This window comes from Nelumbo nucifera, chromosome 8 (genome assembly GCF_055504915.1).
Source record: "Nelumbo nucifera cultivar China Antique chromosome 8, China Antique-T2T, whole genome shotgun sequence".
Classification (NCBI taxonomy): domain Eukaryota; kingdom Viridiplantae; phylum Streptophyta; class Magnoliopsida; order Proteales; family Nelumbonaceae; genus Nelumbo; species Nelumbo nucifera.
In genome coordinates this window covers 57,292,036-57,363,451 of record NC_142656.1, presented here as the reverse complement: position 1 = coordinate 57,363,451, position 71,416 = coordinate 57,292,036, and the positions used below count along the sequence as shown (strand labels likewise).

The 71,416-nt window shown below is 38.1% G+C and overlaps 3 protein-coding genes and 1 pseudogene across 6 annotated transcripts; 2 read left to right on the top strand and 2 right to left on the bottom strand.

Moving 5' to 3' along the window:
- Positions 1–711: 711 nt before the first annotated feature.
- Positions 712–1,188, top strand: LOC104612679 (uncharacterized). Its single transcript, XM_010280198.1, has one exon. It carries the CDS (start codon positions 712–714, stop codon positions 1,186–1,188), a length of 477 nt encoding a protein of 158 aa, XP_010278500.1.
- Positions 1,189–22,092: 20,904 nt separating this feature from the next.
- Positions 22,093–31,494, top strand: LOC104612661 (squamosa promoter-binding-like protein 3). 4 transcript variants are annotated; one of them, XM_010280183.3, is made up of 9 exons: positions 22,093–22,245; positions 23,318–24,798; positions 24,993–25,483; positions 25,574–25,757; positions 26,013–26,149; positions 28,427–28,690; positions 29,854–30,105; positions 30,183–30,241; positions 31,206–31,494. In XM_010280183.3, the coding sequence occupies exons 3-9, from the start codon at positions 25,069–25,071 to the stop codon at positions 31,287–31,289; spliced, it is 1,395 nt and encodes a 464-aa protein (XP_010278485.1). In that variant the 5' UTR covers positions 22,093–22,245; positions 23,318–24,798; positions 24,993–25,068; the 3' UTR covers positions 31,290–31,494. The 4 variants fall into 4 exon arrangements, 3 of the variants coding, with proteins under 3 accessions (XP_010278485.1, XP_010278483.1, XP_019055863.1); XM_010280181.3 differs by having other exon boundaries at positions 24,993–25,757; XR_016079635.1 differs by having other exon boundaries at positions 22,094–22,245; positions 24,993–25,757; positions 29,854–30,056; positions 31,206–31,266.
- Positions 31,495–35,296: 3,802 nt separating this feature from the next.
- Positions 35,297–49,435, bottom strand: LOC104612662 (ranBP2-type zinc finger protein At1g67325-like). The gene is made up of 10 exons (XM_010280184.3): positions 49,137–49,435; positions 48,585–48,630; positions 42,667–42,782; positions 40,305–40,578; positions 39,978–40,048; positions 36,475–36,526; positions 36,277–36,386; positions 36,120–36,144; positions 35,872–36,023; positions 35,297–35,666 (listed from the first exon to the last, which is right to left on the bottom strand). The coding sequence occupies exons 1-10, from the start codon at positions 49,143–49,145 to the stop codon at positions 35,664–35,666; spliced, it is 858 nt and encodes a 285-aa protein (XP_010278486.1). The 5' UTR covers positions 49,146–49,435; the 3' UTR covers positions 35,297–35,663.
- Positions 49,436–51,526: 2,091 nt separating this feature from the next.
- Positions 51,527–60,058, bottom strand: LOC148790052 (putative E3 ubiquitin-protein ligase ARI1; annotated as a pseudogene).
- Between the last annotated feature and the right edge of the window lie 11,358 nt (positions 60,059–71,416).

Below are 71,416 nucleotides of genomic sequence, written 5' to 3'. Positions count from 1 at the left end.
TTGAGGATAAATCTATAGTGCACGAACTGCGTCCTATATAAAAAAATGAAGGGTAAATTTCTTAAACTATCTTATGGCTTAGTTAATTGATTAATTGTAGTTTTATTGTTTAAAAATTAACTTATGCATTAAAAAGACTATTTTACTCTTCATTCTTTATCAAATTTTCAAAATAAAACAAGGAAAAGAAGAAAGAAATGCTGAACTCAGTGGCTCTGTAGGCAATCTCAGCACTTACATCCCTATCATTTTTGCACCTAAAAACCCTTTGATAACATAAAGATTAAAAAGACTATTTTACCCTTCATTTTTTTCAAATTTTCAAAATAAAACAAGGAAAACAAGAAAGAAATGCTGAACTCAGTGGCTCTGTAGGCGATCTCAGCACTTACATCCCTATCATTTTTGCACCTAAAAACCCCTTTGATAACATCGGGTTCTGCCTGCCGGAGAATCTACGGTTTGCCGCCGCTATGACATCTAGCTCAAGTTCGGGAGTTTGAAGACGATGGTGGACGATGATCCAAAATGCAAAAATAAATGAGGGAAGGGTGGGAAAAAAGACCAGGGAGATGAGGGAGAGAGGGGAACAAAGATAGATAGATAGAGAGAGAGAGAGAGAGAGAGAGGGAGGTCGGTATTGAGAGAGAGTGAGAAGTCAATTGCCTTCTGAAGTACATTTGTATCCTCTATGTTTAATCTATCAATCGGATGGCAACGGAGACTCCTAATTTTGAAAACAAAGAAAGGGAATCGAGTAAAGAATTACTAAATGTTGCGTTTGCCAAGAGAAAGTGTTGTTTCTGCATATTCTATTTAAGTCTGGACCAATCAAAGATCGTTGGACAGGTGGGGTGGAAGAGAATTCGGTTGGTGGAGAGCAAAGACGGATGGCGGATGAAAGCATGGAAGAAGGCAAGGCAGTGGTCAAAGATCATGGCGGGGCCTAAATGGAAGACATTCATCCAACGAATCAACAAGAACAACAGAGGCAGCGGAGGTGGTAGGCTTCAGAAATTTCAATACAACCCCTTAAGTTGTGCTCTCAATTTTGATGATGGACCAAGGAAGAACGGTAATCTCGATGATGAGATCATGTACCGCGATTTCTCATCTTGGTTTGTGTCGATTCCAATTTCGGCGGAGTCATCTATGGATCTCGGCAAGGACATGCCAGCCTTCACGTAAGGAACGCGTGCCAGGGGCGGAGGATGCGACACAAAGCGCGATGTCATGGACGGCAACACGTGCCAAGGGGCGGAGGATGCGGCGCAAGGCGCTCCCATCCTGTCGGTCGAGGTTAGATTGCCTTCTCGCTCCAGCGTTGGTGATGACCCCATTTCAAACAAAAACAGAGGAGTGGCGGTGAACCAGTGACACCCCTTCAGCCATTCTCTCCCATTTCTCTCTCTCTCTCTCTCTCCATTCCTCTTTTTACCGTTACCAGTACCTTTCATCATCGACCTCGGCTCGAACCAGAAGCGGCGATGACATTTTCTCTCTAATCTCTCTTCTTCTCTCACACTTTCTCTTCTTTTTTTCCTCCTTGTCTCCTCCACGTCCTCTCTCTTATTTTATTGCTTCATCATTGTTGTCGCTGCTACAACTCATTGTAGTGGCGGTTCTGAACATGGAAGATAACCAAAGACTAATATGAGTCGATCAATATGTTGTGGATCTGATGAACGCCAAGCTTCTAATGAAAGTATTGTTAGCATCTATTTTTTGTTCGGTCCCTTCTTTGACCCATCTCCTACATTTTGGATGCCTGATCGGACCACACCAATCACTTTAAAGCATGCAAAAATCCTAACAAACCAAATTTGAGCCCAAATACCCATAAATCCACTATTAAATCTACATGATTCCCTTTCGATGGTCTTGATTATGCCACATCATTATACTTGATCCCCAATAAAACTCCATCACGTGAAACAAAACCCTCAAACAAACTATCACACAAGATTTGAATCCTAAATTCCTAGATTTAGCCAACATCCATCAGAGATCCCATTTCGACGCACTGAACACTACGATGTTCCTCAAACCTAAAACCTATGATCTGTACATACCTAACATGATCAAACCGTTCCAAAAGCCTCATAGTCTCTATCCATACCTACCACCAAATTTTATGCCAAAATTCCCTCATTTGACCCAACATCAAACATTGGTTATGTTTTGACAAATTTTATTGATTAAAAGCCTATTTGTCACAAATCTCCATCATCCAAACCTTATTTGACTAGTCAAACCCCACCACCATGTTCAGAGACCCAAAGAACCTCAATATATCAAATTTTATGACCACACTTCCATTTGACCATTAAAAAAGTAAGATTCCATTTAGGATCCTCTCATTGATCGGAAAACCATAAGACCATGATCTAAACTAGACCAGTAAATCTATACCTATGATAAAAGATCGATCACTTTCATCAGACCCACCAAATTTCATCCCAAAATTCTCTCATTTAACCCTTCATCAAACAAAGATTATATTTCAACAAATTTTATTGATCCGAACTTGTCAACCATAGATTTCAATCATCTCGACCCCATTTGTTCAATCATACCTCACCACTATGTTCAGAGACCCAACAAAACCCCAATATGCCAAATTTCATGACCAAATTCATCCATTCGACCGTTAAACTAAAGAGATGTCATTTTAACGTTGGATCACCACATCAACTGTCCAACCTAGCATCTTAAGTGGAAGGGGACTAACGTCAGCTCCTTACTTGACCCCCTTAAAACACCTGTCCCAATGAATTTGAGCCTAATAGGATTAAAGAGCTCAAAATACCAAACAAGTCCCCACTTAAAACTAAGAAAGGACAAAACATATTTTAAAAGTTCATTAAATTTATGTTTTTTGCCATTGTCAGCCCCAAAGACGGGACTACAACGTCTGGCATGCCCTAATCCCTCATTGGACTCACGAAACCCATAAGAAACCACCCAAAATCGAAAAAATTTGTTGCACAAAGAAGGAAAGGTCAACTATAAGCCTTTCTCTATCAAAATCCTTGCCTATTTCGATGAAAAAATTCTGCTGAACCACAGACTATAGCTGGGTGAGTTTCAAACCCACTTCTCTCAAATTTCTCTATAAATAGAAGCCCAGCTCGAGCTTGAGAGGGAGAGAGGACAATTTTCCAACTTCTGTAACCCCCCATTTTGTTTAAAATTCTAAAATCCCTAAAGCCAAGCTCAAGCCTCATCCCTTGCTTTCCAAACTTAACACAAAAAATGTTCAAATCAGCTCCTACCTTGCTCAAGCTCCATTTGACGTCCTTTCAGTTATTGGAAAATTGGTTTCAAGTTGTACATGAGAGGTAAGCCTCTCACCCTCCCATCTCTCTGCTTAGGTCTAGTTTCAGATTGCTTAAAATCCTTAGATTTTGGGAAACTTGCATTCCAGCTTCCTACAGATTGAGAAAAAGAGGTAGAGAAACGAGGGTCTTAGGGAAACTAGTACCTAAGAACCAATAACATTACCTCAAACCAATTCTGGGCAAAGTTGGGAACGTTTTTGTTGAATTTCAGGAACTGTGTAGTCCCATTAATTGGTGTTTTGTTGGAATTTAAGCCTGAAATACTCCCGTAGTGAGCTGTTATAGCAATTTGGAGAGAGGGGTGCCTAACACCTTCATTCTCCCAATCCTTTGAACCCAAAGCCTTTTGGTTCAGTGCCTTTCCTTGGCAAAGAACGGAGTCGCTATCAAGGCCAGTAAACCATTTTCCAAACCCGAAAATGAGGGCCCATTCCTCTAAAAAATTGGTGGCGACTCCAACTCTTTGAGCCGACCATGATATTCACAGAGCTCACAAGTATACAATGAGAGAAAGAGAGAAAATGGAAGAAAGACCAGAGGCAGAGGGGGAGGTCTTAGAATGGAGAGAGAGAGAGTGGGGGGGGGGGACTCAGAGGACAAGGGTCACATTGGGTTTTAAAAAATTTTATAGGTCATGTGGAGTCACATGTGAACAGACTGTAATAGAGCATTAACGGATTCTAATGAGAGGAGTAGAGTTAGTCAATTGTCAAAAATAGTAAGGATAGCATTAGTCAATTTTCAAACAATAAGGGTACACTTAGCCAATTAACTAAACCATAAGAATAGTTTATGAAATTTATTCAAAAATGAATCGATAGTAATAATGTGACAGTAATCAATGAAAATTTAGTAGATCATGTGACGTCTTTAACATTATTTAACATTTTAGGACCAAGACCATATGCTATTGATTGAAATTTTGATTTATAGTACATTAAATACTCAAAATGTATTGTAGTTGGATTCTTTTTCAATTGATTTATAGTACATTTCCCTACTTACTACGACTCAGTCTAAGGACCAAGCAATTCTATCTTGTATTAAAGGAGAATCAAGACCCGCCATTAGATGGCCCCACCTAAGAAATCAGCATCGTCACATAATTCATCCAATTTTTCAAAACTTCTAATAGGCTTAATCATATTATTTACAGATTGTCTTTTGCGGATAAATTGTTACATATATGAAAACAAAAATATGAGTAAAGTTACCTAATGAGTACTGACAATAAGGGATGATAACGGGGTGGGGATCATATTTTCCGTCCTCAATTCCTATTCTGAAATTAACTTCCATCCTTGTTCTTGATCTTTATTGGGGATAAAATTTGTCCTCCATTCCTAATTCCCAACGGAAATAGATTTTCCATGGGGATCTGAATCCCTAAAATATTTTTAAAATAAATTCATTTTAAATAAATAAAAAAATTAAATTATAAATAATATTTTAAATATATTTTGATATATATAATATAAATAGTATAATAATATATTTAATGTAAATAACATTTAACACATATACATATATATAATCATAGTCAGGATAGGTGAGAATTCCTATTAATCCCCAACCTCAATCGGAGATTTCTATTAATCCCCATCCTCATCCCCACCCCATGGGTCCCGTCGGGGATGGAGATGGAAAAATTGCCATCCCTAAATCTGACATACTCAAATGTTCGTTCACTAAAATATCAAGTGACAACAAGTAGTTGAGTTCAGCTAATTCAGTCATTTTGAAACAATACAGACCAGTTCGTAGTTCATTAATTTTGGGCTTTGTAAAAGTTAACAGTTGAATCTTTTTCACCATCTCAAAGTACTTAAAGCACACACTTGTTTCAAAGATGGCTTTTTGTACATTTTACTCTTAGTGGTGACATGCTAGTGGGACCCATTAAATATTGGTGGACCGAGATACTTTAGACATACAAGATTTTGCCTTTTTTGACTTTTGTCAAACTACTAGATGAATAAGACGAGATTAACCGACTCTTTTCTCCCATGAGCATGAAGTCTCCGTTAAAAAGATTGCGAAAGACAAGGGAAGAATAATTAAAACGTAAGCTATAAAGAGGATAGCAAGTATGATGAATACGGAGCTTGGACCTGATACATCCACATTCACATCCACACCAATAAAAGGGTGGTTGCAAGTTGAGAGAGAGGAAATGAATAGTAAGGGATGAGGAAATATGGGTCATTACAAATGTTTACTATATTGGACCGGTCCGGATGGTCGGACCGAAAAACCAGGATGACCTGTTCCATTTTACTCCCAAACTGTTATTTAGTCAAAAATCATTGATTTGGTCAGCAAATCACTGACTTAGGTGATTGAACCGTTGAATCGGTTGACTCAAGATTTAATTTGGCCTTTTTGGGTTTTTAAATTTTTTTATTTTTTTATTAAAGCGGGTCGTCCGTTCGGACCATTCAACCCGGGAATCAGATCCCAGAATGGTTTCCTGTCCAGTTCGGTTTTAAAAACTTTGGTCACCACTACTTAAAAATAAGTAAAGATAAAACTGATTTTAAAATTAAAAAAATCCATAATATGGGAAAACTAGATATAAGTGCCCATTTGGGAGGATCGAAGTGTACTGGTTTCTGGATTTTGAGATTTTCAACATGGGTCCCACACGAACAACCTATAAGCTATTTTTAGTGAAAAAATATAGAAACATACAAACAGGCCCAATACAGATTTTTTATTTAAGTTATAAACATTTAAAAGGTAAAAAATCCACACTCTATGCATCCATACCCACTTGTGAATTGGCATCAATTCCGAGCTGGCACTTACTCCAAATGTACTTTGAGCCTATGAATTCTGACCCTGTGCTGAACCATCATTCTCCCAAAAAAAAATCCAAAACCCAAGTCAGCTGTTAGTCAGTCATTTAAAGGGTCATCCAATTCAGCCTTTTTAAATAACTTATCAGCTCAGCCCTCCTAAATAGATGTTAATATGAATGGGGTAAGCTGATTTTGCTTGATGCGGTGTTTCTCCAATATAATTTTTTTAGGGATTTTTGGACTGCAATCCTCCTCATAAATCTGATACCACCCCCCCCCCCCCCATAAATCCGTAAATCCGACATCAGTCCACGGACAGGATTCCAGTCCACCCCTAGAAATCCTAGCTCTACATAAGGGTGGACTGAACGGTAAAAAACTCTTTTTTTTTATTGTGAGTTTTAAAAACAAAACAAAACCAGCTAATTTGAAAATAAATTGGCTCTCTAAACAGAAAACATGTTTTTAGTTATATGTATATTTTCTGTTTCCAAAACTGAATAAAAAAAAATGTTTTCTCAAATTTCTCGTTTAAAGAACATGTTAATCATATGATTTTTTATCTCTAGTGGATCTCTCAGTAGGAAACCATGTTGGAAAACAGATTTATCTCAAAACAAAATTACAGAAAACATGTACTTGATTTATATGTGTTTTTATTTTCAAAACTGAAACCAAAACATGTTTTTAAATTTCTAGTTTAAACTTGTTTCTGTCTCGTTGGTTAGTTCATATCATGTTCATTAATTATATTGTTTCTACACTACAAAATTTATTTATTTTTAACCATTAATATTTTGATGGTTTCAAAAGAAACAAAACTAACTTGTTTTTTGCTTTCAAGACAAAAACGCAGTTCAAGCACATGATTTTGTTTCTTTTTTTCTTTTACTGATGTGGAAATTTCAAAAAAATAAAAAATAAAGACATTCATGTTGTAGAACACTTCTTAAATTTGTTTTTGTTTTATTTTAATGGTTTCTAATACATGTATTATATTATTTTTTAAAAGACAAACCAACTGCTTTTCAAAACAGAAATACAATTCAATAATGTTTTTATATTTTTTTGCTGATGTGGCTATTTCAAAAATAAACAAAAAACAAAATCATTCATGCAAGATATGTTCTTGAACTGTGTTTATTTTTTAAACTAAAAAGAAGTCGGTTTTGTTTCAAAAAATAAATACATAAAAACAATACATTGAGACCATCAAAACGATGATTTTTAAAACAAAAACACATTTTATAAATTAGAAATTATATGGTTTATGGAACATGTTTTTTAAACTGGAAACTCCACAACACATTTTTGTTTGAGTTTTGAAAACAACAAACACACACACACACACACACACACACACATATATATATATATATGACCAATGACACGGTTTTTTGCACTTTACTTTTGTTTTAAGAATCAACTAGCAGGGACCCGTGCGATGCACGGGAAAATCTGAAAATTTTAATAATATTATTTTTCATTTAATGTTAATTTATAAAAAAATAATTATTGTTAATTGAATATGAACAAATATTTTTTAATAAATTTAGTTTTATTCATAATTTATAGTAATTTTAATAATTTTTATTATTTTTAAATAAAATTTTGATTAACTTTGAGTAAATAAAAATAATTATAAAAGCTAACATTTTTATTAATTCCACTAATAATTAACAATTATATAGGAATGACAACGGGGTGGGTTCAAGGAAGGGCACCCCATCCCTTTTCCTGCCCCATAGTTAAGACACTCTACCTCATCCCTGCCCCATCCCTAGTGACATGCGGGTTCAGGGCAAGATAACCACTCCTCAATGTTGGGTGAGTTCAGGGGCAAGGCAACCCATTCCTCACCAATGATAGAGAATCATCGAATTTCCCTGCCCCATCCTTAGTATTGAGTGGGTTCAAGTAGAGGTGTAAATTGGATTGTGCTAGGTCGGCACGGCACAACCCGCATGTGGCTTACACAAAGTGCGACTCGTATTGTTTTGTTTTTTTAACTTGCAACAAGAAAAACAATTCATATTGAACAACACCGCTTTAGTGTGGCATGAATCCTAGAAATTTCACAATCTGCTGCTCTGTTTTGTTATATCCATGGGCCCATAGGCAATGTTGTACGATTCTGACCGACTAAAAATCAGAATGTTCACAGATCAAGGTTTTTTCATTATTTCCCGATTTTTATGGTCCAACCATCCAATTTGATCATAATTTTGCAATGTTTTTTTTTTCTCCAAGGGGCTATACAACAGGGCAAGATTTTTAAAACCAACTTGGAGACTGAAATAGTCAGGGGTCCGATTGTTTGAATTGAACAATCGACTCGCTCTGACAAAAAAAATAAAAAAAATACAAAAATGATCAAAACCGTTGAATGGTTCAAACAGTTCAAATGATTCAATCACCCAATTCAGTAGTTTACTGACCAAATCAATACTTTTTATAGTTTTTTGGAAAATTCGGTTTTGAGAAAAAATGAAACTGATCACCTGATTGGTTCCCGACCTTCCAATCTTATCGGGTTTTAAAAACCATGCAACACGCGTATCCCATCCCCAAACACATAAACCCCTCAACTCAGGTAGATGGGATTCCATACCAAGTCTCCGCTACAATCAGCAAGAGAACTTACTAAGATAATGACCACCTTGAAATTTTATTAACCATCATACAAACATACAATAAAAATTGACCCGTCTGACATTCCCCCAACATTTCAAGGCTTTCTTGAATTGAGTGAAAGGTTGCCTACACTACAGAGCCTGATCACATTACGACACAACCCCGGAGGCTGGACTGATGTTGGACTTAGCATCTGAACTCAGCTAATCAAATCAACACAAAGCCTTATTCCAACCAAACCATACGTGGCCATTTATAGTCCTTAGCTTTAAATAACCCCACGATTTAATTAAGAGGAAACTTATAATCAGAAAGCCATGAGACTTTACGAGCACAATGCCATTAGTATTAATACATGTCAGTTGTTAGGGCTCATCTTCTTTATCCATTAAAAAGCTATCAATTAGCCATTTGGATGGTGGGTCACTAGCTCTGCTATTGTTCAGCTGTTAAAATTAATAATTAGGGTTATTTTGCCTCTCATCACATATATTTACAATCGAATTTTCAGTTGGAATCGGAATTGGAATCAAAATTCAAATTTTTTAAAATTGAAATGGTTTATTCTCATAATTTGTTTAGTTCAGATAGAAATAAAAATAAAAATAAAAATAAAAATTAACAGAAATAGGATTTTATTCTTAAGAAAGGAACAAGGAATGACCATTCCCTTAAATGGGAGAATATCATTTCAGCAGGAATGAGAATGAGATTTCGATTCCGCCCAACCAAATAGTTGAAATGTGAATAGCCCATTCTAATTCCGATTTCAGACCGCTATTCCCATGAACCATACGGGGCATAAAAGATGCTTATTAAAAAAAAAGGTTTTCCTCTTCCTCACTTTCTGCTTGCTGTCAAATCAGATCCCAAAAATAATTTTTCGGTTTTTAAAATCTACAGGTTGATGTATAATTGGATAAGCATCACAAGTTGGTTGATTAGTGCAAATTTAAAAAAAATAATTAAAAAATGACAATTAGGTGATCCCCCTAGTTCTTTGTTATATTGCAAATTGAAAACCTGCAACTCTGCCAATTGCCATGGACGAGGATAGCATGTCTCCCCGAGTCTCAAACAATTAATTAAGTTGTGATTAGTGCAAATTAAAAAAAAAAAAAGTTTTCCCCTTCCTTACTTTCTGCTTGCTGTCAAATCAGATCCCAAAAATCATTTTTCGGTTTTTAAAATCTACAGGTTGATGTATAATTGGATAAGCATCACAAGTTGGTTGATTAGTGCAGATTAAAAAATAATAATAATTAAAAAATGACAATTAGGTGATCCCCCTAGTTCTTTGTTATATTGCAAATTGAAAACCTGCAACTCTGCCAATTGCCATGGACGAAGACAGCATGTCTCCCCGAGTCTCAAACAATTAGTTAAGTTGTGATTGGCATGGACGAAGACAGCATGCTCAGAGCTTTGAGAAATTCTTCGTTCAAGAAGAAGAGCTTGTATGGGGTTTTGCCACATAGAGAGATGACGGGAATTTGGTCTATTCATATGGTGAAGAATCTAAGGTGGTGTTTGGCATGGACACCGTTTTTTGAGAAACAGTGCTATGTAGGTATCACATAAAAAGAAGTGGTGTTTCAGAAATAGCATCTTATTTGGTACTGTTTTTCTAGAAAAAAACATTGCTTCAGACCATACTTAGAAATCGGGAAAGTGTGGTATGAAAAAATGTCAAATTCAATGTTACCTCAGAAAACAATCCATTGCTGCTAACAGTACTGCAATGATGTAGCATCAATGTGACATCATTTTAGATGTTGAATCATATGACCATTGCTGAAAATGGTTCCACTCCAAAAAACAGGCTACGTGGCAGCACTGCTTCCAAATAAAACGGTGCTTACAACTCAGCCATGCGCAACACTTTTTTTTTTTTTTTTTTTGAATGAAGATATGAACAAACATTCTTTTGTTACATGGGAAATATGGTGTATTGATATTTTTGTTATAATGTTTTTCAGTTTGATACATCTATAAATAAATATGTTACAATGACATATCGATACTTTTAATTTTTAACCTTGATGATGGGAAAGAATTAATGAATTATGGAGCTGAAAATTCAACAAATTGAAAGATTTGATGCAAAACCAACTATGCCCATTGTCATTTTTTACTAGGGGTGCTCACAGTTTGGTTAACCGAATTATAGGCCTAAATTTCAAATTGAACTGGTAAATACCAATTTTTGGAAAATCGATAACTGAAACCGAATCGATGCCAATTAATTTGGTTTGTCAGTTTTTTAGTTTTTTTGACTTTATAAAGTATATTGCAACATATATATATATAATATGGGTTCGACTATGATATGGAAAAGATATAATATCTGAAAAATGTCTGACCAATCAATTAGAATCATAGTAGCCAATAAGGTTTTAATACCATATCTGAAAACTGGTACCTTCAGTTTGTCAAAAATACTGAAATGAAACCAAATTGACTGGATCAGTTAACCGGAAGATTCGACTCGACTTTTCGGTTTTTCTGGCTCACACTTATTTTCAGCACGGGCTTGCCTTAAATTGCATATTTTTTAAAACAAAATTATCATCATCCTTGGAAATCTTTTTAGAATGCTATTTTGTTGGCCATCATCATTTGGTGATTAGCTCTGTTTCCAATAATGTGATTATGCATTAATTTAATCGTTAGATGAAATGAGTTGTTACCCTTAAACCACGTAATTCTACATGGGGAACCAAATATCTTCTTGCTGATGTAATTTATTTATTTATTTAGTTTCCAAAACTAAAACTAGAAATGTGTTCTTGAATAGGTATATTAGTTTTTTTTATCTTTATTTATACTATGAACATAAAAAACCATTTGAATGTGGGTTGGTACGATATCAGCCTTATGAAAGTGAATATATATTTTTTTGTTTTTAAAAAGTATTTTTTCTGTTTCAGAAATAATATTATTTGTTGAAATCAAACTAAAAACATTTTCACTTTAATTATTTTGAAAAAGCATACAGCATTTTTTTAGGCTCTGTTTGGTTCGTGAGAATAGGGGTCTTGAATCGGAGTCGGAATAGATTATTTCGATTCCAACTGTTTGGTTGGGCAGAATTAGAATCCCATTCTCATTTCTGCTGGAATGATATTTTTCCATTTGAGGGAATGGCCATTCTCTGCCCCTACTTGGGAATGAAATCCCATTCTTATTGATTCTCATTTTCATTTACATTCTTGTCTGAACCAAACAGACTATGGGAACAAACCATTCCAATTCCAATTCCAAAGGATTTCGATTCTGATTCTAATTCCAATTGCAAATCAAATGAACCCTTAATTGCACTCTGGATCCAGTGTGTTTGGACTAAATAGGATTTTTCTTTCAAATCCACTCATTTTGTGATATGTCAAAAATAGACCTGTTCATGAGTCGAGTGGCCCGACGGGCCGGCCCGGCCCGGCCCGACCCCCTGACGGGTTTGAACAGGCTTTTTGGCCCACGGGCTTAACCTCGGGCCAAAAAGCCCAGGCCGCATAAAATTCGAGCCGGGCTCGGGCTTTGCCAAAATAGCCCGGCCCGAGCCCAGCCCGTCCCGACCTATAATTAAACCTAAGTAAAAACCCTATGTGATGTCCATTTGAATAAATTTTTTGATTTGAGAATATTGTTGATTCAATTGTAGGCCCATTGTTCATTTAAATAGGGGAAAAACATCTAAATTAAAATAGAAAATGTCCATTTGAATAAGGAAAAATTCGAATTTCTTTTATTAGGTCGGGATTCGGGCTCAGGCCCAAGTTGTAGGCCCATTGATCGGGCCGGGCTCGAACTCGGGCTTAATATTATTCTGTTAATAAAGAGTCAAAGCCCGACCCAAGCCCGACTCGGCCTGGCCCATGAACAGGTCTAGTCAAAAATATTGCACGGGCTATTTGTTCTTTCTGTGTCTTCTTCTAGGTTTTAGATAACGGAGATTTTAGACTTGGTGGAGGAATCTAGGAATGTGATGAAAGAAAATGGTGCAAGTATGGTGAGAGTTTCTGCCTTTTAAAGATTTCTAAATGAGAGATGGAGCTAATGTGGGAGGTTAATAGGGCCAAAAGGCTGCCGGTTCTGATCTTCTGGAAAAAGGATTTGATTGCATAAAAGATCACAGTCAAGGTTTAAATATCGATGCACCCAATACGGGGAAGGGGTGCATTGGTATTTTGAATCACACACTTTCTATTTTTTTCTTCTTTAAAAATAAAGCTAAGAGGTATGCTTAAGCATGGCTTAACATATAAAACAGAAGTTTGGGGACTAGTGTTAAAAAAGCAAGGTTTTTAAAATCGAATGGGACAACGAACCGGTTAGGTCCGATTCTCGGGTTTTAGTAGTCTGATCATTTAAATCAAATGGATGGCTCGTTCTGATAAAAAATTAAAAATAAATAAATAAATAAATAATAGTCAAAACCGTTGAATGGTTCGACCACTCGGGTCAGTGGGTTGCTGATTAAATCAATAGTTTTTGGCGAAATAATAGTTCAGGGGTAAAACAGAACCAGTCACCTAATCGGTTCCCAGTTTTTCCAATCCGATCATCTGGTTCGGTCTGATTTTGAAAACCATATAAAAAAGGGGTATCAGCACCCTGCCGATACGATACGATACACGAATATGGAGTGTATTGATACTTTGAACCTAACCACAGTAACCTGATAGGGCATCAGTTTGTTTACCGAGGAGAAAAAAAACAATTCATACAGTATATTAGAGAACAGAGAGTAATAACGGAGACGGAGACGAAGGAGTAATTGTTGCCTAAGGGTATCAATGGACCAGTTTTAGATTGGACCCTGTCTAGTCCAAAATCAATTTGGATAGACCAACAAGACATATTGGATTGGACCAATCTGGTTCAAAATATTTATTAAATTGGATTGGACCTGATCCGTCTGTAACAAATTTATATTGGATTGGATTGGATTAAACCAATATCTGGTCCATTAATATAAGATTAAGAATATATGTGTCAATGGACCGGATTTGGATTGAAACCAATCTAAATCAAAATGAATTTGAACAGATTGGACGGTCCAAACATTGAATTTGGACTGGTCCAAATTGGTCCAAAACATTCATTGGAATGGATTGGACCTGGTCCATTTATAATGGACTCACATTGGACTGGATCGGATTAGACCAAATCCAGTCCAATTGACACCCCTACTGTTGCCTATCCATTTCCTTCAAAATTGTCCTTCTTATTCTTAAACCTGCATAAGCACACCCTTGATCCCAAACCCATTTAATTTTTCTTCCTAGTTTCCCAAACCCATCAGGTATTCTAAGGATAAAACCCAAACCATATAGTGTTTTAATCTAAAATCTCAAACCCTATAGGGTTTTGATAAACATGTTCTATTAGGGTCGGGATGGGTCAAATACCTAAAAATTCTAACAAGATTGTCACACCCTCTCTCTCTCTCTCCACCAAACAACAACTGCTTTCTATTTCCCTCACCAACCAGTCAACCCTCAACCCTTCTCTTTTTTTAACTTTCTTTTGTTACTTTCATGGGTGGGTTTTGATTGGTCAAAACTCTTTTTATATCATATGTTTTTTGCATCCTAGATTTTCCTTTTTAATTTTGGGTTTGACTATGGAAAAGATATGATATGAGAAAAACAACTGACCAATAAACTAAAATTACAAACATGGTAGTAAATAAGGTGTTATTTATCAAAATTCATGGATGGGCTTTGATTGGTCAAAACTCTTTTCATATCATATATTTCTGTATCATAGGTTTATTGACTAAGTCAACAATTTTTGGAAAAATCCGAATTAAATCAAAAACCAAACTGGATAAGTGGCTAATTTACAGATCAAATAGTTCAACCACCTGGGTCAACAACAGTTTTAAAACCATGACTCGATGGGTATCAGCCTAGCATTCAACCTGCTTCCGAAGGAAACCAAATTGTATAGATGAAAGCAAAATAAAAATAAAAATATAACCACTACCTTGTTTTCTATAAAGGGAAGGCTGTCAACAACAGTTTTAAAACCATGACTCGATGGGTATCAGCCTAGCATTCAACCTGTTTCCGAAGGAAACCAAATTGTATAGATGAAAACAAAATAAAAATAAAAATATAACCACTACCTTGTTTTCTATAAAGGGAAGGCTCTATCAAGTATTGATTGGATCAACAACTTTTATTTACTAACTATCGCCATTATTAATCCTTGTTTCAAGTGGAAGATTGGGTTCTAAAAATGAGGAAATTATCCTACAACCCTGCAACAAGAACAAAGTTAAGAATCTTAGGAGGATTAAACCGGATTTCGTTGATTACAAGGACTGAATCATTTCAGCTTATTCGTCATCTTCCTCCCCCTGTTCCTATTGGGTAAAATACAGTGGACGTGTTGTAAAATGAGTGGAGTTTTGGAGTGTTTTTATTTTTATTTTTTATTAATGATGTGACATTTTGGAAAAAAAATAAAATCATTCATTTTGAAGAAAAATGGAAAAGAGAGAGAAAAAAAAAGAATAGAAAAGATTCTTCCACACAGAACCCATATTGGCTTCCTATTTGGAGGCACAAGACACAGTGTCCTCCTTAGGTCAAAACCATTGTTGGATTGAGTTTGTATGGTCCAAATTGCCACTAAGATCACAGTGTGTTGAGGTGGGATTTGTTTGGCGAACACCCAATTAGTGGACATGTTGCATAGAGCACTTGTACTGCCCGTTCCTGTTGACCTTCGTTATTTGCTTTGTTAGCTTGCTAGACACCGATGACAAACAAATACAATATGGCCAAACATGTTATTAGCTAGTGGTGTTGGGTGTTGTGGATTATTCTTCCTATGCCTTTATCTTTTCTTTTTGTATTCAATATTGTGGCTTTATCTTGTTTGGAGGCATCGTTTCCCTTTAAAATCTCATAATTTTTCATTTGAAAATTAAAATTCAAAAGCATACACTGTGATGCAAATATCCTAAAATATAACACACTATTGAATATTTTATAGATCATAAAATAATACACCATTGTGTTATGATGATAATGATGATGATGATGATGATGATGATGGATGAATGGAGGAGAGGAGGAATAACCGAAAAAGTAATCAATGCAAACTTAATTTAGGCTGTATTTGGTTGTATAGGTTTTTCTTCTTTTTCTTTCCTTTTTCTACCTTTTCTTCAAAGGCTCAAACCAAATACAGTCTTAATAAAACTGATTATTTTTCGACAATTTTTCCCATGTAACACTACTTATGTTCTTTTGATCATGAAACTTAATAGGTGTAAGTTGGTAATTTACCATTTTTACACATATATTTTATTCTCAAAAGGGCAGTTCTGTCTATTGGTGTTTTGACATTTTTCCCCAAGCTCACATTGGCGCCCCACAGAGTATGTCGACCTGCCATCTCTCATGCACATCTCAGCATGCATTGGGAATATCTTTCATAGTTGTCATTTTGGGAGGTGTTCTCAATACACAATTGGTATGTGTTGTGGGGCGCATTCAGATCTACTCTTCATAGAGTGCTCCTCACATTGACCTCACATGTCTCAACCGTACATTATGAACATCTCTCATACTTGTGCTTTATTATTTATGGGAGATGTTCCCAATACATGGTGGGATGTAATTGTGAAGTTGGTGTGAGGTGCATTCTGTGAGGAGCAAATCCTAATTCTTGTGGGGTGGAGATGAGAATTCTTTTTCCATCCCTACCTACACGGGAGATGAGTATCACTAGGGACTGTTTGGATATCCTTTCCACAAGAATCCTGCTCACAAAGTCACACCTACTCACAGGACACCATAATTGTAGATCAGGAGATGCTCTCAATGTATGGTTGTGGTAAGTATGGATAGGTGTGGGTAAGATTCTTCTTGGTATGAGATCTTTACTACACTAGGGAAAATTATTTTATCATAAGACCTGTACTTACTAAAAAACAAATATGGAAAAGTAGGTGAACTTTCACATTGATGAATGCCTCTCCTCTGTATTGAAAGGAGATCATGCATCATGCATTAAGGGGTGTTCTATGGCATAGATGAGAAATTGGGTAGTGTGTTTTTATCTACACCATAGGTGTGGTGTGGATGAAAACACACCACCCCCCAACAAGGTAATTGTTTTGCATCGTGGACAAAAATGTGTGGATTGAACCACACCACACCACTGTAAGTGTTCTACAAGGTTTGCTACATTTCAGTCCACACCTTGTGTTATGATTCCATGCATCTTAGTTACAATATGGCTTAAGACACGATATGACAATAATGGGAAATTGGGAATGCTTTTACCAAAATCTAGCTAATTTTACAATAGTAGGTGCTTAAATTCTTACTAGTGGTGACGATAGTTGTTGCAACGGTAGATAACGAGGGTAAGGTGCAAATGGTTCGGATCATGATTTGATCTAATCCGAGATCTGATCCTATTTGGTCGAATTCAGATCACCCATGTTTGGATATTTGGGTCGGATAATAGGATCCAATTAGAAATCAGATCGGATTCGGATCACCCCTATCCAATCCAAGAAGATTCAATCCGATATATATGTTATATTTTATATAAGCATATATAATACATATATATGTTATTTATTTATTTATTTATATTTAATTTTTTAAAATTTGTTATATTATTTATTTTTTATAAAAAACATGTATATATACGATGAAAATAATTAAAAAATACTTGTATTTTTTATTTTTCTTTATTTAAATTGGTATATTTTATTTTCTTTTAATAATTTCTTATTTTTAAAGAAAATAAATCGGATTAGATTAGATCTGAATATCTGACTTTCCGATTCAAATTTAGATCCGATCGGATCGAATATGCAATGAACAATGTTGGATCAGATTCAAATATATCTTAATTCAAATCCAATTTGATCCATTTGCATCTCTAAGGGCGGGAAATGGTGAACAACGGAGATCTACCCAACAATGGATTAGCAGCAACAAGCCTTGGAATGACCAATGAAATCAAATGGTAAGAGGAAAATATTGCACAAAAAATAAAAACAAAATGACAGTGGAAAATGGAGATGAATCACTTACATATGATGACCCAATGATGCTGTGGTGTTCGGAGTAACAATAGTGCCCGATGTGAGATAGAAAGATAGTAGATACGAGCTTCACAGTAGTGAGCCCTAATTGCAATGGTAATATGTTGATAGTAGTGTGAAGTATGAAAAGACACACTATAAAGTAGTGCGAAGCATGAAAACAAATTAAAGATAAATGTTCCGATAACAATGAACTGTCCACAAAAAATAACTGTAGACAATATTCTGCCCTATGATATAGACCAATCCACGATATAGTATAATTTAATTTACACCACGATGCAACCGAACCATTAATTAACCTGACAAACAAAAGATTGTGGAAGAATCCTCTCTTTGAAAAACTGTATAATATCTTGATCTCCAAGGAGGAGATTTTGACCTCTTCTTCCATCCACTCATTCAAAGCAACCCAATCCAGAGACTTTCATATACCTTTTCTTCCATTAATCCTACTTAATCCAATTTTTTAGAAAATTTTTATGGTTTGATCCGATTTTTATTGATCTTTGGATTTTATTTTATCAAAACCCCACTTTTGCTGCAGTACCCCTCTCCCTTGTATTTTGATTGATTTTTCTAATTCCAATCAACGTTTTAAAAAATGACTCAGAAATGAAATCGTTTTGGCCATTGATTTTCGGGTTGACGGTTCGACTGTCCGGTTCAAATGGACGGCCTTTTCTGACAAACAAATTAAAAAAAATTGGTCAAAACCGTTGAATGGGTCAACGGGTCGACAATTCGACTGTCTGAATCAACGGATTAATGACTTTTTCATCGGTTTTTGACCAAAATCAGGTTTGGGATAAAACAAAACTGGTTACTTGGACAGTTCCTAAGCTAAACGGTCTGACCATCCGAATCAATGACGATTCAAAAACTTTGATTCCAATTATGAGCTTTGGCACTTAAAACCACAAAAAATATAAATAAATAAATAAAAGCAGAGGATCAAGAATAATCACTTTCAAACCAACCAATTAAGGATTCATTTAGTTCATAGCCAAAATCGAAATTTGAAATCACAATGGTCTATTACCCCCACCTATTTGGTTTAGATGAGAATTAGAATTGGAATTAGAATCAAAATTAGCCAGAATAAGATTCTCATTCCCAAGGGAAGGGGAGGAATGACCATTCCCTCAAAATGGGATAATGCCCTTCCACTAAAAATAAGAATCGAAATTCAATTCCAGCCAACCAAACGTCTGATTTCAGATCCCTATTCTCGCAATTCGCAAACCCAAACAGACCCTAAGCGGCTTCTCATTTCCCTTTTAAATCCTTTTTTATTTGGTCTGGCCAGAATGAAGAAGGTTAAACCCGACCCATACCATTTTTTATGTGCTTTTGTGCTTAATTAATAACTATGATTTCAAGTGTGCTCCCAAAGTGTAATTAATTCAAAATGTCGGTATATCTCTCTATATAAAAAGAAAAAAAAAATCAAATGTCGGTAGTACTTAATCACACCAGTCTAAGTACACCACATAATAGTCAGATAATTAAATAATTAATTAAAGCCCTGAACATTCAGAGAGATGCTGGTGGTCGCACAATCTAATGTGCGCACGTGGGTTACCCCATCTAATTATGGAAAAGTGAGATCTCATACCCACAGTTTGAATCACAAATTTCCAACCAATAACTCATGTGGCTCCAGCCTTAAACCCACACGGTTGAGTCTTTTTTTTTTTATGATAAATCAAGTGCTCAAAAAGACGGTCATTTTTTAATCAATAATTATATTATGGTATCCAATTAAAAACCCGTATTCAAACAGCATGCTTCAAGATCCATGACCCACCCACCCGTCATTCACATGGTGCCAGCGTGGAAATACACAGAGGGACTGCCATTCTGAATCACGATCATCTTGTATGGATGGATATATGCTTGCCAGGTGGCAATGTTGACTTACATTATTATGTTTTAAAATGGGAAAATATTATGGTGTAGAAGGGTAAATGATAACAAAATATTATAGTTTATGTTTTTAATGTTATTAAAGTCTTTTACACGATTGATAAATTAATGAAAAGATAAATAGACTACGTGATGCTTTTAACATGATTAGTTGATACAAAGATTTAACTTCCAGTAAATATTCATTCTACATCATAGTAAGATTATTTAAAATGTTATAAAGAATCAAATCAGATTAAAACTGGAATGATCAATGGCTCACGATTTTACTAGCTAATCGGGCAATGACCTTGCTCAATTTATAGAAACCATCCTTCAAGTCTTTAACCAGAACCCAAATGGGTGATCGGTTCCCATTTCTTACAATTTGACCATCCATCTAATCCCTCACAATTATTCATGGGTCAGGCTTGAGTTTATCTTTTGCCAAATTTTAAATGGGCTCGAAATAATGTAAAATGTTCATCGGCAAAGTCCTAAGCCTGGCCTGTAAATATGTTCAATCACAAGATTATTTTAGGCAATGTTTAACATTGATGCTGTTTTATGAGAAAATGGCACGGTGGCACTACATAAGAGAAAGTGGTGCTTCAAACAACGTTTTTTTGTTTGGTGCCATTTTTCTAAGAAAACGACGTGGTGCTGCTAGCGGTGGCAATGACGTGACATCATTTTGAATGCTGGATAATATAGGTCAATGTTGAAAACATTGCTACCAATGCTGGTATCAAACAAAACCAATATCGTTTTCTCAAAAAAATGCCTATATGGCAACATCGGTTTCAAACAAAAAATAAATGCCGTTTCTAAGAAAACATACTTATAACTCATCATTCCCAGTACCATTTTTATGAGAAAATGGTGTAATGCTCCGACCACTGATGCCACACACCTACTTAAAGTATATGATTATGCTAACAAATCAATTTCCACTAACATCCATAGCCTTAATAAATTAAAAAATAAAATAAGTCATCAACTAATCCAACTTGTTGAATTTAAAACTAACATAAACTAATCTAATGATAACCACCTAGAATCTTTCCTTGTAATCTAACATTAATCCATTATTTGGTTACCATATTTGGTTCTCTCTCTGGCTGAATGTGCCTAGCACTCAAACTAAGATTATCTCTTTTGGCACTTCTCTAATTATAAAACCCAACAAGATGCAGTATATCGTGGGTGGACCCTATCACCCTAAGGAAACTTTCTTTCTTCTTCTCCCAGTTTTGAAAACGTGCTTGGATGAAATAGAGCACTTAAAAATGCGAATCAAAGCATCAAGATCACCAACAAACAAAGCAAAGTGGGGGCATATCATGATGAACGGGGCTCACAACTAAACGGGCCTGGATTGGTCGACCCGATTGAGGTGGTTTGAGTGGTTTCTAAGGCAAACACGGATGCGGCATGCACCGTGGATCAGGGGGAGTGGGACCCGCACCGACGGAGAAAAAGCAGGGGCAGAGGCACTTGATTCCAAAATGCCAAAATGGACGTCCAAACAAAGCCCATGAAGGAAGGACATGATGGTAATAATGGCGAAAGATGTCTTAGTATTTCGCCACGTCATAATCATGTTCCCCTCTTTCCGGCTTTCCCACCTCCCCCTCCCCTGTTTGACCTCCCTCCTACAACACGGCGCATGTTAGAGAGTTCCGAAAACCCAAAAGTAGATCGGTAGACGGGATCACAAACAAAGAGAAGAGAAAAATATATAAAAAAAGAAGCGCATAGAGCCCCCCCTTCTTCTGCTGTCGCTATCGAGTATCTATGAAAATAATAAAAAGAAGAGTACTGACAGTGGCACTTTTAGTAGTTTTACCAAAAAGCAAGGGTATTTCCGTTTAGTCAACAGCATTATCCGTTTTTGTCCTTCCCAAGTCCCAACCCTAAACCCATTAGTAAAATAGGTGGAGGACCGCTCAGCCTTTTAGCATCACACTTCAATAGTTCAATTCCATTTCCACGTTACAGTAAACCCTCCCCTATCCGCCTATTTACACGTGGCAATTTTTCAACCCTAAAATTATTTCTCCACCTGTCAACATTTTTCTCCATGCAACCATAGAGCAACTTGCCACGTGGTTGTGGTTTCACGCTCACCGTAATTCACTAGTTTATTCTTTTCTCTCTCTCTCTGTTGAGTGTTGTCTCACATGCATACTGAGCTGAAACGGTAACTCGGGTAAACTCGATTCGTAATTCTCTGTAAAACATCATATCATATCATATGCCTTGTTTCTCATTCTCTCTCTCTCTTTCTCCTTTTTCTGTCGCTTTGTGTCTGTTTCTCTCTGTATTTAAAGGAGTGTGGAAGAAGGGGAAAGGAGGAAGACTCTGAGAGTAGGATCGGTTGGTAGGGAGTTCGTCCACCTGTCTTGCATTTGAGAGCTCTGCAGCTTCATAAAATGCCAGACTCCGCACATGATCACCATCAGCACCTTTTACGCCCGTAAGTTAAGCAAACCTCTCTCTCTCTCTCTCTATCTTTCTGTCTCTCATTAAGCTACTGCTGCAACTAATCAGCCTTAATAATCTAAACTGGGTAGCATAAAAGAAGCCCTATTTCTTCTTCTTTGGGAAAATTTCCCGGATTCAATGTTCAAGTACATGTATTAATGGCCACAAGTACTTGAAAGCTTGCAAATATCTGAAGACAAGAAAAATCGAAAGTAATTTCTTATTTATTCTTTCAGAAGGAACCCTAGATGGATAATTCCGGATACAAAGAAAAAAAAATCGTTAGAAATGTCTGAAAACGGTAAAAATCCTGTTTCTCTTCTTTGCTCGGCATAAATTCACCGCCGGAATTTCTTAAATCAGTAATTCGAAAATAAAATAAGAGTGGAGTTTGTAGATGTGGGGCCTTTTTCCCGGTGGAAAGCCGTATAGAAGACTGCGATCGGAGACCGAAGCTCATGCATGTTTTAGAGGAGAGAGAGAAAGTCAGAAAACCTAATTGTGATTTAAAAAATAATAATAATTATGAATTTGAGAAAAAGAATCTCCAGTTTTGAAGATTTTCTGATATTTTCACAGACATTTCTGACCTTGACGAAAAATCCAATTTTTTTTCCAGCTTAAAGCAGGCTCTACAGAGAAGAAAAGCTTACAATACTTCCAAAGTGTAATCAGAAAAAGAAAATAAAAGAAGAATCAATAATGCTTTTCTATATCTGAAATATTAGCCAAACAACCATTAAACTATTAAAAAATGTAATGAAAAAAAAAAAACTTGTTCTGCTTTATGTTTTTGCGAAGCAAGCTGAAAAGGCTCCAGAAAAGGGATCAGAACTTGAAGTTCAGATCAGACACAGAGATGAAAAAGGAAAAAATCCAGTATTTCCTGACAGTATATATTGGTCAATGAGAGTTTGCTCGGTTTTTTTCATATCTATCCAGAAACTGGAAAAATGAGTTTGACGTGTTAAACTCCTTGTTCTTGAACTCAGATGGTCAATTCAGCGTTTTGTTGGTTTACGTTTTGATTTCAGTAAGTAACAATGCCTTTGTGTTTTGATTAGGTGGAGAAAGCACGTTGAGGCATAGTTTAGTTGACTGCGAGAGCCAAGGTCCTTGTCTTCATTGTTGCAGAAGATATTGCGATCATGAAGAATTGATTAGTGTCTAGAAAGTGGAGATATTTGCAACCCAACAAAGAAAAAAGCATATTCTTTTCTTTCTTTCTTTCTTTTGAGATGGTCTGATCAGAAATTCATCATTTATATGCTCTATCCAGTTGAAGAAGTGGAATCTTCTCATCTTCTATATAATTCACCATTAGGGTTTTTTATCTTTTCAATAAATTTTAATTTCTGCACTGGAAGGTGGTTATCAGATGATTTTTGGTCTTGGGAGCTCCCAGGATTGTAGAAGAAGGGATGGTTAGATTGAAAATTAGATGAGATGTGATGATTATTAATTACAAGGTAGAAACTAGAAAGAAAGAAGGTGGGGTGATGGGCAAAATGGTTATTATGTTTATTTTTGGAAAAAATTAATACTCACTGCAAAGGCTTCAACTCCGAGGATAGTTTTAGTATAAGGCAGTAAAAGTTTTGACAGATACAAGCTCAGTTGGGTCCAGAAATAATTGGAAAAAAGTGAATAGCAAAGGGATATTATATAAAGAGGGGGAGTTAGAGTCTTTGGACGGAAGAGAGCGAAATGATTGTGTAGAGGGAAAGGTAGAGAATTCTAACTCATTTGGGGTGGTGGGTAACGGTAACTTTTTTCGGAAACCAATTGGGTGTGGTGAAAATAATAAGGAGACGTGATCTTTTGCGATCTCTCATCTCTCTCTCTCTCTCTCTCTTTCACAGAAGCAGGCAGGGAGCAGGTTGGCTGGTATCGAGGGGGTGGGTGGGTCTTGCTGGAACAAAACAGTTTTTCTTACATAAAGGAACTAAAAAGAGATGGTTTTACAGCTTGATATCTTCTGATGATTTTGAGGTTTAGATTTCTTCTGGGAACCCGAGGAGACTTAAAAGTATGGAGATAGAGGGTTGGGGGTGGGGGGGAAGGATCATCTTCATTGCTCTAACATGTTAGAGATTGAAGATGACAAGGATGTTACTAATGCAATCAGTCTGTATCTTGGTGTTTTCTTAGGTTTTTGGGAGTTCACCTCTTTCTTTCTCTTCTGTCTCTCTCCCTCTCTCTCTCTCTCTGTCTCTGAGATAGAAGCAAACGTTCTCTGTATCTGTTACATTGGACTCTTGACGTGACATATTTAGCTAATTAAGGAAGGAGATCGTAGCCTCAGGATCATATAGTTGAGAGTGCCTCTCTCTCTCCCCACCCTTTGACTTCCTCCTGAGTGTGGTGGAGTTGGGTTTTAAGGGTTATCAGCGGTAGTCGTCTTGCTCAGGGAACAAAAGAAACTAATTTCTTCCATTTGAAGGGGGTTTGCTTCTTGCTGTCCATATGCTGTTGATCTTCTGTTGCTGAGGATAGAGGAAGCTGAGAAAAAAGACTCGACAGTTCTATTTATATGATTTTGGAGGTATGTTTGGATTTATTCCTTAATGAATTTTCAGTAATAACTGAGAAAGAATAAACTTGCCAATCTGAGTTGATGCAATGGTTTCCCACTTGTTCACATGGATCTCACTCGTTTATGCTTGATTACTTTCCTCTTTTCTTTTACTATTAGCTCGCTAACATTTCCCCCTTTTCATTCTCATATCATACCTACAGGATCTGGTGCTGTCCAACAGAAACGAATTAGAGTCTGCATATTTTATGGAGTTAAACGGTTTGTAAAAACTTTTCTATGAGGACTTCTTCTGTGATGGAGTGGAACCCAAAGACTCCCTCTCAGTGGGACTGGGAGAATCTAGTGATGTTTAATGGAAAAGCAAATGAGATTCCTAGGCAGGTACAACCAACAGATTGGGGGATCGAAGGAGATGGGGGAATTGACAATGGGTCTGTCTATTCATCTGCAGGCGGTGGCTGTTCTGGTTCTGATTTGGGACATGGCTCTTCATCCAAGAGCTCGGTCTCTGCATCTGTTGACTCATCATCAAAGGGGGGCATAAAAATGTCCAATTTTAATTTTGAGACAGCTGAAGCTTTGTCTAAAGATTTTAGAAACAAGAAAGAATTACCCAGATTAGAAGATACTGAAACCTCTCCAACTCTGGGAGTTTCAGGCTCCACTGAACCGTTGATTGGTTTAAAGCTTGGTAAGCGCACTTACTTTGAAGACATTTGTGCCGGCAGCACCATTAAGCATTCCTCTTTTTCTGTTATTCCAACGTCATCTTCTACCACAGCAAAGAGATCCAGGGCATCTTATCAAAGCACACAGACCCCGCGCTGCCAAGTAGAAGGTTGTAACCTTGACCTTTCATCAGCTAAAGATTATCATCGCAGGCATAGGGTCTGTGAAAGCCATTCCAAATGCCCAAAGGTAATTGTAGCCGGCCTGGAACGTCGTTTTTGCCAACAGTGTAGCAGGTATGCTTCTTGTAAGATAACTGAATAGTTGGAATGACCATCAATTAGGTGACCAATGTTCTGTAGTTCAAGTTTTGATTGCTTTTATTCAACTTTGCAATCTTTCATCCACAGATGGTATTCTGCCATGCTTTAAATCATATTATCATGTTTCCATCCATTGTAGTTGAAAAGTTCTGCCCCAACTGTATAGCATTAGCTTATTGAAATTGCTAGGACATTGTTGTGACAATTGCCTGCTTGATTATGTCAAAGGTTCCATGATTTGTCTGAGTTTGATGAGAAAAAGCGAAGCTGCCGCAGGCGTCTCTCTGATCACAATGCACGTCGCCGCAAACCACAACCAGAGGCAATCCAATTCAACTCTGCAAGGCTTTCTTCATCATTTTATGGTGCCGTCTCTGTCTCTTTGAACAACTTTTCTTTTTTGTAAATGTTGAGTTGTATTAAATGTTCACATCATGTGAGTGTGTTACAGATGTTAGAATTATATACTGAAATCTTATGTGCTTTATGCTGTGATAAAAAAAGCAATTTGATATATTTTTCTTTGCCTTTGTGCCTGTACATAACATATCCCAGCAAGATAGATGATGAAAGCAATCCAAAGGATGATTTTATAGCTGATACCTAATGAAAATTATACTGAAATCTCATGTGCTTGATGCTGTGATAAAAAAAGTAATTTGATTATTTTTCTGTCTTTGTGTCTGTACATGTCCCAGAGAGATAGATGATGAAAGCAATCCAAAGGATGATTTTATAGCTGATACCTAATGAAAATTTTGGTGCTAATGAATGTATGTTCTATAATTATTAGCTTTTAGACCACGTTTAATCCTTATAAGTGTTTTCATACTCCATGAACTTCTTGGCTTTTCTGGTTAATGTGGGATTAGTTCTTTTAGCATCTACGTGTAGATTTCTTTTTTAATTGATAAGCATCTACCATATAGGTTATGCTAGGAGCTCAGAATGTTGGAAATGTTTTAATTTTGAGGGGGGGCTAGCACTAGGTAGCAACCTGAGTAGGTGGGGTGGATCCCTAGAAATAATTCTCAGCTGATGCTTTGGCAAAGACAAGCAACAAGGTAGAAACTTGTATTGGGAATACCTGGGCCAGGATTGAATTCATTACATTGATCTACCCTACTATCCAATTCTTTGGGGTGGTATGTGGAGATGTACCAGAGCAGCATTCCTATGGTACCTGTTTAGAAACCATGGATGTGTTTACTCCCTTTTCAATCAATGATATAATCAGAAGTTGGCAGCTTATTGTACTAGTAATACTATGGTCCTCTTCTTTGGAAAATATCATCTAACTAAATTTTGATAGGTGTAGCATGGATAATCCATAAAACTTGGGAACTGGTGGAGATTTTTTAGGAATTGTCAAGGTGATTTTCTTGCATTATTTTTTGGACCTGTTGGTTAAGATGAAACAAGGGCAAAGCTTTGGGCTGTATTACATGGGTTGACAGTGGGTAATCTCTAGAGATATTGTGGTGGAGGGGAGATTGAAGTCATGGGATGGTTCCAACACAATAGCACAGGCCCTTGTAAATATTGTCATATTCTAGGGGAGGTGAAGAATCTTGTCATGGAATTGTGGACAACTTTCAGGGGGGACTCAACGATCAGCAAACAGCATGGCAGATGCCTCCGCAAGAGAAGGAATAAATAGGAACCAGTTACATTAGGGTTTTGTCTCCTAAAATGGGAAATCATAGTATGTAAACAAAAGGTGCAATTAATGGGGTGGGTATTAGGGGCTAACCCAAAGAAAAGGGTTTTCTGGCACACTAATAATTGTATTTATAATAATTTTTTTTTGTTGATTCAAAAACAAAGAAATTCATAATTAAGCAAAAAGGAGAGAGTTTGGGTTAGCTTAGCCTGTATACACCCGTCTAGTGCATATGTCTTTTTCCTGATAGGAAGGGAGTGGGTTGGTACAGATATGTGCTGGACATCTGGGAATATGATCATCTTTAAGATCTTCCATAAGACGTGAATATATTATTGACATTAGATCACTTCCAGTTGCTCTATAGTGTATACTTTGTTTTCTTCTATTCATATCAATCTGTTAGACTACCAGCAGATGCCACCATTGGTATGGCATTTGTGTACATGTAAGAACATGATTATTTTTTACACCTTCTATAAGATGCCAACATATTGTTGCAACCAGGTCATTTCTCTTGGAATTGATTTTTGTTTTTCTTTTAATTTTAGTCATTCTGTATTGGACTACTAGCTAATTCATGGTTTCAATTCTGCTCTCCAAGTTACTTATTCTTGGGCATTAATTGTCTCTTCTATCTCTGTATTTGACTACCAGCTGACATGGCATATCCTTGGACATGTAAGAACATGATCATCTTTTATGTCTTCTCTATGATGCCAATTGCCTATTTTTTTATTTGTTTTGTACTTGGTTTCTTTTTTAAGTCATGTTATTCTTAATTATATTAGAAGTGGATTCATAGTTTCAATTCTGTTCTCCAACCTAATAACTTCCGTTATTATAGCATGTTTTTGACTCGATATCTCTATGATAGCATGTAAAGTTTTATATTTCCAAGAAAAACATCAAATATAAGTGAAACTTTTCACTGTTTCTATCTTTCTAGTAATTGACTTTATTGTGCCAATCTTCACAGATGGGAGGCAACAGATGAACCTTGTTTTAAACAGGGTGCCACTTATTCATACTAGACCTGCTGCAGATCCAACTTGGGAAAGTGCATCTGACTATAAGCTTACACAAACAAGAGGATCTCTGATAAGACCAGCAAAAGCAGGAGGCATTGATGGACAATTGCATTTGCCAAGCAATGAGATGCCAAATGCCATTTCTAGACATGGTCATGACTCTGATAGGCTTTTGTCATCCAGGGGCACCAATGCTGAGATCCTTAGTCAAGGTAGAATATTTTCATTCATCAGGAAAATAACATTCTATAATGGTTCTTATGATTAATATTTGATGCACTATTTGACATGCCTACAACTGAAGAAGTTATGGACCCTGACAATTGTTTTAGAATCCAGTTTCATTCTAATATTACCTAGAAATAATCAGGTAAAAATTGTTGGCCCTTAACCACAAATAGTTGTGTCACAAATACTGTGGATTAGGACCTATTTCTGGATGCACCATACCTAGGGATTTCTAGAACCTAATTAGATTATTCATTCTATTGTATGAGTGCCAAAATTTGGATCTTATCATACCAAGCAACTCCAGTCAGACAGGAACAGGTTTAGTTACTACTCAGATTCAGAGAGTTTCCTTATTTGAAAATGGGGTCTGACTTCTCATTATTACTTTCTAGTCAATGGAAATATAAATCCTTAGTTTTTCATGGCCTTCTAGCAAGTAATTAATTAATCTAACTCAACCACTGTTAGGACCCACCTCCCTACCTCAAATTCTTCCTGTATGGCTATCTAACTTCCACCAGTGCCACCATTATTTCACCAATATGGTCTACAACAGTAATTAATTAATCTTATATAAGTGTATAATAACTATAACCAAAAGTATTCCTTGCAAGTATGTGTTGTTACTGATTCATTTTGCAGACGGTTCTTCCTTGTTGCCATTGGAACCATACTGACTGGTTGTTGCCCTTATTTCACCATCCTCTGCCATTACCACTCCAATCACCACAACCCCACTAACCCAACCAAGATGATAGTTTTATTTGTATTCATCTTGGATTGGCTAAAGGTTTTTTGTATTGACTGCGAACAGGGCACGGCTAAAGGTTTTTTGTATTGACTGCGAACAGGGCACAGCCATCCTGTATACAACAACAATAACAAGAGCAATGATAATAATGTAATACAAGAATTAGTTGCAATGATAAGAATAACATATTAAATGGATGCTAAGATCAGCGAACTGCTAGTTGATGCTTTGGCATGACAAGCCTAGGCCCCTTTAAATTTTAACAAATGCTCAACCTGAGCCCACCTAAGTTGCATTCCCCATCCCATTCGGTAGGTTCTTGGAAGTTTGTTTTCCTGTGTCTTTCTAATATTTTCATGTTGTTGGTATTAATCATATGATTACCTTTTTCAGGTCTTGAAGCATCTGGGGTCGCTTCTAACTTGGACACAACACCGGATCTTCGGCGTGCTCTCTCTCTTCTGTCAACTAACTCTTGGGGTTCAACTGATCCTGAACCCACATCACTTGATCAGATCATGCATACAAACCACACAAGGATGGCTCAGCCAGTGGTGCCTCAAGACTTGCCACCACCTTCATCAGAATACTGGCAGGTTGAACATCAGCCAGCTGTATCCAGAGTACATTCATTGGGTGCAGATGGTAATGGTAATGGTCAATTTCAAGAGTTTCATCTGTTCAAGGCATCATTTGAGTCCAGCTTCTTTTATTCCAATCAGATGAACTGATGAGTGGAACTTACCAACACCATCCCCCCCTGAAGCGGCTGAATCCAAAGGTCTGTGGATTCTTATTTTCTTCCCTTTATTTACTATCTAACTAGCATGACTTATTTTAATTAATGTCCAATGTTTGCTAACAAAACATTTATGTGTCCCTAAAAGGTGTGACAGTGGATGCATGCATAAACCTGTAGAGAAAATCCAAATTCAACTTGTCATCTGATGAATATGCAAGGCGTGCATTGAATTTTTATTCATTAATATAAACTGGTATCTGATTCAATTCAAAGTTCATTAAACTTGTATGGATCTTCAAAATTAAATATAAAACAAGAGAATATATCATAAATAGATAAAAATAGATACATCAAAATCCCACATCCCACTTAATCTTAAAGAATAAATTCTTAAAGTGCTGGGTTAAATGAATCAGGTTCAAATTCAACTCAGATCAAATCCTATGTATTTGCAGCCCTACCGTCCTGTCACTTCTTTCGGGGAATGATGGATGAATTTCCTAAGTAGTTAGGAATGTTAAGTTTGGTATAGTCTAGCAACATCGAACAGTTATTAGTGGTCAAAGAAACCAACATTTGATGGCTTACATGAGTATCCAAATTCCTTCTATGAGAACAAATTCTAGAAAGCTATTTTAGGGCTGCAAAGAATACACTGATTGGACTGCATTGTTCTTCCATAACACATGAACAAGCATGTCCATCCAAGGCTGGTGCCTTGGCTTTAGTAGTAAATCCATCTCACATGCAATTCTGACTTGCAGTACCATATATGCACTTTTCTAAAGAGTGCAAGGAATGCAGTGCTTTCTATGGATCCTTACCCTACATTGAAAGTGCTACCATTGCCATTTTGAAGGACTTTATACTTCCACATTAGTAGCGGAAATATATATCTAGTAAAATCAGGCCAAACTTTTGGAGAATAGCACTTGAATGCTACATTTGTCAATCATGGAAAGCTACTCCATTTGCAGCACTAATAAATTTTGAACCTTTTCAGGAATTCAATGCAGTTTTGGCATGGAAAGTGAAGTCCTCAACTCTGTGTAGGAGTCAAAATGCAAGTGTAAATTCCACGTTCTGAAAGTTAGCTACCACTTTCATCGGGTTGTTTGCCCTCTAGATCTCTACTGCATAATTGCAGTTTTCCATGATGTTGGTACACTAACTCCATCCAATGTCTTTTTTGTTGTCCATTTCCGGAACCCTGAAATCTTATGCTAAACAGGTCAACTGCATACGACATTTAAGATGGCAATTTGATTGCTTCCTTTAATTTCTTTTGTTCATACAGTAGAATCTATTCACTCAGTTAAATTGCAAAGCTGTTCTTTATGGAATTTTACAGAAACTAACATTAGATCATGATGCATTGTTTGGTGAAAACCTGGTTTGGAACACGAGATATTTGTCAACTTAATATATCGCCTTATGGCTTGTTTTATTCTCTTTTCCAGACACAAGCCCTTGGTGTTTTGCTCTAGTCATTGAGCTTACTTTATTGATTTGCATAAGCGTGCAAATAAATTAAAGCAATTAAAATATATTAATTAGTAGATGTGAATGTTTTAAAAACTGGAGTAAACTGATGGTTGAACTGGAACCATCAGTTACTGAAAACAGGAAAAAGAATCTGGTGTCTAGTTTGTCCTAGTTAGAAAACGATTTTCCTCTTTTCTTTCAACCTTCAGTTGTTTGTGATTTTTATTTTCTTTTCTTTAGTTTATTTTCTCATTTTTTATGTTTATATATATTAGTTTATTTTTCTCTTCAGTTTGGAATTTTTTACGCTTATATTTTCACGATCTTGAGAAATGAGAATAGTCGGTCCATCCAAACTTTTCTGTATTTAAATTTTCTACTATTATGTGAAACCTAACACAAACTTTACCAGTAGAAGGGGATTATGTGGTCACGGTTCATTCTCATATCATATGAAACATGAGCCACTTTGTAAGAAAACATATATAATAGGTAACATGAATCGACCATTCCGATTCCAAATCCAATTGACTGTGAACCAAACGGATCCTACATGTCACATGTGGGTTTAAACTATGATGCTAGAAAGAAATCAACTGCCACAAGTGGTTAACCAAAACCAATATTCTCCTGACACATGATACATAATGCAAACCCAGATAATTGGATCGGATCGGTTCAGTTCAGCTCTGTTGGATCTGAGTCCAGATCACCTGCCAACTCCTTAACATCTTACACCGTACATTTCATTTCATAGTGAGGTGTGGATAAGAAGTTAAGATTAAGTTGGTTGGGTGTTGGAACGTGTTTTGTTGGCAGGAGAATACAAGGCCTAATTTTAGTTACACGTGGCAGATCTTGTGTTCAATTATTTATATTGTTGCGTGTAAGGACAGATGGAATTTTTCCTTTGGGTTTTTTTCAATTGACTGGGCCACCAGCAAGACGAGGGTATTTGGTTATGATTATCCCTCTGGGAATAATCATCTCATCTTTGGACACTGGCAAGCTCCATTCGAATACGGTCCAAAGATTTCTACTGGGATTGTGACATTGATTAATAGACCTAAAAATACAATTTACTGAATCTGATGATCCTACCATCCAGTTCACTGTAAACCTAACAACAATAGGTAAAATAAAACCTCTTGGGAATTCGTATCTCCTATCCACAAAAATCCTACCCACTTGCCCCATGACACTACAGCTGTACATTGGAAACATCTCTCCACGGTAAAATGTAAATATCAGAGATGTTCTCAATGTACCACTGTAGTAGGGCATGGGTGGGTGGGAGATCCAAACTTGCTATCTTGGTACCTGGTACCTAGCAAGGTGTCATAGAAGCGACGGTATGAATGATTTTTTTGCCACGTCGGTGTTTTGGCCTTTTGGGAGTCTGGAACTCTGGATTTGGTAGTCGGTACTCGGTAGGCATAATGGGTGGTGATCACTGAACGTGTCGGTGCGTTTTTTTTTCTTTTCTAACCACTGTACCTTTAAATACCTCCCACCCCACATTAAACAAATTTGTGAGTCAAAAGTATCACATTTTGTGGAAACTAGAAGAGGCCCATTGACTGGTGTGAAAAAAGATGCCCCTGTTACATTCAGATTCTTAATTGAATTGGTTGTGGGTGAGTAAATAATTCCAAATTTAATTTTATATTTTAAAAATCCAACAAAAACCACAAAATTCAAAAAGGGTTTGCAAGCAATGTTGGGAATCTGACATGGACAACTGCATTTTAGATTATAATATAGATTCAAAAGAAATCGGTGATGACAGAAAGAAATAATACCAGAAGAGCTTTGACCAATCAAAACCCCATTTAAACTTTGATAAATACCACATGATTGGTTACTATGTTTACGATACCGGTTAATTGGTCACACAAGCTTCGACCAATCAAATGCCTGTAACATGTATATCACGTGAACAGGTAGATAAACTTGCATACGAAAATCCACATTCATATGTATCATGTAACGTTTACATGCATAGATAAAATGGGTCTTAGCTCTAAAATAATTTACCTTTGCAGTCTTTGTTTTTTGATAGTTGATATTCACAGTCCTAAATCGATCATTAATTGATTCTATATGGACCCAGACACAAATCAATTATTAATCGAATGACATCTATAACTATCTGTGACAATAACAAACTTAGAACTTCATTCTTAAAAATATAACCTTAAAAAATAACATTAAAATAGCAAACCATTATATATTGATAAAATAAGTGTTTTTCTACAAAATTTAGAAATTTATCCTCAAAAAAAAAATTACAAGAAAACAGGGAAATCTCAATATATTATATACGATTTAATTGATAGAATCAGCTTATGATACCAGAAAGGATTCAACAATGAAACCAGAAAAGACATGATACCAGAAAAATTTACAGCCAATCAACTGGTATCAGATAAGAGGTAACCAATCAGGCGGTTTTCATCAAAATTTATGAAGCGCTCTGATTGATCAAAGCTCTTCCGCTATCATGTCTTCCCAATATCATAGATTTTCCCTACTGAAAAAACTTGCGAGTCAGAAAATTCAAACAACCAAAAAGAAACTCCTATAACTAACAAGTTTCTGAGCTAATGAACGATAAACTGGAGTGCACCGCCAATCATGTAAGAAATTCCTCGTTCAGTAATTCATCATTTCATCAATCCCCCTCATACCCACCAGAGGGTGGCAGTGGCACACTGGTGGGTACGAGTGAGTAATGATAGATTCTGACTTTCACGGGAGGATAAAATCATAAAATAAATAAAGGAACAGAGATTTTAATTAGAGTTAAATATCTTAAATTGTGTATCTTTTTTCCTTTAGGCAGTGTTTGGCTTTAAGGAAAAGCTAGGGAAACCTATACAAGGTTTGTAAAGGTTTCCCTATCTTTACCTTCCTTCCCCTACATTTTCCTTCAAACCAAACACAGCCTTAAAGTAACTTTTTGAAACCCCCACCGGTCAAAATAAAAACATTACGCGGAGGACAAGAATTTTGGCATACCGCCCCCCCCCCACCCCCCACCCACCCAACTTTGACTTGATTTCAAATTGGCAGACACAAAGCTCCGCCACCTTAGGTACAATAGAAGGTTTTGACCAGGTGTGGGGAGTGGGAAGGAGTCCCAATGTCCCAGGCGTTAGGTAGTAACTTCCTGAGCTAGGATTTAGTGATGTGAATCGACCTGGATCTATTAGTAATATCACTCGGCAGATTCCATAATGAGCCCGGATTCCTAGGTTCTTGGACCTTTCTGTGCATGTAACATACCAATACACTAAAGAGGAAACAACAAACTCAAATAGCCAAAACAGACGCCAAGCAAAGCATCCCCAATGCTCCATTCCTACAATGGAGAACTGACCAAGGTATTCTTAAACAAGTAATATTCCCATTCCAACCAAAACATGAAGATAAAAAACCTAAAACAAATCGAGTTTGGAAATATGGTAAATCTCTGGACTAATCTTTTCAACAGGCCACTTCCACAACTTCATACAGACACGTATGAAATGTTGAGAACTGCCATGAAGTGCAGCCTTGCTGAATCCTATCATTCTACAGATTTATCTATAAAAGTAACCAGGAATGTACATAACATACCCACTAGATAGACAAAAGCTCATGTCCAAAAAGTATAGGGGGCCTACCTTCAAATAAATAATGAAAACCAACTCGTAAAAGATGACACCAGTCGACCTAGTCGATACATGACATGTTTTGAGGAAAAGGTGATAAACAAAAATAACGACCACAAATGACATTACCCAGTAGTAAACCAGTAAACATGGGGTTGCTGCAAATACAACAACTTGACACTGATCATGATAACTGGTAAGGCAGAGTAACTTGACAACCGCTGCAACATGACGATGACAAGACTGACTTTCAGACACCCATATTGAGCAAGCCGGACGAAGACTCTGGACCTTCTCAACCCTCAAAAGTGTACTAGTACTCACTGGAACAATAGACAACTATGAATCAATGGAAAGTACAAAAATAATTTGAGGAAAGAAAGAAGAGCAACCACTCCAGATCATTAATAAATGATGATTGTAGTTTATGTTTAATGAGTTTGTGAGATATACAAAGAAGAGAATGATGCGAGAAGCCAGCAATTTAAAGCAACAAATGGATGTACACAAACACATCTCACAACAAACCTGTTCATCTTCTGATGATGATGGTGAAGGGGACTTGTTTGTTTCAGATGGTTTTTCTGCCCCACAATTCTGTCTATTGCACTTGGTCCTAAATGGATAATTTATATTGTTACATTTCTCACACTTCCAGCTACCCTCGGGCATCTTTTGTTCTGCAAGACAAGTAATTCATAGTAAGAAGGAATATCGGGATACCAAGACAGAAGAAATGACAATTTACCAGTGAAAAGAAAAAAAAAAATACTTACTAGAATTTTTCTCAGATTTAGCAGCCTGCATAAGAAAACAGAGGCTCAGTAAAATGTGAATTAAAGAAAAACTTGGTCTAGGGGCGCGCGCGGGGGGGGGGGGGGGAATAAAAAAATGCTGCTCGACATTTTCTCCAACAAAATAAGCAGTACAAACCTGCGTCCCAGGTCTTGGGGTATTGCACTTCCTCATGTTGCAGACTGTTCTAAATGAAAAGTTAACATTCCCACATTTGGGGCACGTCCAGTCACTATCACGTGTTGTATCTACATAGAGGAATAAAAGGAGTTAACAAATACAAAGAAATGCAACAATGAAGAATCTGCAAAATGCATAAACTAAATTGATGCCTACCTGCAGGCAGCTTCTGAGGATTCTCATCTGGAAAAACTCCTGGCCTTGCCCCCTATACCAAAGTTGGAAATTAAAAACTCTGACAACACACAGATGCACAATATTTCATATCTAAGATACCAAATGATGCAGGAGCACGTGGGGCCCACATGTAACCCTGCTAGCAGCTGGTTCCTAGAGGGGGCCAACCTACTTATTCATCTTTGTTTTCTTATTTTTCTTGAGTTATATATCCCATATGGACTTTACAGTTGTTTGTTAGTGTTCGGTCTTTTATTTTTAAGTTGAGTCATGTGAATCCTTAAGTTGGGGTATTTTGGTCAAATTAAGTGTTAGATCGCCACTTTGCTTGGAGGCAGCTATAAAAGCCTCAAATCATTTTTGTTGCTTTCAAACCCTAAAGATTTATACTATGCACTGAAGTGATGATTTCAGCCTTAAAAGTGGGTTGCTCTTCATTCCAGCTTTAAGTGTACTGTTTCACTTCAAGATTTCAACACTTCTCTTATTTCCGTTATCTACTGATTTTATATATCTGCTACATCAGATTTGGTAATCAGAGCTTAAGATACTAGATCTGAACCATGGCAGCTCGTGGTAAGGGACATGGAGGTAAAGGAAACCAGTTTCAGCAAGGGGAAATGTTGGAGATGAGACGTATGATTGAAGATTTTTCACGGGATGTATAAGCCTTGCAACAGCGAAAGCGAGCAGAAACCTGCATGGAGATTTCGGAAGGCGACCATGAACCTTCAGACAGGAAGGTAGTGTTAGAGATGAATTGAGGTTGAGGAAGAGAATCCCCTCCATTGGCCTAACAATGAAGAGGTTGAACATGGTGTGTTGGAAAATGGTTGTGGATTGGGAAACCAGCATGGAAAATTACTTTGAATGGAAGCCAATGGCCAAGGAGTGGAGGGTGTTGTTCGTGAAACTAAAATTGAAGGGTGTTGCATTTCGATGGTGGAAGTGAGTTGAAGAGAAATGCTCTCATCAAGGGAAGTCAAAAATTAATACATGGGAGCATAGTAGGCAAAGATGAGGAAGCAACTTCTACCAGCTGATTCCACCATGAAGTTGTATGAGAGACTCCATTCATTGAGGCAAAAGGGGATGACGGTAGGAGAATACACATCAGAATTTAATATCTTTGTATCCAGGTTGTTCTTAACAAGAGCAATGAGCAACTAACAACTTGTTAGTTGAGATGTGTAGTGGGACTGTTTAGTCTTGAAGATGCTCGACAATATGCCTTAATGGCTGAAAAACAAGTATTGCATTATGGTGCAAGAGTGCTGTTAAGGGTGCTCGGAGTGAGCAAACATGTGTTAAAAATGCAAAAGGAGTTAACACCATTGGTTGGACAACTGTGAAAAATCCTATTGGAGTTGGTAAGGGTGAGAAAGAAAAAGAACCAGCAAGGTTCAGCAACTCCAACTGTGCAGATGGGAGTACTTCTAAAGGTGGCAGCAGAAGCAGCAGAAGAAGAAGAGACATTTACCCAGCTCAAGGTGAAAGCTCCAGTGCATACATCATTTTGAGACCACTTGTAAGGTTTTGTACCTTGTAAGGCTTTGTAGAAAATCAGCTCGAATGTACACATCATTGAGTTGCCGGGAGGCACTTCAAATAAGTCCTATCTTTAATGTTGCTGACTTATATTCCTTTGAGGGATTTGATGGAGAAGAGCAGATACCAAAAACCATGTTTCAACAGCTCCAAATAAGCTACCAAAAGTGATAAAAGATGTTTTGGATGTGAAGGAGGTTCGATCTAGAAGGGGAACCACCTAACAACGATTTTTAGTGAAATGGTTGGGAAAACCAGCCACATATACTGAGTGCATGAAGGTGTTCTTGCCAGAGTAGAGTTTCCAACCCAGGGAGGTTGATGCAAGAGCATGTGGGGCTCATGTGTAACCCCACTAACATCTGGTTTCTGGAGGGGGCCAAGTATTCATCTTTGTTTTCTTATTTTTCCTGAGTTATATATCTTATATGAACTTTATGGTTGTTTGGTAATGTTTTAGTTTTTTATTTTTAAGCTGAGTCATGTGACTATCACACGAGTCACTTAAGTTGGGGTATTTTGGTCAAATTGTGTGTTACGGTGTCACTTTGCTTGGAAGCATCTATATTAGCCTCATATCATGTTTGAACTTTGTAGAAGGATCTTTTTGCTGTTTTCAATCTTTAAAGACTTATATTATCCACTTAAGTAGTGATTTCAACCCTAAAAGTGGAAAAAAATCAAGCTTTTCACAAGCTATTCAAGCTCGGCTAGTAAGGCTTACGAGCATAATACATGCATACATGCATACATATATAGATATTAATAAATAAGCTTTATTATATGTATAATAATATTTCACATATATAATATTTTTATTTTTATGTATAATAATAAGTAATTTTTATAATTCTTAATTTTTTTGCATGTAAAATAAAAAATGAGTTTTGTATGTATAATATTTATTTTTTATAGAAAGCTTGGCACGCAATCGAGCTTGAGCCGAGTCAAGCTCGAACATACGAGCTTTTGAGCCAAGCCAAATTCGAGTTCAAGTATCTAGCATAAATCAAGCTCAAGCTTGAACCCAACATTTTTTTTTCGCAAGCCGAGCTCAAGTAACCAGATATTCGACTTGGCTCGGTTCAAACCCACCCCTAACTGAAAGTGGGTTATCCTTCTTTCCAGCTTCACGTGTATTGTTTCACCTCAAGATTTAACACTTCTTGTTATTCTCTACCAGTTCTATACTTTTGCTCCATCACCAAAACCTTCTGGTTCTTTTGTACCACACCTTGCCCCGCCTCTTCTTTCATGAACTTTTTTTGTGTACGTGTATTTCTTGAGAGGAGGGAACAAGGTGATAATGGCCCATATATATTAGTGACTCTTGGAACTGTAAGGCTTTTAAAATATTTTAGAAGTGTCACTCCCCCCTAGCTAGGTTTGATGATAAAATACACCACGTTGTGATCTTTAGTTTTAAGGATCATGTGCAAGCATACTAGCTAGCTGTATTTTGAAGTGTAATGCATGTATACACAATAAAAGAGTTGATAAACCTCCCAAGTATTGGTGTCAATTCATTTAACTCCCCTCCCCACTCACTCACAGGTTAAAGTATCTCCTCTCATAGAGAACTCATTATCCATCAGCCGTCTATATCAATGGTACTTTTTTTGGATAATTGCTTCTGTATCAATGGTATTGATCAACCAGTACCTAATTTTGTAGTATACCCTAAGAATTAAGAACCTATTGTGAACTCCATCTCCCTTCTCAATCTAATTACCTGTAGAATCATCATCCACCCACACCACAAGCTACATAAAATTAACTAAAACCCCAAAATGATCTAAAGTGAAATAAAAGAGCGAAGGGAAAGGAAGAAAAGAGAAAAGGAACTATTTAAGAACAAAACTAACAAGCAACCATAGGAAAGCAGCTCATGCAACTATTTAAGAACAAAACTAATTAACATGCCTCATACATACCATAGCAGTGTGACCCATGGGCAAACCCAAGCCATATCGGTCCATTAGAGGGGCCATACCGTACATCCCACCTAAGAAAGAGAAGAAATCATAATCAAGGTAACCCTACCAAATGCATATATTAAAAAAAAACAAGATATGATAAAGAAAAGAATAAGGTACGGGGGCAGAAGCAAGAAATAAAAATGACAAGCTGATTTTTCATAAGCAACAGTAAATAGTAAATGTAAATACTCTAAAAATGCCTTGCTAGTGGAAAGAAATGCAGTGGTAAAAAATAAAGAGAGACAGGAAAAAGGAAAGGAAAGAAATTAAAATGGCAATTACCAGTTCCCAGCATAGATCCACTAGAATATGGTGGCGGTCCAGACAAATGCAGTGGCCCATAAGGGCTGCCAACTGAGAGGCGGCTGCCATAGTCATAATGATATCCAGACCCCCCAGAGAATGGAAGATCATAGGGAGGAAGAGATGTTCCACTAAACAGTGAAGAGCCATATGGTGGAACTCCCAGGTACATAGAAGAAGGTGCACCTGAACCTAGATAGGCTGCTGATGAGTTGTAACTTTGAGGGGCTTGAAGTGGCTTCGTAGCAGATTTCTGAAAAGTAGTGGTATAATTAGGTGCAAATTCATAAATAAAAAACATCTTTTACACCTTCTATCAATTGGATAAAGCAAGCCATATAATTTTTTTTAAGCAAGCCATATGATATTCAACATGCCTAAACACATCATTAACTTTCTTGGCATGAAAAATGAAATTTAAAAGAAAAAAATATCAAGAAAGGACACCCAAAATAGCAGAAATCAAAATTTGTCTGATAAGAATTAAACACCTGTTTCAAACTTAACTTGGAGCTTTCAGATACAAAATGATGGTATCTTCAGAATGTTACCAAATAAAATTAAGCATGTGCAACCTATGTTACCCAGATACAGCAAGGACAGGGCTAAACATGGAATTCAATACTGATTTTACACTATAAATTGAAGTTTTTTTGGTAAGTAAAAGATCATTAAATTTCATTGAAAAATATAAAGATATGCATTGTTACAAGCACCCCACAGGGAGGCACAAGATGCAACCTCACTGTTAGAACAGAGCTAGTACAGATACAGAATTACAATTGCACCCAATACATCTGATCCCTAATCACCCCTTGCTTAGCTAATGAAACTTCTTCGTTTCATTTCTATAACACCAAATCACTGAGCCCAGATCTCTCAACCAACCTACCACCACCTTGGAGTCCCCTTCAATTACCAAGTTCTCCAAGTTCCAAGTCTTTTGCATTCTGAAACCTTGTAACACTGCAAACAGTTCAGCCTTTAAAGAGTCTATCCCCACCGGTCCTGAAGAAAGTGCAAGTATGATCCCTTCTGTGTTCCTTATGACTCCCCTCCAATTCCTGAAGGACCTGGATTGCCTTGACTGCTCCCATCAAGGTTTAATTTCAGAAAACCTTCAGGAGGAGGTGTCCACACCAGCCTTGGTCTGATCTTCTGCACTGAACTAGATGCCACTGAAAACCTATTCCTCCAAATATCAGCAAAGAAGAATTGTCTAAAAGATCCAGAGTTAGTAGCTAATCAATTGTTGCCCCAGTTAACAAGGGCAACAATGAATCAGATATATTAAGGAGTAGCCACTTAACCAGATACCAAAGTTCTAGAATAATAGTAGACAATCTCAAGTTTTAAGTCTTGATGGCTCATCAACAGTGACTTTAAAAAGGTCATGCCTTTTCCACAGGTAATGGCCATTGATTCTATTTGTTCTTTTTGGTTTGGAGCATCAATCTGATTTTAGCAGCTGCAGGGACCGGTCCATGAGTTGTTTTTCCTAGGTTGTTGCTTGGCCCGGTGTTTATATTGCAAAGCCATTTTTTTAACCAACAAAAAATGGGTTCTCGCAGGGGAAATTTACAAAATGTGAATAAACCTATTCATTCTTCTGTAAGATTATTCAACAACAATCTTGGTGAATTTGAACTTTAATTCTTCAATGTACTTGACCAACAAATTAACGCTAAATAACACAATATACCTTTCATACAACCGGCTATAAGAAAAACAACATTAAGATGAACTATCATTAAATCAGGATTCCAATTTGTTCAGAACAGTAAAGGGAGGAACAATTCCATTTCTCCATAAAGATGTAAATCTATGTAGAGCAAGCAAAAGCCAATACCAAAACTAAAGCTTTTCTCTGATCAAAACTTCAAGATAAACAGGGGCACGCAAAGAATGCTTGGAAATTTTTCTTGCAACATTGAAGCACTTTCATAACAGAGCTTTACAGGAAAAATATCTTGCAGAAATGGAGCACCCATAAACAAAATATTTAGGAAAATTGAAAAATGAAAGTGTCACAAATAAAATAAAAAGGACTATACACAGAAAAATAGAAATGCCATATTAGGATTGTTCCAAGCAAAAATAAGCCATCCAGTCTGTGACTTGTACATGAATGCCACTAAACCCAACATAAAAGAAAACAAATAAGTGTATAAAACTCTTAATGATGAACCAAATTAACCAATGTATATATCACATCTTCTTTGTGATAATGCTGTACTATAATAATAGTTAGCTCATGGCTTTTGTTGCTGGACTCATGAATTTTTTGCTTGGCATGGACCTCAATCAATAATGAGATTATGGCAAATTAAACATGGCTTACCGAATTATGATCAGCTGGCCTGGATTGAGTACAATTACGCATATTGCAGGTCGTCCTAAATGAAAAATTGACATTACCACAACTTGGACATGTCCAATCATCTTCCCGACGACTACCTAAAACGACAACATCCCAGTATAACAACAGGACATAAGTATAAATGGATTACAGTATACAAATATGACAACCAACATTTGGTAGTCCAGATACAACCAACATATTTAAAATGACATGTGAGAATCAGACTCAGATAACCTAACTGTAAGTGTTCAAAGTACTGCTCATACTCTTTTTTTTATTCTTTATTAATAATCAATAAAATTTTCAGCTAGCCATCAAAAAAACCACAGGCTCAGCAAAACATTTTATACAGAAATTAAGGGCACGATACCAAAATGAAGATGAAGAATACAATACCAAATTAGTCCTATTTTTTATTGGCAAAGGATTTTACTGATAACCAAGGATTGAAGTAATGTATCACACCATATTGTATGACAATATTGGTTGTTGGAACCAAATGATACACTAAAAACTAGGAATTAGGAATATCTGTCGATTTTAAATAATAATAGTAGTAAGCATGCAACAACGGCGGAAAGATTGGCATTAAAACATAGAGTACCAATGCTTTTAATTGCTTGATACTGAATTTTTGGTATTGAGTGTATTGATACTTGGAACCTTGTTGGTAACAAGAGATGCTTACAACAAGGACAAGAAAATAGGGGGCAAACAAATCAGCAAACACCTCAAATAAAGGTAATAAAAAAAACCAGAAAATTAGAGAAACTATGAAGAGAACAGGATATGCAAGATTAGAACAAGGGAGAAGGATCACAAAAAGAAACCTTAAATATTATGGAAAGATTTCAGGTGTTCAAGACATCTGGCACAAACCTAGCCGCCCTAAAGTTGATGCTTTGTGTTGGGAAGTGTATTATGGAAAGATTACTACTATGGACAATCTACAAAAGATACGGCATTTTCTTTTCTTATCTCCAAACTAGGTTTGCCTTTGTAAAGCTAATGGGGAGAATTGTTACCACTTTTGTTTACAAGTAAAATTTCATTAAAAGGAAAAAATGAATACAATCTAGGTAGGTGATAAGGTAGCACCTAACAACAGCAACAAGTACAAAAACTACCTATCTTCAATAATCCATAATACAATTTTGTAACCCCACCACCTCCCATAGGCTTTTTCCTAAGTCTTCTCTCTTGACCAGAGAAAACTCTGGTAAGATCAAAGCCCAATCTGCAACAGAATTGCCAACAGCCGCCACCAACTTGCCCAGCTTCCATTCCTTGTCTTCAAAAAATCTTCTATTCCTTTCCTTCCAAATATTCCAGCAAATAACAAATGAAGGCTCCAGATTATTCTAGCCATCCTCCCTCCTCTGATTCTTGGCCATGAGCAAAAATTTTCAGGTGTCCTTGGCTGAAAATTTCTAACACCTAAGATAGACGAGATGAGGTTCCACAAGAACCCTGTGATTTTGCATGTAAAAAAGAGATGGATGATTGATTCCTCTTCTTCTCTATGCAAGTAACACATGTTGGCCATACTGAAACCCCTTGTCTTCAAGTGATCCACTATCAACACACTACCCATAGCTATTAGCCAAGCAAAAGCTTCCACCCGAGTGCACCAGGTTACCGCATAACCCAGATTTCATTCTTCACTCCTAAATCAAAATTTTCCAGCTTCATCTCTTGTAGCATTAACACATCTGGATTGAATTTTCTCACTACACTCCTTACCAACACCCTTCTTCCGTCTCTCAAACCCCTGACATTCTAGGATGGCAACCTCATTTCCAACTCAACCTCCACGACCATTTATCTATTTCTTCAAATAACATCCAACTCAACCTCTTCTCCTATCTCCGATTCCTCTCCCCCTACCCAATAACTTTTTTTCTTCTCTTTTGTTTCTTTCAAACTACTCAATTGCCCTTCTAACCACCCTCTCCCCTCCCAAAAAATAAAATAAAATAAAACAAAAACCGAAGCGATTTACACACCTCCACCTGTCTCTCCATAATCTTCTCAATTTCCACCCTCTTCTCCCCTAAACCTCCCTCTTTAGAAACCTCCTCCCCCTATAGGGCCACAAACTCCTCGCTCCCCTCCTTTATCCCTTCTCCCAATGCCTCCAACTCTCTCATCTCCCCCTTCCCACCACCATCATCTTTAAATCCTTGATTATTATTCTTCTTTTTCTATTGTAAGCCCTTTCCTACTGTCCACAACTTTCTTCCAGATTTTAAATCTTTCTATTTTTTTTGTTTCCCCTCTCACCCTCATCTTCAGCTCCAATTACCTCCTCCTCCCTTATCCTATTGACTTCTTCCAATGTTTTTGAATCAAACAGTTTATTCAAACTTACCTCATTATTCAGACAAGCAACAATCTCTAAACTAAAGATCTTGACCCAGGCTCAGCAATCTCCTTCCTTCCTATCGTTGTTTGAGTAGTCCACCTGGTTGGCATTATCTTTCTCCTTATCGCCAATCCCTTCATTCCTTTTTCTTGATAAGTAAAGCGATTTTATTAAATAATAAAGATAAATGAAGGAGTACAATGATAACGCTTCCCTCAAGAGGCGTGAGATGCTGCCTGCAAAAACCCTCAAAGTTACAACATAGCCCAAAAGAGTTGTTGATCCCGATGCACCCTTGCTTTGCTAGACAGTCTGCCATCCCATTTGCCAATCTTCTTTCCCATTGAAAACTGGCAGAGATATTTGTAGTTAGCCATTTAAATATCCTCAATGCTCCCCTAAATGATCTGGTCACTTTCTCTGGATTATTCAGCCACCCAATTACTAATTTAGACTCACCTTCAATTAATAATTGTTCAATGTTCAGCTCTTTAGCAATCTCTACTCCTCATAGAACTGCATGGACTTCCGCACTAACTGAATTAGGGGTGAGCAAAAAAACCGAAAAACCGAACCGGCCAAAAAAACCGACCAAAATCAAACCAAAAAATCGGTTAACCAAACCGGTCGGTTCGGTTTCAGTTAACCAATATAAAAAACCAGCGGTTAACCGAACCGACTGGTATACATATATTTCTATATATTTTATATATTATAAATTAATAAATATGCATTATATATAAATATATATTTAGAATTTTTTTATTATATATTTATATATATTTTTATAATATATATTGTAAAAATTAAAAAACTGAAAAACCGATGGTTAACTGAACCGGTCAACCAGTTAACCGACTGGTTTCGGTTCTGGTTTGGTTAAAAAAAGCCCCACGGTTCGGCAACACAGTTCGGTTGGTTAACCGAACCATGAGCACCCCTAAACTGAATCCATCTCTCCAATAGGACCAAAAAACAAAGCGATAATCTGTCCCTATGCATCTCTGAAAACTCCCCCAATCCCTAATGGCCCTGGATTGCCTAGACTGTTTCAATCAAAATTTAGCTTGGTGACACCTTCAATCCCTGCATTCCTCAACACTCTATTCCCACTATCAGTATCATGCTATTGACATTGCACCATAGTTGGCAAGATGATTTGGCTCGAAGAGATGCCAACCTGTCCACAATCAAAACTGTGATCTTGAGAATCCACCACCTCTTCAAACACTAAAGCTCTTCTCAGTTTCTGGTCGATTGATCGTGCATTGGTTTCCCCATATTTCTTTGCTTCATCGCCATTGGTCGAGACAATCTTCTTTCCTCCTTCACATCTCGCAATCACCCAAACCCATTCATCATATGAACTTTCTCGACCTAAATTTTTCCATTTGTCCTTATGTTTTCTCCTACCAATCAATCCAACTATCTTTCCCACAAAAGCCCCTAAGCACCCGCAACCACTTGTGCTGATTGAGATTCTTAAACCCCTTACCAAAATTCTTTAAGTGGTGGCCACCACATTTAAAATGCTTTGTGTGAAAACCACATACTACATGTTGATCTTCTAACTTCTTAAACCTCACCTCCTCCGCATGGACATCTCTCGCTTGTCCACCTATGCTCAGATCACCCATGTGTCCATCTCTTAATTTCTCCCCTGCCACCTCATCATTTTCTTCTTCCTCTTCTCCCACAACCCAACTGTTCAACTCCCTATCCTCCCCATCCCATCCTCTAGCCTGCTACATGAAGCCTCTATGCCTGTATTACCTCCCACCTGCCCCTCACTCTCCATCTTCCTCAAGATTCTTCTACTCTTCCATCAAACCCTCCTCCCCCACTCTAGTTCTACATGCTCTATAAATATATACTGAAATATAAAAAGTATTCCGTTCTGTGTAGCAGCATATATCTAAAAATATTCACCAAGTGACATATTTCTAAAGAAACAAAAAGATGACAAAAAAAAAAGAAAGAAGAAAAATATATTAGTATCAGAATCAGGACAACATCATAGTCATAGTCAGTGTATTAGTTTTTTTTTTTTTTTGAAGAATCAAGAAGAAAGAAAATTTATTAAAAGAAAAGGTTACATCCTGTATCACATTGGTTGTCTAGATGACACACTAACAACATAAGTACATACTTCAATTACATGTCCAGAACATTAAACTGAGAATACATTTACATTACAAGGCTGTAACTCAAGTGAATTCCAGAAATTTTCCAATAAATCAACTTAGGAGACTTGATCAAAATCTAGGAGCCCAAGGACCCACTCTGATATCAGATTGGACACTGAAGCTATCAGGTATTCTATATTGTTGGCCCTATTCTCGAATACTCTTCTGTTTCTCTCCCTCCAAATAGACCCAACATACTGCAAAAGGGATGCAGCTCCAAACAATATTGGCTTTCTTACTTCCTCTGAAGTATGGCCACATAGAAAATATTTCTGCTGGATCTAACGGCTGGAAGCCACACATCCCAAATAAAAAGGAAAAGAACTTCCATGTGAAGCTCGCTATGCTGCATGTGAAGAACAAGTGGAACACAGTTTCTTCCTCCTCCTTGCATAAATAGCACCTGCTTGCCATATGAAATCCCCTAGATTTCAGATGATCAGTAGTGAGTCATGTGCCACCAACCATGCAAAGGCCTCTACCCTTGGGGGTATTGGATTCCCCCAAACTCCATTTATCTGGACTGAGCCCCCCTCTTCTTTGATTAATGCTTTGTAGAATGACTTAACTGTGAATCTGCCCTCCTTACATTCCTTCCACCAGAGACCATCTTCTGCACCTCCTAAAATGTTAGTCCTTCTAACTTTTCCAACAGTAGTATACATTCTTCCACTTCTTGATCTAGTAAAGGTCTTCTAAACTTCAGATTCCAGATCAGTTGCTCCCCTCTCCACTCATAACATTGAGCTCCCCTCACTTAACTTCCCTATCTCCAGCCACTCATCTTCCCAAAACCTCACCCTTGAGCCTTCCCCCACTCTAAATTTGACAAAACTCCTGAATTCTTGGTTAAAGCTCATAATTCCTTTCCAGAAACTCACCCCATAGGATCTCCTCACTTCCTTTGATTCCCATCTAAATCTTATCACTCCATACTTCCCGACAACCATCCTTCTCCACAAAGCCTCCCTCTCTCTCCTTGCCCAAACCTCCACAACCACTTCCCTATAAGTGCTTTGTTCATCAGCTTTACCCTTCTCAGCCCCAACCCCCCCCCCCCCTCCTTTGGTTTGCATACCTTTTCTCACTTGACTAAGTGGAATCTTTTAACTCCCCCTACTCCTTCCCATAGGAAGTCTCTTTAAACTTTTTCAATTTTCATGGCCACTTCAGTAGGAATCCTTAGCAAAGAAAGATAATATGACGGTAAACTAGCCAAAACACTCTTAATGAAAGTGATTCTTCCTCTTGGCAAATTGCTAATAGATTGATAGTTATCCTGAAAAAACTATGATAGGGGAAATCCAAAATAAAATAGATCTCAAAGAAACCAAGACCGAGCATACCATCAGTTCGAGCACGCTTGCTTGATGAAGAATTTCTGTTATCCACCTGAAAAAAAAAATAATCATTAGGAAAAAGCGCGGTGTACGATAACTCTCATCATTTTCAAAACCAAAACCGATGAACGACGCATTGCAACGTATATCAAACTATTAATAACAGGAAAAAACAATAACAACACATTGGATCAAATGAGGCAAGAATCCCGAGTTCTGTATTCGAAAAAACCCTAATTTGCTAAAGAATAAACTCTCTCGAGCGCACCATTGAAGAAATAAAAGAGATGAGGGACGGAGACAGAGAAACTTAAAGATCATCAAATTCAAAGTTTGCAGCAATGCAAACACGGTTGAACAGGAATTATCTAGCCAAGAAATGACTGGAAAGGAGACAAGGTTTGCAATGAAAGACGCGGCTTTAGAAATGATGCATAAATTTGGCAGATAATGTGTAAAACAAAAAAAAAAAAATTAAAATGAAGACGGTTCGACTGTCATAATCTTAGAAACAAATGGAATGAGATTGAAAGATAAGGAGGGAATAATTCGAAATACCTGAGACATGGCTGGAAGAAGATTTCCTTGGAGCAAAGGATCTGGACTCTCTGTCTTAGACAACAAACAAGAAAAGGAAGAAGAAGAAACACTACGAGACGCCGATAGATAATGGTTTCGACGATCTAGGGTTTCGGTGACGAAAGGAATGTAGGGCAAGGGATGGGTGGTGCAGTCATGGTCCTTAGGATGACAACTGAAGTTTTGCCGTTAAGCCCTCAACTGTTTGATTAGAACATCCCCCAGCGCCCGATGCTTCTGCTTGTACAGAACAAAAGGGAAGCACGAATACGACCATCCCCTATCGGGGGTGGCAATATATTTACCTGGGGTGGGGTGCACGTCGGGCCGGGTTAGGTCCAATTGAAGTCGACCCAAACCCGACCCGACCTATGAAACCTTCAATCCTAACCCTAACCGAAAGTTGGGATTGGCCCTGATTTCTCTCCTTCCTTTTTGTCAAGTATTCTTATTTTTTAGGGGAAATTCCCTATTAGTACCTTGTACTTTGAGGATAGTGTCACTTTGGTCTCCAAACTTTAAAATGCGACAAATCAATATTCGAATTTTCAAATTGTATCAATCCAGTACCTATCGTAAATCAGTTGTTAAGTAACATTTGAAAAAGACATAAATGTCCTTCAAGTGTCATTTAATTTTCTTTATCAACCATCCAAGCGTTGACAAAAAAATTAATAGTCATAAATCCTTGTCTCATTTATTCAAGAAAGTTGGGGTCCAAAACGCCCATTGAGATGTGACTCAAACTTTCTTGAATAAAAGAGGCAAGGATTTAGGACTGTTAATTTTTTGTCAACGTTTGGATGGTTGATAAAGGAAATTAGGTGATACTCAAAGGGCATTTGTGTCTTTTTCAAATGACACTTAACAGCTGGTTAACGGTAGGTATTTGATTGACATATAAAATTCAAATACTGAATTGTTGCATTTTAAAGTTTGGGGACCAAAGTGACATTAGGCCCAAAGTACAGGGTGTTATTTGGGAATTTTACTTATTTCTTATAGACTCAAATGTTGATGTGAATTCAGGGTCCATTCATTTGCTTCACAATTGAAGCTTGATAATCAAAATTAGAATTGCAATGGTCTATTCCACTCATTTGTTATCGAATTGGAATCAGAATTGGCTGGAATGAATTCTCATTCCCATAGAAGGGAAAGGAAATGTCATTCCATCAGGAATGGGAATAGAATTCTGATTCCACCCAACCAAACAAATGAACCATTCCATTTTCGATTCTGGACCCCTATTATGGATGTGTTATTAAAAACTTTTCTTTTAAACTTAAAATTGTTATCATACATATATACATTCATGCATATAGATATATAATTACATGCAAACATTAGATGCATAGTTTCACGTACATACATATATAAATGTTTATATAATATTTATACATACAAATATGAAGCTAAGGGCCAACTCATAACAACCAAAAATGAAACCTCACCTGGACCCAATTTGATGTCAAAACCCAAAAGTTATCAAACCAAACTCAATCAAATTTCTATTCAACCCTTTGCAGATGGGCATGCTTGCTGGTTCAAAGATAATCTGATTGGTATTTCTCTGTTTTGTTTTAGAATGGATTATGAAAGAGCGGAGTGCAAAACATCTATTTCAACAATATTTAAAAAAAAAACACATATATTTCAACAACATTGCAGTAGTAAAAATCTACTTGGTCATCAACAACGCATGTATACTTGTTTGCTAGGAGTTGGAGCTTCTTTTCAAACTGTATATACATATTCTTCCTTGGAAAAGCTCACTAGATCACCGGGCCACTGGTTCAACCATTTAGTCCCATCCGAATCTAAGAGATGGTGAACTGAGATTCCCTTGATCAAGGATTGTCAAGTGAAAACCTGATTGATGACTATAAGCACTCAATTAATGTGATGGTTATTTTGGATCTTACACCTTTGTTTTTGTTATGTTCTAACAATAGAGTTGGAATTTCCCACCAACAAAACACGTTCCAACAGCCTACCAAAATGATCTCACACCGCACATCTCACCATGACGTTGGTAGGGTACTGGAACGTACTTTGTTGGCAGGAGATCCGAACTCCTAACAATAGTCATCACTATTCACCAAGCCATCATCATCATCATCTAAGCCTTTCCCCAACTATATGGGTCAGCTACATGAATCTAATTTCACCGTTCCATTCTGCCGAGTGCCAAATCCATGATTAAATTTTGGATGCATCTATATTTGCGGGAAAAATCTATGATGCCAGAAAGACATGATACCAGAAAGGCTTTGAGCAATCATACCCCCCATGAATTTTGGTAAAAACCCACCTGATTGGTTCCTACTTTTATCATATTGGTTGATTGGTTGTAAGTTTTTTCAGTATCATGACTTTCCGGCATCATAGTTAAACCCATATTCAACCAATAACTGCGTTACTTGATCCAGAGATGCACACACCTTCGGATTCAGCTGCTGTGGCAGATCCTGAACCTCTTTGCACTTCTGCCTGCTCCAACACTGCCCACTCCAGAGGGAATTCAGGTTAATTGAATGGGATGGCTCTTCAGCTGGCTGTGAATCAATGATAATGCCCCACGCCAGCTATAAAATACATGGAACCACAGTAAAAAGTTAAATAGTTATGGGTCCCACGTATTTTATTATTGGCATGGAGTTTTATCATTGGTTCCACAACCTGCTGAACAGCTATTGCATTCAGCTAATCCTTTCTCCTTGAGAGCACAGATTGGGTTCTCACCCAGTTTCCATACCTCAAATGAGGAAAATGACAAACTATAATACTAGGATCATTATCATTAACAATGGATTAATTGTTAATAGAAGAATACATAGAAAAGATAAATGCCTAGTACATGATAGCTCTGTATCTTTGCTTTTCCACATGAACAGCGCAAGCTTTCCACTAGGATTCTAACACCTTTAGTAGAAGTTACTATCTCAAATTGATCAAAAAAAGTTACTATCTCAAAGATACATTCAAAACCACCCTGAACCTATTATCGAATAAACAAGTCAGTTTTGCTTTGAAGACAATTATTGTGACCATCAAATTGAGGGATATATGCAAAATTACTTTGACCATATAACGCCTTGTAATGAAAGAGAAATCTTTCAGTGTTGGTTGCTTGCTTTCTGAAATAGAAATCTTATCCTGTATGGTTTCCTTGAGCATGGTATATAGTTTAAAGGAATCTGTATGGGCTTTGTAACGGCTATGCAAAATTACTGATGCAGGTCATGCTTTTCATGCTCAGTTCTCTTCACAAGATCTTCCTTGTATCGACCTCAGCTGTGACCACTGATACTAGATCATGCATAGTCCCGACCAGTAGCTCCACCACACAGACAACTGCATCAATATCAAGAAACAGTTGAAAAACAACCCACTTGATGCATGGAACTGTTTGATATTAGATGCAAACCAGAAAATGAACAAACAAGAGAGGAAGAGAAGAGAGAGCTGGCGGCAATGAGTGTTAGAGAGTAAGAGGTTCGAACATAACCTCTCTCTAACACTCTAAACATCTTATTAATAAGTTAATCTTTTACAAATTACAGAGAGGCCCTTGAGTGAGCAGGAAAATACAAAAAACAGACTATTACAGAGTATGGGTCCAGAATAAGGCCCACAACAGAGAGAAACATAACATAACATAAAATGACAGTCTATGGGCCGAATGGCCCATCTTCTCTACACTCCCCCTCAAGCTGAGCATAGATGTTAATCATGCCCAGCTTACCAGTGTCATGTTGAAGCCTTCCCTTGGAAATGCCCTTGGTGAGAAAATCTGCCAATTGTCCTTCAGAAGTAATGAATGGAAGACACACTTCATCGGAGGAGACTCTTTCACGAATAAAGTGTCTATCAACCTCAATATGTTTGGTTCTATCATGTTGTACCGGGTTGTGAGCAATGTTGATGGCAGCCTGATTATCACAGTACAACATCATGGGTTTGTCATGATTTACCCCAAGTTCTTCCATTAAGGACCTTAGCCACAACAATTCCGAGACTCCATGTGCCATGGCTCTATATTCTGCTTCTGCGGAGGATCGAGCCACAACTGTTTGTTTCTTACTCCTCCAAGAGACAACATTACCAGCCACCAGACTGCAATACCCTGAAGTAGATCTTCTATCATCAATATTTCCAGCCCAATCAGCATCAGTATAGGCTTCAAGTTTCAGATGACCATGTTTGGCAAATAGAATTCCTTTTCCTGGAGAGCCTTTTAGATATCACAAAATCCGTTCTGCTGCTGCCATATGGGTATCTCTAGGAGCATGCATGAACTGGCTAATGCAACTGACAGCATACACAATATCTGGCCTAGTCATGCACAGGTACAAAAGCTTCCCAAGAAGTCTCTGGAAGACCCCTTTGTCTTCCAACAAAGTTTCATCCGAAGTTGAAAGTTAGTGACTCATATCAATAGGAGTTGCAGCTGGTCTTGCACCCAATTTGCCAGTTTCAGACAACAAATCAAGGACATATTTCCTCTGGGAAATAAGAATCCCATCCCTGGATCTGGCAACTTCTATGCCAAGGAAATATCTCAACTCCCCCAGATCCTTAATCTCAAATTCTGTACGGAGGAAAGACCTAAGGCCCAGAATGCCTGAGGCATCATTACCAGTCACTATAATGTCATCAACATACACAATGAGATACACTGCTAGAGACCCACTTTTCTTCACAAAAAGAGTATGATCTGACTGTGTCTGAACATAGCCGAATTTAACAAGTGCAGCTCTAAATCTCTCAAACCAGGCTCTAGGAGATTGTTTGAGGCCATAAAGAGATTTTTCAGTTTACATACCTTTCCTTGCATATCTTTCCCATACATTCCTGGAGGAAGACACATGTAGACCTCCTCATGTAAGTCACCATTCAGAAATGCATTCTTTACATCTAACTGATAGAGAGGCCAATCAAAGTGAGCTGCCAGAGACAAAAGAACCCTCACAGATGTCATCTTAGCAACAGGGGCAAAAGTTTCCAGATAGTCAATCCCATATGTCTGTGTGTAGCCCTTTGCAACAAGTCTGGCCTTGTACCTCTCAATAGTCCCATCTGCCCTGTATTTAATGGTAAAAACCCACTTGCATCCAACTGGATCCTTCCCTTTAGGCAAATCCACCACCTCCCAAGTACCATTTTCATGTAGAGCATCCATTTCAGCCTGCATGGCATCTCTCCATTCTGGATTCCCAAGAGCTTCTGATATAGACCTAGGAATGGGGTTAGAAGCAACTGAAGAGAGGTAGGCACAATATGAAGGGGAAAGTAGGTCGTAAGAAAGGTGTTTGGAAATGCAGTGTGCAGTACACTTCCGATTTCCTTTCCTAACAGCAATGGGGACATCAAGATCTGGGAAGGAGGATTCCAAGGGAGCTGAAGCAATACCTGTTATCTCATCTGTGATTGGGAGGGTATGAGCCTCATCTGTTGTAAGGGAAACCACTTGCTCATTCCTGGATCTCTGCCTTTGATACACTTTGGGATTATGGGTAGGACGAGGAGGTAAAGAGATAGGAGCACTAGGACAAGAAGAATGAAGTGGCTGATCCTCCTTTGATTCATTTTGGGAGGATACAGATTTGTCAAGAGACTGAACTGGGACAGGAAGGGGAAGAGCAAAAACTTATGACAGACTCTCCCCCTGTTGACAATGTCCTTCCTGAGAGGAACCATAAAAAGGAGAAAGTTCATCAAAGGTAACATCCATAGAAACATGTCTGGTGCCAGTCTTTGGATCAAAACAACAATAACCCTTTTGTGTGGGGGAGTAACCAATGAAGATGCATTTGTGGGCTTTTGGTTCAAACTTGTGTCTCTGCACACTTGGAATGTGAACATAACAGGTACAACCAAACACACGAAGAGGAATTGGGAAGAGATCCTTATCTGGATGAAGAAGACTGAAGGGAGATTTAAACCCTAAAACCCTGGATGGCATACGGTTTATTAGATAGGTAGCAGTAAGTACAGCATCACCCCAAAATCTTGTGGGAACATGTGAGGCAAATAAAAGGCTCCTTGCAACCTCAACAATATGTCTATTTTTCCTCTCAGCAACTCCATTTTGTTCAGGGGTTCTAACACAGGAGCTTTGGTGAATAACCCCCATGTCAGAGAGATACAAGGATAAGCTCTTCTCAAAATACTCTTTTGCATTGTCAGATTTGAAAACCTTAATTCTGGTACCAAATTGAGTTAAAACAAGTTCATGAAATTGCCTCACAAGTCTCGGGACTTCGTCTCAGGATTTCATTAAGTATATCCAAGTGAATCTAGAAAAGTCATCAATAAACAGGATAAAGTATTTGTAGCCCCCCATAGAGGGTAAGTGGTAAGGCCCCCACACATCAGAGTGTACAATATGAAAAAGAAAAGAGGATCTTTTATTGCTCACAGGGTAATTTTTTCTACAATGCTTTGACAACTGACATGACTCACAATTGAGACTGGACACACTGACTCCCTTAAACAGTTTTGGAAACAAATGACTTAAAGCAGAAAAAGGTAAATGACCCAACCGACAATGACTCAACATAATTTGACTGACAGACTCTGAAGAAGTAGAACCAAAAGCAACATTCTTGGGATGATCAAAGCATTGGCCAGGGGTGTCAAGCAAGTATATTCCATTCGCTTCATGGCCACTCCCAATCACCTTCCGAGATTTCAGGTCCTGAAACACATAGTGAGAAGAGAAAAAGGTTACACAACAATCCAATGACTTGGTCAAGCTACTTACAGATAACAAGTTGGTATTTAACTTAGGTACATGAAGAGTGGAAGATAAAAGTAAAGAGTCTGTAGGCTTGACAGTTCCCTTGCCAGAAATGGGGGCAAGAGAACCATCAGCTAAGGTGATTTTGTCACGGCCAGGAAGCAAATCATATGACACAAACAAAGTGGAAAGGTTGGTCATGTGATCAGAAGCACCTGAGTCAATGATCCAAGGGGTCTTGGGATTACCTGAGGTAGATGCATGGTTAGCAGAAGCCCTTATACCTGAGTGAGCAAATGCAGTAGTGGCTGGACTTTCAGAAGGGTTGGATGATGAAGTTACACCTTCAAGCTGGCTGATCATCCTTCCAAACTTCTCATATTCAGCTTTCATGGCTGCCAATTGTGCACTTGCAGACTCAAACTCTGTATCTATACTTGTGGCAGTATGTGCGCTTCCTGTCTTTCTATTGTCATTCTTCTTCTGGAATCGGATAGGAACAAGACTGTGATGCAATTTCTAGCACTTGTCCTTAGTGTGTTTCAGCTTCTTGCAATATTCACACACCACCTCCTTCTTTCCTGTGCCACTGGGAGCTCCTGTAACTCCTTTGGGTTTGATTCCCATATTTGCAAAATGATCATTGATACTGACCCCTTGAACCTGCACTTTCCTCCTACTTTCCTCACTGCTGACCAAAGCATATGCTTGAGACAATGAAACATCTTCCTTGGACATGATGTTTTGCTTTGTAATGTCATATTCAGAATTGAGCCCTGTCAAGAACTCAAAGACCCTATTCCTTTCAACCAATTTCCTATATGTTTCAGCATCCTTAGGGGTATCCCATGTCACGGCCTCTATCAAATCAATTTCTTGCCATATAGATTTTAGGGCTGAGAAGTATGCTGCAAGTGACTTCTCCCCCTGTCTTAGAATCTTCACATCACTTCTCAGTTTGTAAGCTCTGGCAACATTCAACTTCTGGGAGTAAGTTTCTGCAACACTATCCCAGATTTCTTTAGCCGAGTTCATCCACAAGTAATGTTGGCTAATTTGTGGCTGCATTGAGTTCACAAGCCACCCAATCACTGTGTAATTCTCCTGCACCCATTTCTCATAAGAGGGATCCTCCTCCGGGGGAGCTTTCTTGCTCCCAGAGATAAACCCCCACTTTCCTCTACTGCAAATATGAATTTTTACGGATTGTGACCAGGCCAAATAATTGGTTCCATCCAATTTAACTGTAGTTACAGCCAACAAGGAATCAATTGTAGTTCCCAAATTATGTCCATATTCAACAGTGCTCTTGTTCTCAATTTCTGAGAAATCCATTATGTAACAGCTTCAATTAGGGTTTCGGCAGGCCTTTAAAAGTGATCTGATTTCAAAGAACTCAGATTGAGTTGAAACAGTAGCAAACAAAACAACTCACAAACTCAGTTCAGAACTGACAGCCGTGAGAACCAAGTTCGGTGGCAGCACTTTCAAAGGGGAGAAACCCTGATTCAGCCTTCAAGGAACAATCAGTAGGCCTCCAAACAATATGTATTCTTGGTTCCCAACAATAATTTCCCAAGGAGAACAAAGAATACAGTCCACAGTACCTAACAGGACTTTTTACAAACACTATGTATGCAACAGTCAACACTTCACTGTTAACAAGCAGAAATCTCTTCAAGAACACTTCGTCTAAGTCCAAGAAGCAGCTAAACTAAGTAGAGGCTTGTACCACTTAATTTAGATCAGTTTTTAGCAGTTTGGAAGCCCAACAACAGCCGAACCACACTTCCAGAATAACCCAGAAATCAGTCCAGCAACAGTGGGCCGAATGGAGGTGTTTTGAATGCTTTAATAGTCCTCCCAGATAACAAAAAAATAACTCAGCAAAGAACTGAGAAAAGACTTACAGCAAGAGAGTCTCTGGTTTCAACTATAAACCAGGCCAAACACTTGTTCTCTGAGATAATTTCGAAAGTCCTTTTCTCTTATTTCAAATCAGGCCAAACAACTTGCTCTCTGATTCTTCCTGGTCACCGAACCCTTCTCCAAGTGTGTAGACACTTGGGCACCCTCCAATGACCTCCAAGAACCAGGCGGATGACTGTAAACTTTCAGCCCTAGAACCTCCTCATGTAGTTGGCTGAATTAGAACCACATGAGGGACACGCCAAGCAATGACCCGCTCTGATACCAAGTTGAAAAACAGCCCACTTGATGTATGGAACTGTTTGATATTAGATGCAAACCAGAAAATGAACAAACAAGAGAGGAAGAGAAGAGAGAGCTGGCGGCAATGAGTGTTAGAGAGTAAGAGGTTCGAACATAACCTCTCTCTAACACTCTAAACATCTTATTAATAAGTTAATCTTTTACAAATTACAGAGAGGCCCTTGGGTGGGCAGGAAAATACAAAAAACAGACTATTACAGAGTATGGGCCCAGAATAAGGCCCACAACAAAGAGAAACATAACATAACATAAAATGACAGTCTATGGGCCAAATGCCCCATCTTCTCTACAGAAACAATGAGCATCAATTTCATTCTAGTCAAGCAAAATCCTAATAACAAGAGAGGTAGTAGCTGATGGTAGAAATCTACAGATTAGATGTAGAAAGAATGATGCAAACAAGATGCACTAGACTGTCAAATGTCAACCTAATAGGGAAAAAAACATAAGCACATTCCCTTCTGAGAATGCATCTTGGTTCTGAGCTAGATGACCCATAGATGGAGCTGGAAGCCCTAGATTGCTATCACATCAATTACATTATACCATTGATTTCTTATGTAAAATATCAAAACCATCATCTTTAAAGATAAAAATTGAACAGTAAACAATTATAAGGGCTCTTGTTCAATGTTGGTCCTTGTCATAAGAGGACCTTTGAAGGGGTGAACCAAATATTGACCTAACCTTTGGCTCTTTCTTCTAAGGCTGGTAAAATTGTTATTTTATATCAAGAATATTCTTGTAATTTTTAAATAATGTACCTTGGGGAAGTTGGGGGATTATGGTGAGTATTAGTAAAAAATGTCTAAGGCTCATCTACTACTTATGCAGATTTCAATCTACTGGAGCCCCTCTCTACAACTTGGCATGGACCCCTCCCCCCAGCGCCCCCCCCCCCCAAAAAAAAAAGAAAAATGGTTTTATTCAAAGAGGATTCACATAGAAATCAGAATCAACTGCCCTTTCAAATACTCTACTGGAGCCATTCTTTTAGGACATTCATTTTGAGGGGCTGTTGATTCATAATTTCAAGTTTCAACAAATAAGGTAGACCTATGGCTGAATACTTAAGCAATTAGCCTACAACCTTTTAAGGGTATGAGTGTATCATAAATACATGGTACTCCTGGTTGGGCCATGAGCAACCATAGACAGATTTGGTAGCTTACACATCATTATGGATTTGGGAATGAAAAATCCATCATGAGCTTCCATGCTAGATAATACTCAACCACATTGCAAAGTGTAATTACCAACAAAAAATAGAAAAAAAAAGGGCTATGGATGGCATAGTTGATAGAATGCAAATCAACCTAGACCTGGATGAGCTAGTGGGCAATAAGCCAAAAACATCAATTCTAGAGAAAATGCAAATTTGCATGAGCATGGAATCTTAGTAAAAATTTAACTGTAAGTTCACATTAGGAAAGCAATGAAAGTACTTGGAAATCTACCACAAGATCTTGCATAAAATCACAAACAAAAATTACAAGGGAAAAAGAACTCTCACTTGTCCACAAATACAGATCACTAAATTGCAGCTTCCATTTTTCTCAACTAATTTGTGACATTTTGGGAAAGGCTTTGTATTTACTGCCATCCAATTAACAGTTTATGATTTGTCCTGGCACTTCTTGGTCCAAAGCTCCCACATCAGGCAAGAACAAGGTGAATGTGCCTCTGCTGAGCAACTGAAATAGAACTGTAGCCCACAATGACATTCAATGTCACAAAATTTATCTCCCTCAACACGTATTGCATTACCACAATCAGGAACACTGGGGCACCATTTTACCATTTTATTGTCCTCAATAGATGATTCTAAAAGAAAATGTTCAAATCGCTAAGCAAAATCAGGATGCTTTGCACTGACTAGATTTCTTATTACAGCATCACAAATAGCATTGCACTTGTGTGCCATGCACCTAATTCACCTACTCTGACCCTCGTTTATCTTCACAATGAAATGCTCTGTCCAACCTATTTGCAGAAGCCAAAAATTTAAAAAGATTCAATAATCTATCTTTGTATTCATATGGCTATTTTTTGTTCCCTTGTTTCAAAGTAAAGCAAAAAACTGAATATTCTTCATTGTATTACATGGATATCCTTACCAAGACTTGGGTTAGAGGTACAAGAGTTAATAATAACTAATCCAAGCAGATTTTTTAATTAGTTTATCTGTCTATGCACATTAGAGCAATCAGAACCATAGTTATTTGATAGAATTCAGGTCTGCCTTAGAGTTCGACCTGACTGAGTTCAGTTATGTAGAAGAAGAAAAGGTGATAGAGAGAGAGAGAGAGAGAGAAAAAAAAAGAGAGAAGAAAGAATTCTGGTTCGAACTGAAAGAGTCAACTTGACTTCTCCCAGTCGGCCAGTAAGTATTTATATTATTATTAAAACATAACTGAAAAGACCTATGTGCCCTTACTTAAGTTAAGAGCACTTGTTCCAACACAACATTACAGATCAACAACATTAATCAAGGTATAAAGACAGAAATGCCCCTACGCTAACACTTCCCCTCAAGTATACTCACCAGCTTGTTACATATGTAGTCCACTCTTCCCCGACTCAAGCCTTTTGTAAATAAGTCAGCCCACTGATTTCCTATATTAACATGTGTAGTGTCTAGCTCTCCATTCAGCACCTTCTCCCTCACAAAGTGACAGTCAACCTCAATGTGCTTGGTTCTTTCATGAAACACTGGATTAGAGGAGATATGAACTGCAACCTGATTATCACAATAGAGCTTCATTGGAGTGTTAATGTTGTACCCTACTTCTTGTAGAAGGTTCCTTAACCACACTAATTCACAAGCGGTGTGTGCCATAGCCCTATATTCTGCTTCTACACTGCTTCTTGCCACAACCGTCTACTTCTTACTTTTCCATGTCACCAGGTTACCTCCCAGAAACGTGCAATAGCCTGTAGTAGACCGCCTATCAGACATAGAACCGGCCCAATCAGCATCAGAATACCCTTTTATTTCAAGTTTTCCCCCACTCTTGTATATCAGACCGTGACCCGGAGCCCCTTTTAGATACTTCACAATTCTCAGAACTGCATTCCAATGAGGAATCTGAGGTTTTTGCTTGAACTGGCTTACCACACTAACTGCAAATGAGATGTCTGGTCTGGTAATGGTTAGATAGTTCAGTTTGCCCACAAGTCGTCGGCATCTGCCAGGGTCTTCAAACACTTCACCCATATCACTGCTTAGCTTGGTATTTGTGTCCATGGGTGTTTCCGCTGGTTTGGCACCCAACAGGCCTGTTTCTTCCAGCAAATCAAGCACATACTTCCTCTGGCACAGGTTAATCCCATACTTGGATCTCGCTACCTCTATCCCCAAGAAGTATTTCAGTTTACCCAGATCCTTTGTCTGAAAGTGATCCTGCAGATAAGTCTTCAGCCTATCAATACCAATGTTATCATTCCCAGTAATTACAATATCATCTACATACACCACCAATAGTATTTTTCCTCCCGGAGAGTCATGACTAAATACAGAATGGTCAACTTTGCACTGTTTCATACCAAACTTCTTTACCACCTCACTGAACCTACCAAACCATGCTCGAGGAGAATGTTTAAGCCCATATATAGCCTTCCTTAGTCTGCACACCTTACCATCCTCCCCCTGAGCAACAAACCTCGGAGGTTGCTCCATGTAGACCTCCTCGAGTAAGTCACCATGCAAAAAGGCATTCTTGATATCAAGCTGATATAGTGGCCACTCATACATGGCTGCAAGAGAGATCACAACACGAACTGACCCTATCTTAGCAACCGATGAGAAGGTCTCTATGTAGTCAATACCATAGGTTTGAGAATACCCTTTTGCAACTAATCGCGCTTTCAGGCGTTCAACACTACCATCAGGCAGATACTTAACTGTATAAACCCATTTACAACCAACAGCTTGCTTCCCAGGAGGAAGAGCAGTGAGGTCCCAAGTATGATTATGATGAAGGGCTGAGAGTTCTTCTTCCATGGCACGGCACCACCCTGGAGAGGCAAGGGCTTCCTGGACATCTTTAGGAACAATAACTGATGATAACAAGGTAACAAACTGGTGATGGGAAGTGGAAGGGTGAGTAAGAGAAACATAATTAGAAATGGGATGAAGGGTGCAAGTATGCTTACCTTTCCGCAAAGCAATGGGTAGATCAAGCTCAGATGCTAAGTGCGGGTCTGGTGCCGGATCCGTCGACGGAGATGTAGCCGAAGGAGTAGAAGCTGGTGCACGTGGGCGATGTGTATACACATGATGGATAGGTGGGCATTCAACAGGTGGTGGCACCGGAGGCAAGGATTTGGTCACAACTGGAACAAAGGAAGGAGGATCGACAACGGGAAGTGGAAGAGGAGGAGGTGATGAGGAGGAAGAAGCATCACCAGACCCCAAAAAGAACGGAGTAGACTCAAAGAAACTGACATCAGCACATACAAAGGACCGTCGAGAACCTGGATGGTAACACTTATACCCTTTCTAGGTCCGAGAATAGCCAAGGAAGATGCACTTGAGAGAACGGGCATCGAACTTGTCATTCCCGGGACCCAAATTATGGACGAAGCAGACACACCCAAAAACTCTCGCCGTAAGAGGGAACGGAGACAAAGTGGGAAACAAGACCTGAAACGAAGAATGACCATCAATGATGAATGTGGGCATCCGATTAATCAGAAAGCAAGAGGTAAGCACTACATCACTCCAAAAAGGTTTGGGAACATGCATGTGATGCATTAGGGATCTTGCCGTTTCAAGGAGATGGCGATTCTTTCTCTCAGCCACCCCGTTTTGTTGTGGGGTGTAGGTACACGAGGTCTGATGTATAATGCCGTGTTGGTCCAGGTATTCCTAAAATGATGAGGATAAATATTCGCGGCCATTATCAGAACGAAAAACTTTGATGTGGGTACCAAATTGGTTACGAATCTCAGCATAAAATTTCTGAAAAATGGTAAACAATTCACTTCTTTCTTTCATTAAATAGAGCCACGTCATCCTTGAAAAATCATCCATAAAAATGACAAAATATTTGTATCCATTATATGACATCACTTTATAAGGACCCCAAACATCTGAATGAACTAAAGAAAAATGACTCGACACACAGTTATCAACCCTAGAACTAAAGGGAACACGATGGTGTTTCCCAAACTGACACGACTCACACTCCAAAATAGAAAGTTGACTCAAGGACGGAACCAAGGACTTCAAGACTTTTAGCGATGGATGACCAAATCGGCAGTGCCACTTGAGAGGAGAAAGAGATGACTGGAGAGCTGTTGAAGTTCTACCACCACCACAGTCAAGATAATACAGTCCACCCGCTTCATGCCCTCCACCAATCTTCATCCCCGTCTTGAGATCCTGAAAAACACACATAGAAGGATAAAAGGTAATGGAGCAGTTAAGTGATTTGGTCAACTTACTAACAGACATAAGGTTAAAAGGCAATTTAGGAACATACAGAACTGATGAGAGGGATACAGGATCTAGGTCAACATTACCAACACTACAAATTGAGGATGTGGAACCATTAGCAAGGGTGACAGATTGTGATGTTGAGCAATGAGATAAGGAGGAAAACACACCTGGAGTTCCAGTCATGTGATCGGAGGCTCCAGAGTCAATGATCCAGGGATTGGGTGCAGATGCTAGACAAGCCATACTTGAGTGAGCAAAAGTCGCCGTGTTCTGCTGTGATTGGATAAACCTCTCATATTCATCACAGGGAACACTCACCATCTCTTTCATGGGACCATCTGTGGATGTAGGAGGCATCTGGTCAGATGAATGATTCTCCTGTCTAAAGTTGGAACTTGAGTCACTGGTTGCGGCATGATTGGCCCAGGTTGAGGGAGGACCATGTAGATCATAACAATAGTTGATGGTATGTCCATCCATACCACAATGAGTGCACTTCCTCGAGCCTAAGCTACATCCTCTACCACGGGCTCCCCCTGAATCTCTGCTCCCAGTACGACCACCACCACGATTATGAGTAGACCCACCATTGCCACTTCGGCCATATGCAGAACCACTACCACCACCACGGCCAAACTGAGCTCCCCGAGCTCCACCTCTAACACCACGACCTCTTGATGCAGCAAAAGCATATCTATCTGAGATATTGGAGTTCTCAGTAGATCCGATAGAAATCCTCCAGAGTCGAGCAAATACCTCTTCTAGGGATGGAAGAGCTGATCCCCCTAATATCTGAGCCCGTACTGGTTCATATTCAGACTTTAGTCCCACCAAAAATCTAGTCACATCAAGCTGCTCTCTCTGTTGTTGCTGAATCTTGACATCAGAAGTGAGAGGATGATAGACATTCAACTCATTACGTATGTTCCTCATATTGGCATAGTACTCCTCAAGACTCTGATTGCCCTGTTGCAGGTTAAAGTACTCTTGATAAAGCTGATAAACTCTGGTTGTATTGTCCTACCCCGAATACAATTTCTTCGCATGGTCCCACACATCTTTAGCAGTATCAAGAAACATGAAGTTCACACTAATCATGGGTTCCATACTGTTCCACAACCATGTGATGATCTGAGCATCCTCTTGCTCCCAATCTTCATACTCGTGAGTGTCAGAGGAGGATTTCTCCTCTCTGATGTGTTTTACCTTCTTCTTTGCCTTCAGAAAGACTTCAACGGATTTAGCCCAAGGCACATAATTCTCTCCATTTAATTTAATGGAGGTCATCTGAACATTCAGGTAGTCTGTAGGCACCATCACACTAGGTTTATAATCATTATTATCTCCCATTATGTTATCACCGATTCTGCACACTTGCTGAATTCTATTATCACTGAGATCTGCACACTACACACCACTAGGTCACACCTGTCACACTGATTGCAGCACTTATTGTTGCTGGAATGTGTGCTCTTTACACCACAAACCCTAGATCACACCTGTCACACTGATTTCAGCACTTGTTGTTGCTGAAAAGTGTGCTCACACCACAAACCCTACTCCTACAACTATCTGAAATCTCACCACTATATGATCATATCTCTTCCTTCAAAATGCACAAAGAAACCGGCATAAACCCTAGCAACTTACTGGCCGAAACCCTAGCATATGGTCTGAAACACACTTCCTATTTAATCCATAACAGATATCATGCACTGAAATCTCTTACCTTATCGGTGAAGTAACACCCATACGAGCAGGAAAGCAATCCACGCACAACAGCCACTGCCCACACAGTTCGACCCTCTATTCTTCCTCTACTAGGAGAGGGCGATCTCAGAAATCACAGCAACCGACCACATACGACCTGACTGGAGGCATAGAGACCTCCAAGGGAAGGGGGCGATCACTCCTTTTCAGCCCTTTCCCTTATCTCCAATCGAACACATAAAAAAAAGGAAAACCCTAGATAGGGTGCGCAGAGAATGAACCCTAGGCAAGCAGAAATCTAGGCAGCTTCAAGAAGCTCTGATACCATGATAGAATTCAGGTCTGCCTTAGAGTTCGGCCTGATTGAGTTCAGTTATGTAGAAGAAGAAAAGGTGATAAAGAGAGAGAGAGAGAGAGAAGAGAGAATTTTGGTTCGAACTGAAAGAGTCAACTTGACTTCTCCCAGTCGGCCAGTAAGTATTTATATTATTATTAAAACATAACTGAAAAAACCTATGTGCCCTTACTTAAGTTAAGAGCACTTGTTCCAACACAACATTACAGATCAACAACATTAATCAAGGTATAAAGACAGAAATACCCCTATGCTAACATTATTCAAACTTGAGATGAAGGATTCCGTGCTTTCTATCCAAAGGCTTTGAAATGTTGCAACTAATCAACCATAACTGCTTGCCACGGTGATATTGCAGAAGCCATGACCACAGTTCATTGTTGTGATACCATTTAATGGTGGGCAAGCAAAGGCAAACTGCATAGTTTTCCCTTCTCCAAAAAGAGAGGGAAAAGCAAGACTTATAGACACTTTTTGATTGTTTGTTTTGATGAATAACACTTTTTGATTGTTGTGTGATAGGATATATATATATATAATTAAACAAAAAATAAGAGGAAAGGGAGAGTGAAAAATTGAGGCCTAAGGCATGACAGTGAGAAGACGAACTCTACGGTCCTTGCTACTCCTTATCGGCCACGCTACAAAGTACAATGCAAGAAAACTATCAAATAGAGAGGGGATTTACAGCTTATTAGGCAAGCATAACTTTACTGGATTGATTGATCAATGGCTAAAACATGAGGCAAGCGTAGCTTTTAACTAGTTTGGCTATAATTCATGGCTTAGTCCATTGATTGTTTTACTACATTGGTAATTGATAAAGAAAGGGATATCTTCAAATTGCATTTCCTAACTAAATTAAAGCATATAATAAGGTACCTAAAGAGACTTTACTGGATTTTGCAAAAGAAGTATCAAGAAGACATGTTTGGGGATGTGTTATGGAGCAGTAACAAGTGAGGTAACTAGATATAAGTGAGCTCTCTGATTACAGTAGGTGTAGGTGTACAATGGGGTTGGCATTGAGCACTTATCATCTCCACATTGGTTATGATTGAGCACTTTACTGGATTTTGCAAAAGAAGTATCAAGCAAACATGTTTGGGGATGTGTTATGGAGCAGTAACAAGTGAGGTAACTAGATATAAGTGAGCTTTCTGATTATAGTAGGTGTAGGTGTACAATGGGGTTGGCATTGAGCACTTATCATCTCCACATTGGTTATGATTGAGTTAGGAACATACTGTTGGAGATCTTGCCATCATAGTTATCAAGGCGGCGCCTACGCGGGCCTTGACAAAGGGATATCTTCAAATTGCTTTATAAGGAACTTTCTCTTAACTATGTTTCTCCCTTTTTTCTTGACAAGTAACTTGATTTCGGCAAGGAAGAAAGATCTCGATCAAGAGATGAGAGGAGGAGAAGAGAAGAAGAATGAAGAAGAAGAAGAAGAGAGGAGAGAAGGAAGAGGCGAGAAGATTTAGACCAAAAACTAAAGCTGGCGGTGCCAGGATTTGTATTTATATGTTAGGGCGACTAATAAGAATTAAAAGGTAAAAATGACAAAAGTGCCATTATGGCACATAACTAAGATTACATCACTCCCCCTCAAGTTGGGGTGTAGATATCAATCATCCCCAACTTGTCACAAAGATTATAGTGCCACATGGAATTTAATCCTTTAGTAAGGATGTCTGCAAGTTGTTCCTCAGAGCTGATGTAGGGAGTGCAAACTTCTCATTTTTCCAATTTTTCCCTAATGAAGTGTTTGTCAACCTCTATATGTTTAGTTCTATCATGGAGAACAGGGTTGGTTGCAATGTTAATAGCAGCCTTATTGTCACAGTATAGTGACATAGGATCACTGAGAGGAAAGCCCAATTCACCCAAGAGATTCTTTATCCATAGAAGTTCTGCCACACCATGAGACATTGCTCTATATTCAACTTCTGCACTCGATTTGGCCACCACACTTTGTTTCTTACTTCTCCAAGTAACAAGGTTTCCCCCAACAAAAGCACAATAGCCACTTGTAGATTTTCTGTCATCCACAGAACCAGCCCAATTTGCATAGTAAACCTCAACTCTCATATGCCCATGTTTTCCAAACAGGAGTTCTGTCCCAGGGAATTTCTTCAAATATCTAAGAACTCTATGTGCTGCCTCCAAGTGTGTGGCCTTGGGAGCATGCATAAATTGACTAAGGATTCCCACTGCATATGCAATGTCAGGTCTTGTCATAGATAGGTAGAGAAGTCTGCCCACCAATCTCTGATACTGCTTTATATCTGCTATGGGCTCATCATGCAATATCCAAGCCTGTGGTTTACATCTATAGAAGTGTCAGCAGGTTTTGCTCCAAGCTTCCCCATATCTTTCAGGAGATCAAGAACATATTTCCTCTGGGAGATGAAAATACCTTGATTAGAGCGGGTCACTTCAATTCCAAGGAAATAACATAAAGGCCTCAAATCCTTCACTTCAAATTGAGTGGCCAATAATCTCTTCAATCTTTGTATCTCAAAGTCCCAATCACCGGTGATAATAATGTCATCAACAAACACAAATAAAGCTGCCATTCTTGCTCTCTCTTCAAAAAGAGTGTGTGATCAGACTGGCACTGCTTAAAACCCATCTGTTGAACTGCCTTGTGGAACCTATTGAACCAGGCCCTTGGAGACTGTTTTAAGCCATACAAAGATTTCTTCAATCTACATAAAAACTGGAGGTTGGATAATATACACTTCTTATTCTAAGTCACCATTCAAAAAAGCATTTTTAATGTCCAATTGATGAAGTTCCCAATCTAGATTTGCTGCTAAAGAAAGGAGGACTCAAATAGAATTCATTTTTGCTATAGGTGCAAAGGTTTCCACATAATCAAGTCCATACACCTGTGAAAAACCTTTTGCAACTAGTTGGGCCTTGTACCTCTCCACTGTGCCATCTGCCTTATGTTTCACAGAAAATACCCATTTGCACCCAACAGGTTCCTTTCCTTCAGGAAGATCTACCAGCTCCCATGTGCCATTTTTGTAAAGGGCATTGATCTCCTTCATTGCATCTGTCCACTCAGGAACAAGTAAAGCTTCTGCAACACTCTTAGGAAGGGAAACACTGTCAATAGCAGAGAGGAAACATGCTCATAGGATAAGAAAAGGGCCATTGGGTGGTGTGTGGTGCATGATCTGACACCTTTCCTCTTAGCAATAGGAAGATCCAAATCACAATTAGAAGTATCAATATTAATGGGCTCAGGGACGTTAACTGGAACAATAGTACCTGAACGCGGTGACTGATTCAACCCATGAGAGTTCGATGGCATAGGTTGCACAACTTCAGGATGCTTTGTGTCTATTGAACTTCGTTGATCATGGCCTTGACTTTTGTACCGCTGTCTATGAAAGACCCAAAGTGGAGGAGGGTCAGGAGGAGAAGGCAACAAAACCTGTCTCTGTTTCTCCTCACTTGAACTCCCCCCCTGAGGAGAAACAGGAAAGAAAGGCACATCTTCAAAGAAGGAAACATCCATAGATACAAAGTACTTTTTGGGAATAGGGTCAAAGCAACGATAACCTTTTTGGGAAAGGGGATAGCCAAGGAAAACACAAACAATGGCTTTGGAATCTACCTTACCACAGGTAGGTGATAGATCATGGGCAAAACACTTACACCCAAAGACATGCAAAAGGGATAGAAAACAATGGAGTTGTAGGGAAGATGAGCTGATGAGGGGACTTGTACTTCAAGAGACGAGATGACATCCGATTGATAAGATAAGCCGCAGTCATAACAACATCCACCCAGAACCTTTTTGGAACATTCATGTGTATCAACAACCCTTGAGCAACCTCTAAGAGATGATGATTCTTTTTCTCTACAACCCCATTCTGTTAAGGGGTTCAAGCACAAGAACCACGATGAATAGAGCCACAAGTTTCAAAAAATTCTGTGAGGTCACCATGAAAGTACTCTTTGGCATTATCTGATTGGAAAGTTCGAATCTCCGTTTGAAATTGTGTGTGTACCATACATTGGAAGGCTTTAACAAGTTTAGGAATTTCGTCCCGAGAGTTCATAGGGTACACCCACGTATATCGAGAGAAGTCGCCAATGAAATATATGAAGTACCTGTAGCCATTCTCCATTGGAATATTTACAGGCCCTCAAACATCAGAATACACAATGAAAAAGGAAACATCTGATTTTTTATTACATAAAGAAAATGAAGTTCTACAATGCTTTCTCAGCTGACACATTTGACACTGAAAATCATTAATAGACACAGACTTAAACAATTTTGGAAACAAATACTTCAAAGACTCAAAAGATAGATGACCCAAACAATTGTGCCACAAAGTAACCTGACTCTTATTTGAACGACTCAAAGACTCTGAGGCCGCAAGACCAACTCTATTCTCTAGCACATAGAGGCCATTCACCATGTTCCCTTTACCAATCATCCTCCCGGAGGCCAAATCCTGAAAGATACAAGATTGAGGAAAAAAGGTTACTGAGCAGTTCAAAGAGTGTGTAATGCTGCTAATAGATAGTAAATTCATAGGCAGTTTTGGAACATGTAAAACATCTGATAAAGGTAAGCCAAATGGCAAAGATATAGATCCTCGACCAACAATGGAGGAGAAGGATCTATCAGCTAGCCTCACTTTATCTTTGCCAGAAAGAAGAGTGTATGATTGGAAAAATGTTGAGTTACCCGTCATGTGATTGGAAGCACCAGAATCAATAATCCACAGGGATTCAGAGGTATTGGTAGACACATGGAATGCAGAAGCTAAGTTACTTGAAGAAGAGGAAAAAGAGGTTGAAGGACTGGGTCCAGAATCAGTTTGTGTGAGGGCCCTACCATATTGCTCCAAATGGTCACGAAAGGCAGTGATAATATTTTCCTTAGATCATACCTAAGGGGCAATCCTGAGAGTTTGTGGAAAAATAAAGAGGAAAAGAAGAAGAAATGAAGAGGGAGAGAAGAAGAAAATACTTCTTTATTGATAATGTGTTGATAAAACATGTTGAGCATATAACTTAAATAAGAAAAGATAGGAGAGACAAACTCCCAGGATCTCTCTCAATTACTCCTAGAATCTCTCTCAATTAGGGATTGATTAAATCTTTCCCTTAATCCTAGGATATGGCTTTCCTAATTTTATTCAAATCTAATCTTTCTTAAATTTATTCAAATCTGTAATCAATCAAATAAAATCTTTCTAAATTTGCAGCAAATCATATCTTTCTTAATTTGCTGCAAATCATATCTTGTCAACACTCCCCCTCAAGTTGGTGCAAAGATATCTATCATGCCCAACTTGCTAACTTGAAGTTCAAATGGCTGTCTCAACAAGCCCTTAGTCAAAACATCTGCAACTTGCTGCGTGGTTGGTACAAACGGAGTGCAAATTATTCATTCTTGAAGTTTCTCTTTTATAAAGTGTCTGTCAATCTCAACATGTTTAGTCCTGTCATGCAGAACCAGATTATAAGCAATGCTAATAACTGCCTTGTTATCACAATACAGTTTCATAGGAAAACTCACTGATCTCTTAAGATCTACAAGCACCCTCTTTAGCCAAAGAACCTCACACACTCCTTGAGCCATTGATCTTAATTCAGCCTCAGCACTACTTCTAGCAACTACACTTTGCTTCTTGCTTCTCCAAGTAACTAAATTGCCCCAAAGAAATGTGTAGTACCCCGAAGTTGACCTTCTATCAGTGATTGAGCCTGCCCAATCCGCATCTGTATACACTTCA

Coding starts and splice junctions, on each gene's coding strand:
- LOC104612679 (XM_010280198.1), top strand. CDS start 712: ATGGCAACGGAGACTCCTAATTTTGAAAACAAAGAAAGGGAATCGAGT.
- LOC104612661 (XM_010280181.3), top strand. CDS start 25,069: ATGAGGACTTCTTCTGTGATGGAGTGGAACCCAAAGACTCCCTCTCAG. Junction 26,150..28,426: donor GCTTTCTTCATCATTTTATG/GTGCCGTCTCTG, acceptor CAATCTTCACAG/ATGGGAGGCAACAGATGAAC. Junction 30,242..31,205: donor TGAAGCGGCTGAATCCAAAG/GTCTGTGGATTC, acceptor GAACCTTTTCAG/GAATTCAATGCAGTTTTGGC.
- LOC104612662 (XM_010280184.3), bottom strand. Junction 40,049..40,304: donor TGGATCTATGCTGGGAACTG/GTAATTGCCATT, acceptor TCTCTTTCTTAG/GTGGGATGTACGGTATGGCC. Junction 36,527..39,977: donor CCATGGGTCACACTGCTATG/GTATGTATGAGG, acceptor ACTTTGGTATAG/GGGGCAAGGCCAGGAGTTTT.